The sequence below is a fragment of the Magnolia sinica genome, chromosome 14 (genome assembly GCF_029962835.1).
Source record: "Magnolia sinica isolate HGM2019 chromosome 14, MsV1, whole genome shotgun sequence".
In the NCBI taxonomy this organism is placed as follows: Eukaryota; Viridiplantae; Streptophyta; class Magnoliopsida; order Magnoliales; family Magnoliaceae; genus Magnolia; species Magnolia sinica.
This window is the reverse complement of record NC_080586.1, coordinates 12,350,440-12,422,528: the sequence shown is the minus strand read 5'-3', so window position 1 is coordinate 12,422,528 and position 72,089 is coordinate 12,350,440. Positions and strand designations below refer to the sequence as shown.

The following is a 72,089-nucleotide window of genomic DNA, read 5'->3' as shown; positions in this document are numbered from 1 at the left end:
AACCGATATTTGATGGTAATTTTGTTGATTGCCCGGCTGTCGACACACATGTGCCAACTTCCATCTTTTTTTGGCGTTAATAATGCTGGTACGGCACATGGGCTCATGCTCTCTCTCAAGAGACTCTTACGGATCAATTTCTCCACTTGCCCCTGAAGTATCTCACACTCCTTCGGACTCATCCGATAATGAGGGTGATTGGACAGGCGAGCCCCAAGGACGAGGTCTATGTGATGTTGGATGTCCCTCATAGGAGGCAATCCATCAGGTAAATCTTCAGGCCAGACTTTTTTGAATTCGTTTAGCAACAGTCTTAAACTTGGAGGGATGTTTGAGGGTTCCTCTTCATCGCCTTTCATCACTACGGCATATACTTCACCGATTTCCTTGGATTCTTCCATGAAATCCTGAATGGTCAAGAGAGAACTCCCCTCCACTTTAGAGGCTTCAGGGTGGTTCTCTAGTGCTATAGGGGCAAGGATTATTTTTCGACTATCCTTGACGAATACATAAATATTATCTCGTCTCCGATGGGTCGCATCACGGTCCGATTGCCAAGGTCGACCGAGTAACATATGACAAGCTTCCATATCGACCACGTCACAAAGTATTTGATCTTTATAATTTTTGCCAATTGAAAATGAGATAGTGCATTGTTCAGTTACCTTGGTCTCATTCACCTTTTTTATCCAGCCAATTGAGTACGGGGAAGGATGTTTCATCGTTGGTAGCCGCAACTTGTCCACCATCACTCTTGAGATGATGTTCTCGCTACTACCACTGTCTATGATTACATCACAGACCTTTCCATTGACGGTGCACCGAGTACGAAATATATTGTGTCGTTGTGGATGTAATTCCTTTCGTGGGGCATACAACAATCGCCTCACAACTAGAAATTCACCACGATCCTCGCCCGTCATTTCATCGCCACCTCCTATTTCTTCAGTGATTTGTTCATGTTCATCAAAGCGATGGTCTTCCTCTACGGCCTCATCTTCAGTGCCCCCTTCATTTATAGTCAAGTGTGCTGCGGGACGTTGAGGACAAGTGTTTGATAAGTGGCCTGGTTGGCCACAGCGGTAACAATTGTTCGACCTTGGCCGAGCATAAGGATTTGGAATCCTACTCGGACCCGTTGTTGTGGGCGCTGCACGTTGGATGAGCCGCTCCCCGTATCACGGTTTGCGGTTGTAGGAAGTTGAGGTACTAGGTCTTTTCCTCGTGGCAGCACTGGATCCTGCGTGGAACCCGTCATGGGGGGTCGAGTTGAAGGATATGGACGAGCAGGAGCTCTTGCAAGTTGTGTTTCTGCCCTACCCGCCAATTGAATTGCTTCATCCACAGTCCCGACTGGGTACATCTGAACTCGGTCCTGAATTGTCGGTCGCAACCCACCTATAAATCGCGCCACCTTCTGTGACTCAGATTCTGACAGATCGTTTCGTGTAGCCAACCGTTGGAATTCTTCAGTGTAATCTGTGACGGTTCGATTTTCTTGTCGGCAATTTTGATATTGCTGGAATAATATCTGCTCATAATCACTGGGGAGAAATCGAGATCGAAGAAGACGTCTCATCCGTGGCCATGATGAGATGGGCGCCTTGTTCTGGCGAGCTCGTGAGAGTTGTAATTGTTCCCACCATGCAGAAGCACCAGATTTTAATTTAAACGCTACCAATTTTACCCTTTTATGATCTGGCACGTCCATGTAATCAAAATATCTCTCTACTTCGGCTAGCCAATCGAGAAAATCTTCTATACGTAATAAACCGTTAAAACTAGGAAGTTCAGCCTTACCTCGATAGTCTCTTTCAGCACGATCTAGACGATCACCTCCATGGATTGGTCGTCGCGCAAAACCCTCATTAAGGTCCTCGTCGCTAGAACTTGAATCATCTGGTGTAGCCCTACGGTTTGCCACTGGTAGTGCTCTACGAAAATCGGGGTTGTGTCGTACCGCGACCATGGGTGGTGGAGCCACCACGGGTGGTGGAGCACCGCCTAGGGCTCGGGGCGAAAGTAGCACATCCGCAAGACGGTCGAGAGTTGCTGCGCCCTTGCATGGTCAATCGACTCTCCGGTGGAAAGCTTCCATTCTTTCCGAAAGATAACGAATCCTGGATCACTGTCCACCGGATTTTGATTCATACCTTCGTTGTTTGCCATCGCCCAAGGGGAATCCTCGCTTTGATACCAATTGACCCGGTATGAACGTGATGAGGATAACTACTCCGAATCCACGGAGCTTCTCCGGACTCCTCACGAGACTTCTCGAATCCACGAGGAAAGAAAGCAGAAAATAGAAATAAATTCTAATAAATTCGAAATTGATTAATGAATGAATAAAAACGAGTTCACAACCCTTTAAATAGGGGTACCAAGCAATGGGAAAGAAATCAGAATCAAACTACAACTAAAACTCCTAGAATCCGCAACTTACTATTTATAGACGATCGTGATATCTGCTAGTGCGCAAGGTTTTCGGCCAAAAATAGTAAGTGTCCTATTTGGCTTCACCAAACCGTTCTCCTAATTATTCTACGCTCTTTTCACGTTGGGCGCAACTCCTAAAGCCCGACGGATGAAGAGTTATAATCAAACTAAAACTTACTATTTATAGTAAAAGCGAAATTAAAACGGGGAAACGACCATCGATCCAGGGGTTTTTCGCAATTCCGGGCTGCGCAACCCTGCGTAGCTGGGTTGGTTGGCTTCAGTAGCTCGTTCTACCCCAAAATCATATATTTTACGTCAGATAACTCATTCCGGATTGCAAGATACGCCCGATTTAAGGTTCGATGGTCTGGATCACTTCTGTCGTTGACCGGGCCTTTTCTGATCCATCTTGGCCATGTAACTGTCCGCGACCTGCTCTACATCATCATACCATTCATGTCTTGTAATTTGCACACGGTTGTTTTGACTACATAAGCAGTCGTAGGTACTTTTCTTAATTTTCTATACTTATTTTTTGTTTAAGTCAATTTCATTAATTGTATTGTTTTTACATGAAAATTAATAAAATTAACGATCAACTTTATTTTTAATCTTATTCATCCATCATCACATTCCTGAGAAACCTAAAACAATAATCAGTATTGAAAGAAAAATCCTAAGCAAAGGGAACAAAACGTACAATTAAAAGAATAATCCTTCCCTTCTAAATCGCCTGATCGTTGCAACATTGGTAGCAAAACAGTCAAATCAACCTTTACAAATATGATCCTAATCTGATTAGTTCAGCACTTAGGATGGTCAACCAATTCAAGTTAAGTACAACTTCAATACACCTTACACTAATTTTAATCAAACCAAAATATGGGTTATTCGTTGCACATATGGCTTCGTGTTTGATTGAACCACAATAGGCACCACATGCATGCATCGCGGATATAAACTTTTGTTTTCATTCCTCCACATGCCTATTCTTCATGCATGTGTGGCCCACTTAATCAACATATATAGCGTTTACATGTCAGATAGGAATTCAATCAATTTTTTTTCTTTTTGCCCATGGGCTCAGGCCTTGTGACGTGTAGCAGGCTAGACCCGAATCAGACGCATTGCTAACCCTGGCCCTGGCAGGTAATGAATCGCGCTAGACTAACTACTAGCTAGCCTAACTACTTAGTAAGTACGACAGGCCGCCCACAAACTTTCATTAGATCCAACCCATTCATCAGGTACGCTGCCTCTCATTCCTACTCGAATTCAGAAATCATGATGATAAAAAGCTCAGACACGTGGCACCAATTAGTTGGTATGGAACGTCCGCCATTAGGTTTGTATAGGGCCCACAGTGCTGCTGCCCTTATATTTCATTCAATCTATTCATCTAACTAATTACCTAATCGGATTAAAGCATTCCCAAAAGCCACCCTACTCCAACACACAGGTGGGCCATAACATGTGAACTTAAACTCCTACACTCATGTGGGCCATAACACTCAAACCTAAAAGTCTAGGTATAATTCCCTGTGGGATGGCCCACCAAAATATTGAATCAGCCTAATTTTTGAATCAACGATCAAGGTCAGACCAGATGTTGGTGAAGGACGGGTGAATCTCATACCCATAAAGTCGCTATTGATGTCGCTTCATTGATTCTCTTTATTTTTGGAACATCAGTTGACTAATCATATCCCTAGAACTGGAAATAATATTTTACTTTCTATTTCCTTATTACTTATACTGTCGAATCGCTGCATGAGTTTTCTGACCGTCAATACCATCTCAACCGTTGAATTTTGGGGGCATCGTAGTGCAATAAATAGCAAAGGTTGTGCAAGTCATATACGTTTTGTTGAAGCAACATGTAGGTTGGCCTTGGTTGGCACTGTCCACCAAAATATGGCATGTTAGACACGTCTAGTACCTATTTTTTGTTAAGTCAACGGCCATAATCAATGAGGGGGAGAGCAACTTGCTACGCAGAGGAAACTGCACTTGTGAGGCCCACATTTGGTGATCCAAACGGTTCATGTTGTCAGCACTTTATGGATGTAGATACCCAATAGTTCTCTCATTATATGATCCTAACTTTTTTAGTAGGGCCCACTAAACGTGGAACGTTGGTTGTAATTGTCCGGCTGCAAGCCAAAAATGGGCCACTAGATCATATGGTAGGGGATATGCACGGCTTAGATTGATGGGGTTGTGTCCCACACTTACGTTGTAGTGTCCAGGAGCAAATGCCGTCTGTTATGATGTGACTCCAAATCATGATTTGATGCCTTGCTAAGTTATAATGATGCTTAAAAGAAGATTGGTGAGTTGGCTCGGGTTAATGGGATTATCCTTTTGCTATGAGCGTTCCTGAAAGGTTTGGACGGGTATGATGGGAGTGGGGCCCAATCACTCTTCATTGGACGTGTGACGTAAGGAACTAAGGACCAAGGACACGATGGTTGAGCTAACTCGTGCAACAAAGGCCGGATGGTATAAAACAGGGATGCATGAAAGATTTAACGTGCCACCCTCTCTTCAGACCAATCCATTTGGAGAAGTGGGAAGATTACTAAAATCTGCCCCTTTTATTTGTTTAATTGGATAAAGGCCTGTTTGGTTGCCACTTAAAATTGATTTGGTCTAATTTAGTTGACAGTAATTATAGTCTTGTGTGGGCCTGGTCAAGTGTGGTGTGGACAAAGAGGGTTGTGTAGGTCCCACCAGTGTTGTATAGGAAAAAAAGGGTTGTGTAGGCCCCCCTGTAATGCCTTCATGATATCAATCTGACCATCATGAATGACATCCCTCATTTGACCATGGGCCCAAAAATCATGCTAATTCATGACTCATGTGGCCACACAGAGCCAGAACAATTGGGAAGGGGAGTGGTGTCCCTCTCAAGTGTTCTAGATGGTGTGGCTAACCAGAGTAATGGATTGGGATGATTTTTGGCTCCATAACCAAATGTGGAAGGGCAAGCATGATGGCTGGAGTGGATTTCATCTAGAAATATTGGTGGCAACCACACAACTTGTTTTCACCATAATCAGGGCAAATCATTTTCATTATGTATTAGAGATCATAAGCTATACTGAAGCTGGTGAAGGCAGTGTCAGTGCCTGAATTACCTAGGATTCAACCCCTAGTTGCATCTTATAAATCTTACTTCTACCAAAAAAATATATAAATTATGGGTTAATAAAATTATTTTTGATAGTAACCGAAAAATTTTAAACATAGTTACTATTAACTAAAATAAAATGAGATAAACCCATTTTTTACCAGAATATACCAATATTAAAAGCTATTTATCATAGCTTATTTTTCGTGCTCATTCATTGTCTTACCGTTTTACTATGAAACTACTATGTTTGTAGTAGAATAAAGACCCTACATCACAACTACCATGCCTGTTTTAGGATGGTTAAAAAATTGACTTTCATGGTGCACAGGCACGTGTGCTTGTGTGTTTGATTTGGGCCTTTTCATTTGGTAGTGAACAATCTGAAAATGCCATCCATCAGAGATTAGGCTAGTATATTCATCGAGTGAGCCACACACCTCAATTTATTTTGTGATAGATGTCTTGTATTCTACATAATAATATGGGAAAAGTTAGTCTCAATGGGGGAGTGTGTGGTGTCTGGGGTGCCTTTGCTTTCTTCCCAGAGGTTCAGGGTCCAGGATTTTAGGGTTTAGGGTTTACATACCTGAATTGTGTTAGACCTGATCTTAGAACTTGACCCGTCTAGATAATATATTTTGGGTATTTCCATACATGAATATAAATATTATTTTTTAATGGGAATTGAATTAGGATTAATGATGCAGGAAATTTAGTATAGTTATAATTTTATTTTTTTTAATGATTTCCACGTAGGCTTATCCGTGAACTAGGCCCCACTTGCTAAATGAATGGATGCCAGGTCTATCATGCATCCAACAGTGGGATATGGGCTTAATTATCTGTGAACTAGGTCCCACTCGCTAACTGATGAATGGATGCCAGGTCTAGCATACATCCAACGGTGGGTACTGCATTCCATCAATGCCCGAAAAACTAGTTAATTACTAACAGGTTGAGTAGGGAGACTCGCTACTGAAGTGACGTCACCAAGTTTTGTGGCCCCACATGATGTATGTTTTGTATCCACACCTTCCATGCATCCATTTGGAGAGATCATTCGAGGGCAATATCCAAAGAATGAGTTAAATCCAAAGCTCCAGTGGACCCCAGCACGAAAACAGTGGGGAGAGTGATGCCACCGTTAAAAACTTCTAAAGGCCACAAAAGTTTTAGATCAAGCTGATATTTGTGTTTTCCCTTATTTCATGTCTTTTTTAACTTTTGAACAGGTTGGATTTCAAATAAACATTATGGTGGGCCTTAGGATAGTTTCAACAGTGGGAATCACTCTCCCCACTGTTTTCTGTGATGGGTTCCACTACAGATTTTTATCTACCTCATTCTTTGGCTCATGCCCTAAAATGATATCTCAAAATGGATGGACGGTGTGGATACAACACATACATCATAGTGGGGCCCACAGAACTTGGTGACGTCACTTCATAGCCGACTGGCAACTCAACATGTCAGTATCTAATCCGCGTCCACTGCCATGAGCATTTTTCAACACAATCGAAGTAGGTATAGATTAAAAAAAACCAAAAAAGGTTTTGATAATATAATATTATTATTTATTAGAGAATAAAACTCCGCTTGGCTCTCTCTCCCAGTCGCAATTTGCAACACGGAGTTAAATCTACGCGCTTTCAAAAGTCATACAAGTTGACTTTCAATAAAAACGGAATATATAGTTTACATATACATGACAGATTATCTAGAAGCCTATGTCCACGTGGATACTTTGGCTCTCAAATCACCCATCTGAACCGTCCATTAGATCCATCCAACTGTTAAATCACTAATTTAAGAAAATAAAATAAAATGGATGGTCCTAAACATATATTATAGGACCTATACCAATGTTTCATCCGTCTATTTTTTCATTCCAAAGATCAGACACTTTTAGTCGTCTGATCAGTAGGATTTTTTTCAAGGAATTTAATAAATGTAAATTAGGCCAAATGGATGGTCCAGATTAATGATATAATTGTGTTATACGTCCAAATGCAACTATGTGCATGGGAAGGTCTCCATGCAATTACCCCAATAGATAATTCTTTAATATTCATATTGTGAATAGCACGAAAAGGGTAAGAACCCCTCACCACCTTATAAAAACAAACCCAAACCAAGCTTCTATTCTTCAATCTAAAACCATGGCTTCCATTACCATTTCATCTCTCTCCATCTTGTCTCTCCTCTTCTTCCTCTCTTTCTCTCAATCTCTAGCTGACATAGCTCCGTCAGTCCCAGTCGTCCCAAGCACTGCATGCAATGCAACACACGACCCCAACTTCTGCAAATCCATCCTCCCATCCAATGGATCCTCCAACCTCTTTGACTATGGCCGCTTCTGCGTCCGTCGCTCACTTTCAACAGCAAGGAAGTTTTCTGCCTTGGTTGATGGATATCTCAAACGCCGGTCATCTTTAACAAATACAGCCATTCAAGCACTTGAAGATTGCCAGCTACTATCTGAACTCAATGCAGATTTCTTGGTGAATGCTGCAGCAGCACTTGATTCTGGTAATAGTCTTCTTGATAAGCAGACGGGCTATGTGGAGGCATTACTAAGTGCGATTCTTACTAATCAGCAGACATGCTTAGATGGCCTTCAAGCGACTTCGTCAGCTTGGAGTATCAGAAATAATCTCGCTACTCCGCTCTCTAACAGCACTCGGCTTTTTAGCGTTTCTCTTGCGTTATTCACACGTGCATGGGGACGTACTAAGAAGAGAGGGAGGCAGCAGTCGGGGAGGAAGCTCATGTTCTCTGAGATTGAAATTCCACGAGATGGGCGGTTGCCTTTGAGAATGTCCGAGACAAACCGCCAGCTCTTTGAGTCGAGGAGCGGACGGAAGCTTCTCCAGACGGGGACGGATACTGTCTTGGTTAGAGATATTGTCACTGTTAGTAAAGATGGAAGTGGGAACTTCACTACCATCAACGATGCTGTTGCTGCTGCTCCTAGCAATACTGATATCAGTGATGGGTACTTTCTGATTTATATCAAAGGTGGAGTGTATGAAGAGTACGTCTCTGTAAATAAGACGAAGAAGAACTTGATGATGATAGGAGATGGAATCAACCAGACTGTGATTACAGGAAATAGGAGCGTTGTTGATGGATCGACTACTTTCAATTCGGCTACCTTGGGTAAGCTTCATTTATCCATTTCCAACTTTCCACATTCACCACTCTGAAAGAACATCAGAGCCGTGCATCAGGTGGCCCAATTTGTAAATTTGTGGCCCAAAAATAGGATAGTCAAATGATCATCTGGGCCACAGAGTAAATGTTTGGCATTCTTTAAACCGTCCTTGGTTTAGTGATTGCTTTTGTACATGTGTAGAATGAGCTGACTCTTCTTGTTGAGCCAGGTCATCCACACTGGGACCCACCTGATGGATGGACCAGATGTCTTCCACAAGTGCTAGCTTGGATTGTGTATCTGCATGTGGACTTAGTAAAGATCTTATTACATAGCTTAATCACATGTGACAATGGGTCTGGCCTGACATTTAGGACCCGAGGCCCTACCCCAGACCAAGCCCGGCATGGACCTAGCACAGCAGGTCCAAGTCCATGCCCAAAAAATTGATTGGGCCCATGATTGATAAAGTTCGTATTTGCCACTTGATTGTTTGTAATCTATCCGTTGATCAAGTGGGCCATGCACAAAAAATAGAGATTTTAGAGGAATGAAACCGATGGTCTATGTTCAGATAGATGGATTGCCTGAGGATTAGAATGGCATATTTGTAAAATAAAACATGTTCACATACAAAGTTAGTTCGGACGGGTCGGGCTAAAATGACTTGAGCCCAAAGCCCAACCCAAAAATTGATTATGTAAGGCCCATGCCCGGCCCAAGGTTCACAGGAGATTACCCGACCCATTGCCACCCTTATACGTAACAACGTATAACTGCAGAATTCCAATGGGTCTTTTACACTTGTGACATTGTACCTACATGCATGAACGTTTTAAACCTAACTTCTGCAATTTTTCATTTTCCAGCTGTGGTTGGACAAGGATTCGTAGCCATAAACATAACAATCCGCAACACCGCCGGCGCTGTCAAGCACCAGGCAGTGGCCCTCCGAAATGGGGCGGACCTTTCGGTGTTCTACAGTTGCAGTTTTGAGGCTTACCAAGACACCTTATATACTCATTCCCTCAGGCAATTCTACAGAAATTGCGATATCTACGGGACTGTCGATTTTATCTTCGGAAACGCCGCAGTACTCTTTCAAAATTGCAACATCTACCCGAGGCTACCGATGCAGGGCCAGACCAATGTGGTCACAGCCCAAGGTCGAACTGACCCAAACCAAAATACAGGTATTTCAATCCATAACTGTAAGGTTATCGCAGCTGCCGAACTAGCATCGAGCGGTGGTTCTACTAAAACATATCTTGGGAGACCATGGAAGGAGTATTCAAGGACGGTATACATACAATCATTCCTCGACGGCTTAATAGATCCTACTGGTTGGCTACCGTGGTCCGGCGACTTCGCACTAAGTACTCTATACTACGCAGAGTACAACAACAGCGGGCCTGGATCGGGGACTGGCAGTAGAGTACCTTGGCCTGGGTATCATGTGATCAACGCCTCAGATGCCAGCAACTTCACCGTTTCGAACTTCCTGTTGGGGGATAATTGGATACCTTCATCAGGAGTGCCATTCACCGGCAGCTTACTGTAACAAACGCCGTTCAATCCTTTTTCTTTAATTTCTTCTTCTTCTTCTGATAATTGTTATTGTTTAAGAAATCATGTAATAAGCAATGTGTATTGCCTTCTTGGAAGAGGTGGACGACATTTGGCAAGATTTATTTTGTAAGAATTACAAAATCTCTCCTGTTTAGATGTTAAACACTTTTATATATGGGAATTCCAAATGTTAATTACATTCAGTTCTTTGTTTGGGTAATTGTTGATTATCATTATCAATGTAACTTAATTGTTGTTTTACTTAATAAAATTGCTTAATTACCCAAGAAAGATTGAATAAATTCCATGTAATACAGAAAGCTTGGCAATGCATTGTTTAGATTAGATTTGCTATAACACATCATGATGTGTCGCGATAAGATACGTGGGGCCTTAGGCTTTGAATCTGGGCCATCTTCCAATGATCTAAACCGTTTATACTATTTTTCTTACTTTATATGATTGATAGACGATATATATGCTCTCAATTGGATTATTTCGGAAGGGTTGAAATATTCATTCTACGAGGTTTTTTTTATTTTATTTTATTTAATCCAAACCCACAGGGAACCTGTCATATGAATGGTTTCAGTTACTGTAAGAATCCAAAATCTAACTGCTAGTCCTAACATATCTTATTGCATTTGGGTGGGATATTGTGAACACCTTCTTTCCAGCGGTGCCCACACTTTCTCAACTTTTTCTTACTATGATGGTGCACTTGGAGTGTGGTATTTACTCCCACTAAAAAATATGTTTTACTGGGAATTGCCACTAATAAAATAAAGTTTAAAATCTATGGCTGACTACAAACTCAAGTGACTACTGTGATTGTGAATGTAGATTTTAGGTAAAGGCCTAGATGATAGAAAATGAAAGGATTAAACACTCTATTTCATTCACACCACGTGCAGTTTTTATTTTACAAGATTTAACAATTTTTAGAAAATTCAGTAGAATTTCAATATTACTACATCTAACCCTTATTCACAAAATTTAAGATTAAGAGCAAGCAAATAAAGTAGATAGTACATAACCCTTACTTCATAGGGTTTAAGACCCTGAGATAGGCAGAAGAAAAATAAGTAGCACCTAGCTTAATTTCATAGGAATGAAGACAACAAACTTCACAAAATTTAAGACTCCAAGTAAGCAAATAAAATAAAAAAGAAAATCTAGGTACGAGAGAGGATTATATAATAAAAGAAAAGAAAGTGAGTCTGTGTTGCTGATATGCTTGAAATGTATTAAATAGAATGCAAGTTAAATTGAAGAGTGAGAAGAAAAGTCAAAGACCAAATACATTTTTTCCATTTAAAAAAAGAAAAAAGAAAAAGAGAGAGAGAGAGAGAGAGACGGATATCCAAGATTTCAAGTCTAGCCTTGACTTCAACGACTTCTTTAATGAATTTTTTGGTCTCTTATATAGGGAAGCATGTCAGCATTAGTTAGAATTTTCTTGAATTTTTTGAAATTTAGAAAAGCCAGCCGTACAAGCTCTCTCTCTCTCTCTCTCTCTCTCTCTCTCTCTCTCTCTCTCGAATCGAAGATGGGTTTGGGCCGAGCCAAGCCTATTTTATTTTGTTCGAAATATTTTTTAGTCGAGCTCGAGCTAGGCCAAGTCTGACTCGACTTGAAGATCGATTGGAACTCGACTGAGTTTGACTCGGCTCTTCTCGAACCGATTTTATATATATCTAAAATTAAATATAGTGAATGAGCCAAGTCTTCTTCATTACAACTCAGTCGGAACAAATGTAGGTTTGTTGGGAAGATCATTTGACCACATTTTCAATGAATTATATATCACATTGACCAGAGATCGTATGTCTAGTCATCATGTAACCTGAAGTTTGCATTATGTAACATTACTGCTACTTTGCACACAAGAACAATTGTACGAATCTCAATCTCGACATAACCTAGAAACGTGATCTTTGCCCCTAAACTTTGTGTTATCTGTGGAAGATTAAATAGCAAGGAGAGTGGTCCTTGGATGGGGAGAGTTTATTTTGCCCTTTTTTATACACCAGTTGTTACATACAAAGAATTTCTTAAGGTTCTTAAATCTGGACGAGCGATCGTGACCTGATCTTCATTAAATTTAGTGTTGGCCGATTCGATCCGGTGAGTGTTTTCGTGATGTTTCAGGGACTCTTTTCACTTAATCCATTTGAGTTTTCTAATGCTTATCGAGCTGATCAAAAGCAGTTTTATCAGAGAGATGCATGGTCAGGGTTTCCAAGGGTCTAGTCAAGTTTTCTAGGATCGAATTAGTCAGGTCCCTAAATTTGTCAATCTGGCCCATCAGTTGCACCTAGGACATACCAAAGATGCTCCTTGTTCGACCCATTTGAATTTTCAATGATTTCTAAGTATAAGAGATAGTTTTATTAAAACCAAATTGTAGTTTGAAAAGTAGTTTTTTCTCGTTTTGAATGAGTGTATACAAATATGTTCTAGCAAACCTCTGCTTAGATTCAATGATCCATTCTTTTATTTTGTTTCAATTTTCATGAGGTTTTCTCAACGCATGTACAAGGGATTCCATCTACACACTACCATATATGCCCACACGGCAAACATGTGCAATATCCAAATAATCCATTAGGTGTATCAAACTTTAAAGATGTTCCAGTCCAAAAATAGGGTGATCGAGTAATACTCAAGCGGGCTAATGATGTAAGGTGTAGCTTACAAAATTTTAGCCAAGTTCTCTATAGGCATACATTTGTTTCTCAAACTGGCTCATCTGATTAGTGGACGTACCTGATCGTTGGGCCAGCACATCTAACAGCGGGACTATCTTGATGCATGGATTCAATCTTATAGTTATGGGTCATGCTGGCATATACAATGGCATGTGCTTGAGAACACTCACAAGTGTGTGTGGGTGAAGCAAAGCTCTTGTTTTAATGCTAAGGGGTGTTAGGATATGTCCAAACTTTATTCCTTGGATCATTTTAGGGATTTTGACTAAAGTAGCATTGTGATATTGTCAAACACTCAAAAAAATTGAAAGGTTTAAACAAATACCCTAACTAGGCCCCTGGCACTTTTTTTTTAAAGTTTGTGATGAAATTGCCCTCAATTACCTTTTGTGTTGATTCCAGTGCATGATGGCGAGAGGGATTTGGATGGGGTAACCATCGTGGGGCCTACTATTGTGTTTGTGAGAAATCTACATCATTCACATATTTTTCCAAATCATTTTATAACATGATCCCAAAAATAAGGTAGATCCAAAGCTCAAGTGAGCCACACAATAGAAAATACACCCATGGTTGAAACATTCATGGAGCTGCAGAAGCTTTGAATCATGCTAATATTTTTATTCTTTCAGTTCATCCTTGTGGTAAGGACTTTATGAGCATTTGGGTCACTTTATGAATAGTTTGGATTACATATAAATATCACAGTGGAGCCTAGAATGGTTTGAATAGTAGTCAACCCCTTTCCACCTTTTTCAATTGTGTGGCCCACTTGAGTAGTCTCAAATATGTCTAATTTTTTGTCTCATGTCTTAACATGATCTTTCAAAACATCTGAATGGAGTGGATTTCCCACAAACATCACGATGGGCCCAATATAGCTTCTGGTGGCAAGAACTCCGTGCAAATTTAGACTTTTGTTTGAAATCCGTGTGAACGCGATGGTAGCAGGACCTAGCTAGAGATGGATGGTCCTATGGGGCCCACTATGATGTATGTATTTTATCCACATAGTCCATCCATTTTAAAAGATCAGGTGCAAGTAGACCACACCACAGAAAGCAGTAAGATTGAAAGCCTACCATTGAAAACTTCTTGGGGGTCATAGAATTTTTTGATGTAACTCATTCTTTTGCCATGACATTAAATTAAATTCTAAATCCAATGGTCATAGTGGATTGAACACATATCCAACGATGGGCCCTACAACTCTTAACACGTGACAACTTAGACCTTTAATACATGACAACCTTGACCCTTATAACATGACAACTACGACTGAGACCATTAATACATGACAACCTCAACTGTTAGCAATGACAACCTCCACCCTTAACACATGACAACCACGACCCAGGCCCCTAACATATAATCTCAACACTTAACAAATTATATATGTTCATTGTCTTCCAAGGTAATACATTATAAAATTCAAATTCTATCTCCTTCATTATTTTCCACATGACAACCACAATCATCCATCTCTATATCAAATTCCTTTCGACAATCACTTCTCCTCATGACAATAATCATGGTCATCCCTTTCTATTCATAACCAAAAGTGACTTCCATTTCTAAGAAAATGTTATTCTTCAAAAACCATGGTCATCATTCTCTATTCATAACCAAAAGTGACTTCCATCTCTAAGAAAATGTTATTCTATAAAAAAAATAAAAATAAAAATCAATTCAAAATATCTTCCACTATCAATGGCTTCCATATCTAAGAAATGTATCATTAAAGCAAAAACAACACTCATTTTTAAGATCGTAGTTGTTGGTGGTGCCCATATGCCGCAGAAGTTAATGGAAGTGTTCATACGCTGAAAAATGCATCAGAGGGGGTGGTGGTGGGTCCCCAAAAGACATTCTTGAAATAGAATAAGAAGAGTCATATGAAAACAACAAAGGAAGAAGAAGAATGTCGTATGGACACTAGCCTCCAAGTAGGGTTAATTTCGCCCCAATTTCTTTTATTAAAAATAAAAATAAAATTTAAAAGAGAGAGAGAGAGAGAGAGAGAGAGAGATGTGTTAGGAGTCTAGCTAGAGCATTTGTTTAAACCTTCTGATTTTTAAGGCGTTTGTCAATACCACAAGGTTACTTTTGTCAAAATCCCATCAGGAACTCCTAAGGTAAATTATTATTTTTTTGTAGATGCTTGAAAATGGGTTTATTTTCTTTTTAGCTAATCATAGTAATTATGTTTAACAAAAATGAGATGAAACCATTAAAAGACCCTTATATTGGAATATTTTAACCCCTATATATGATCACTGACTCTCTTCCTTTGTACATATGGCCTTCTTGAGCTTTGAATAATTAAAGGGCAGAACTATTTCAATCCGTAACTTTTTTATCCACACAAGGCCCATCAAATGAACGGATGAGGTTCAGGGAACAAAACCCGAGTCAACCTGTGCTAAAGCCCAACATAACATATTGCAATAAGCTGGATTCTAGCAACCCTTAAATATTCTAAATATTCCCTATTACCCTTTTATTATGGGCGTAATGTGGGAGGACTTGTTAGATGCACTGTTGTGCATTGATAGAGAAGTCTCAAGCCTTACCTGATCATGTGCTCAAGAAGATTGCCATGCATGGATGCCTGCAGCGAGAGGTCATCAGAGAAGATGACCATGTTATTGCATCTTCCTTCTTTCCCCACATCTACACAATGAGATTCCATAAAACTGAACCATGAGAAGAGTCGGAGACCGACGCATGATTATATACTAGTACTGTTTTAGAGTTGACGGCAATCATGACCTGCCCATCATCCTGCCGATATGTCCACCTGCGCGCCTCTCTTCTATGAGGGAGAAAGAGAACCCTAGCTGAATATAGGAGGTTGTACACTCCACACATTGCGGCCTATACTTGAAACTCATCAGTGTGATTAAAACCATCCATTCCATTGCTCTAGCAACTAATGCCATATGTGGGCAACAAATTCTAACATGACTAGCCCATGCAATCCACCGTAGTGGACCTTGCATTTGTTGTCATTGAAATCGACTATCAGGTTTTCAAAAAAAAAAGGGCCAAAACCTAGACTTTGATGCGGGAAAGGATGTGGTGAGGTCGATCACCATCTTCCTCAAGGAATAACTACTTCGAATCCAGGAGCTCTCTAGACTCCTCAAAGAGCTTCCTTAAATTCACCAGGCATAAAAATAGAAATATATAATTTCTAATAAATTTGAAATAAATTGATTGATGATTTTTTTAAAAATGAAATTACAACCCTTTAAATAATGAGCTCAAACCTATGATGAAGTTTTAGACTTAAACTCCATAAAAATGTGACTAATTATAAATAGTAAACTTACTATTTATATACGGTCTCCATTCCTACTAGGCTTCATGGTTTTCGGCCAAAAATAGTAAGTGTCCAATTTGGCCGAAACACATTTTTCTCCTAATTGTTCGAAGCCCTTTTCATGTTGGGCACGACTCCTACAATTCAAAGGATCAAAAGTTATGCTCAAACTAAAACTTGTTATTTATAGTAAAAATGAAAATAAAAGAGACTTTTGACCGTCGATCTTATGGAATCTTGCAAATTTGGTGTGGGCCAGGGTTGGTTGGCTAAAGTAGCTTCTCCTATCCAAAATCATATATGATATGTCGAAAAACTTATCCCAGTTTACGAGATACAATTGTTTTAAGGTTCTGACTGTTCAAATCATTTCCACCTCCAGTCATGCTTTCTCTGATCCATTTTTTCCATGAAAGTATCAGCAACCCGCTCTACATCAGACTTTGAGTCAAAAACTTATGGCACCAAACCTTCTTAATCTTAACCAATTTATGATTGGGTGAGTAGTGTATGGATGCCAGACGTTTTAATACTTTGGGTCAAGTGATAGAAAAGTCAGCAAGTTATAGGCTTAGCCCAACGGTTTTAAGAGACGGAGAAGCAACCAGTCCGGAGTTGCCTCCATCTCCGATGAGTTAGGCTGATTTAGCTACGACTCCACTCAGGACTAAACGAGTGGGTCCCATTCACCTGAGTCAATTCATAATGCCTGGCCCACTGCCACCCCGACGACTACCACAGCCTAACATATAATTTCCTTGCTATGAAAATCAAAAGGATTGTTCTTGAACGCGTTCCATTTTTAAATGCAAGTATTTGGCTGGGTTTTGACTTGTTCAATATTAATAATAATATATACTTTTTTTAAATCTCAACATAACAATCTTAATCTTAGATATATCCTAGAAATGACAATCATCCATATATTCAACTGAAAAAGGGCTCAAACTTTATGGTTAGGATCTTCTAATCTGAAAGATTTTCTTGGGCGCATCAAACCAACGGTTCAGGTGGTTGAACCATGTGCCCCACTTGTCCAGACCAAAAAACCAACCGTGCTAGTCACGTATCTCTGAACTTAGACCATCCTTTTTTGGTAACATATATATTAGAGTCTTATAATAATATGAGTTGGAAAATAAAAATTTTCAAGGGAGAAATTTCTCAAGGTACATTTGACTATGATTTTGGCCTTTGGGTCGTCTCTGAAACTCCATGTGAGCACCCATGGATCCGTGATTGTGGGGGCCACTGTGATGTATATGCCTGAGATCCAGGCCGTCCATCCGTTTGACAGGAAGCATACTTCACGGTGACCACTCAAAGCTATTTCCGTGAGGGGGAAGGACGCAATCAGCATGTGGTGAGTAAGCATTTTTTTTAGCCACTCCCACTGGCGAATTGATACCATGACCTCGTGTTGAAACAAGGTATCTTCACTCAGTCTACCACTTGAGCCATGGATTAGGGTGTGTGGTGACTAACCATTAAAAACTTCTTTTGGGCAACAATTGTTGGATCAAGATGATATTTTTGTGGTCCCTTCATCTAGGTCTTTGTGACCTTATCATTGAGTTGGATGGAAAATAAACATTCTGGAAGTTTTTAATGGTGGATATTCAATCACCACTGTTTTCTATGGTGTGGTCCACCTGAGATTTGGTTCTACCTTATTTTTGTGTACATATATTAAAATGATATGAGAAAAGAGATGGACAGCTTGGATAAACAGATATATCAGGGTGGGCCCGCCCACGAAACTGCCCGTTCATGGCTAGACGGGCCTTTGGATGGGACACGGATTAGCGATGCAGCAAGACTCTCACTACTAAAGTGATGTCACCTAGTTCTATGGGTCCCACCATAATATATGTATTGTATCCAGACAGTTCATCCATATGAGGAGATCATTTTAGGGCACCAGCCAAAGAATGAGGCAGATTAAAAGCTAGAGTAGACCCAGCACAATAGTGGGAGAGTGAGGCCCACCATTGAAACCTTCCTAAGGTCTACCGTTATGTTTATTTGAGATCTAACTTATTCATAAGTTAACACAGGCATTAAAGAATGGAAACACAAATATCAACTTGATTGAAAACTTTTGTGGCCATTGAAGTTTTTAATGGTGGGCGTCACTCTTTCCACTATTTTTTCATGGTGGGGTCCACTCCAGCTTTCGATCTAATTCATTCTTTGGCTCATGCATTAAAATGATCTCTCCAAATAGATAGAGGGTGTGGATACAAAACATATATCATGGTGGGACCTACAGAGCTAGGTGATGTCACTACAATAGTGAGTCCAGTTGCTCAACCTATCATGAGCTAATCCGCGACCCTTTGTATGACTTCTCTTTTCGGCTCAAGTTTACTTTGGGAGAAATTGACCACTGTGACACCACCTTTTACCACCTTTTACTAGGGCTGGGTAAAACAGATCCGATCCGGTGGATCCAACCCAATCAGACCCGATCCTAACCGAACCGATGGCCTGGATCGGTGCAGATCGAGTTAGGTATTTCAGATCCGAATGATTTTCGGATCGAGATCAGATCATGGTCAATCTGGACTAATCCGATCCAAAACCCAATCCGAATGGATCCAATCCGATCAGATTTGACCCGATCCGAAGCCTTAAGAGGATTTTAATGGAGGATATCCAATCATTATTGTTTTCATGTGGTGTGGTCCACCTGAGATTTTTACCCTTCTAATATTTTGTATCAAGCCTTAAAATGATCTGTAAAAATGGATGAACGACATCGACGAAATACATACATCATGGTGGGGCCCACAGATCACCGAACACAAGGAGTAACTAATCCGTTTCCGTGCGTCGGTACCACACACCAGCTACTGTTGTAGCCTCCTCCTAGGAAATAGGATTGCGTACTGAGTTATTCAGTATGCTTTTATGTACTAAGTAAACTCAGTTAGGCCAACCATGGATGTATGTGGATTATCCACGCCGTCCATCCATTTTTCGAGATCATTTTAGTGGTTGAGTCTAAAATAGAAGTATTCCCAAAGCTCAAGTGGACAAACAATGAGAATAATGACTTCCACCGTTGAAACCTTGCTAGGGCCCACGGTGATTTTTATTTGTCATCCAACCTGTTCATAAGATTATGCAGACATGGATGAAGGTAAAAAAAAAAAAAAAAAAAAAACAAATATCAGCTTGATCCAAAACTTCTATGGGCCCTAAGAAATTTTCAACGGTAGAATTTCAATTCACACTATTTCCCATGGTGAGGTCCACTTGAGATTTGGACATATCTCATTTTTGGGATGAAACCATAAAATTATCTATTAAAATGGATGGATGGAGTAGATAAAATATGCAAATCACGGTGGACCCCATAGAGTTTACTTAGTACTCTTAGCGTACTGAGTTACTCAGTACGCAATCCGCTTCCATAGCCTAGGGCCTAGGCTAGCTGGCTGGAAGGTGGCATGCGAAGACGAGACTAACGCTCCTCGAGCTCCAAGTTGTACGAACGGCTCAAAGGAGATCAAAGTTGTATGGGCCCCACAGTGATGTATTTATTATATCTACACCGTTCATATATTTTTAGAGATTATTGTAGAGCATTATCCAAAAAATGAATAATATCCAAAGATCATCTGGACCACACCACAAATAGCAGCAGAGAATGATTTTCACCGTTAAACATTTCGTGTGGTCCACTTGATAGTTAGATCTGTCTTATTTTTCGTCTCAAGCCTTATAACGAGCTTGCCAAATGGATGGACGGTTTGGATATAACACAAACACCATGATTAGACCTATAGAACTTACTAACGTCGTTACAGCAAGTCACTTGCGTTTAAAGAACTCACTACACTTTCTTGCGGTGCACGTCAACACATGTCCAATAAAAGCATGGACACCGTAACGGAGAGTTCTTTCAAAGCCATGTGGGGGCCACCTTGATGTATATGTTTTATCTAAGTCGTTCATCCATTTTGACATATCATTTTAGGCCTTATGCACAAAAAGGTAGTATATTAAAGGCTGAAGTGGACCACACCACATGAAACAGTTGGATTAAATTCATACGATCCGAATCCTACCGAACCCGATCCGACTCGGGTCAGGCCAACCATGTATCGGATCGATCCGAGTTAGGTGACCTGGACTCGGTCCCGGATCAGATCAAGTTCGGGTCATGCCAGTGAGATTTCGGATCAGGTCCGATTCGGACCGATGCCCAGCTCTACCTTTTACCCAGTGTCTTTTCAACACGTTCCCAAACTTTGCTTTTCCAAAGTAAATTATTCTGTACAGACACACTATTTGCAGACAAAAATACCCTTGCATTCATGGGGGCTAAATACCTATATCCATGGTTATAATCCGTAGCCGTGAATACCCTTGCATTCACATGGCTAAATACATATTTCTATGTTTATAATCCATAGCCGTGAACGCAAGGGCATTTTCGTCTACAAATAGTGTGTCAGTACATAATGGTTTACGTTGGGAAAGTAAAGCATATTTCTATGGTTATAACCTGTAGCCATGAACGCAAGGGTATTTTCATCTACAAATAGTGTGTCGATACATAATGGTTTGCGTTGGGAGCTTTTTAAAAAGATGTCAGGTAAAAGGTAGCATTTTAGTGGTCAATTTCTCTTACTTTGGGGTTAAGATAAGACCATTGATGGGACGCTACTTAGCTGTCAACTCGTGATGTGGGGTTAAGATAAGACCATTGATGGGATGCCACTTGGTTACCAACTAGTGATGGGGGCAGCTTAGTTACTTCCTCCATCTGTTCCGAGCTCGAGACAGGCGGAAGGGCAACTGAGGGTCCATCATGATGTTTTAATTTTATTCACACCATCCACCTATTTATCCATATCATTTTAGAGCATTGAATCGATAATAATATAGCTCAACTCTCAATTGCACCACACCATAGGAAGTAGCGGCGCTAAGGATGCCCATCGTTGAGACCTTCGTAGGGTCCACCATGCTTTTTATTTGCCATCCAACTAGGGTGAATTGAAAAAACAAATATCATCTTGATCCAAAACTTTTATGGTCCTCAATAATTTTTCAACGGTAGGAATTTAATCCCCACCTTGTGGTCCATTTAAGCCTTTGATCTTGTCCATTTTTGTTTTAATAATCTCAAATGATATGGAAAAATGGATGGACCATGTGGATAAAATTAAGACATCAAGGTGGACCCTCAGTTGCCCTCGGAGCCTCCGCATGTCCTGAGCTCGGAACAGGCAGTGAAGTACCTAATCCGTGCCCCTAGTGATGTAGGTATGTGTCGTGAAGACAAGCATTGACGTGCCTCAAGCTCTGCGTTGTACGAACAGTTCAAAGGAGATCTAAGTTACATGGCCTTACGGTGATGTATTTATTACATCTACACTAGATCATTTTAGAGCATTATAAAAAAAAAAAAAAAAAAAAAAATTGAATCATATCTAAAGATCATTTGGACCACACCACAAATAGTAGCGGAGATAATAATTTCACCGTTAAACAATTCGTAGGGCCCACCATAACGTTTATTTTCCCTCCAATCTGCTCATAAGGTCACAAAGACCTGAATTAAGAGGAGCTCGCCAAATGGATGGACAATTTGGATATAACACATAACTCATGATCAAACCCACGGAACTTGCTGATGTCAATGCAGCTAGAGAAGTGGGTTGGCTGGTGTACCACAGCTATATAGCTGCAATAGGTATGTGTCGTGCGAAGACGAGCAATGACGCTTCTTGAGCTCTGAGTTGGACGAACGGTTCAAAGGAGATCGAAGTTACGTAGCCCTAAAGTGATGTATTTATTATATCTACACCATTCATCTATTTTTAAAGATCATTTTAGAGCATCATTTAAAAATTGAGTCATATCCAAAGATCATCTGGACAACACCAAAAAATAGCATGCAGAGATAATGATTTTCACCGTTAAACAAATCGTAGGGCCCACCATAACGTTTATTTCCCATCCAATCTGTTCATAAGGTCTCAAAGACCTGAATGAAGGGGAAAAACAAATTTCATATTGATCCAAAACTTCTGTGACCCCAAAAGGGGTTTCAATGGTAGATGTTCAATCCCCCGCTGCTTTTTGCAGTGTGGTCCAATTGATAGTTATATCTGTCTGAATTTTCTTCTCAACCCTTAAGACGAGCTCGCCAAATGGATGGACGGTTTGGATATAACACCTACCTCATGAGCAGACACTCACAGAACTCGTTGATGTGAATACAGCAGCTATATAGCTGGTGTGAGGTACACCAGCCAATCAGCTTCCGTGGCGGGACCCTGACCGTGGGTCCCACTTCAATGTATCTGTACGTCATTTATACGTTTCGTGGGATTATTTAATAGTGTAAGCCCAGAAGTAAAGCAAATTCAAATATCAAATGGACCACACCATAAGAAACACTGTCATTCAACGCCTACCATTTAAAATTCATTCAACGCCTACCATTGAAAATTCCTAAGGTCCAATGTAGTGTTTGTTTTCCATCTAACTTGCTGATTGGGTAACACAAACTTGGATGCAGTGAGAACACAAATATCAACCTAATTCAAAATTTTTTTGTGGCCCACCGTAAACACCCCCATCTCAAGCTGTTAAGTTGACTGGGATTGAACGAACCATTACTCATACACTGGGAACTCGACTCAAACCTTTATTCGTACTTTCACACTCAATCCATGCCTTAAATCCTAAATTCAAACCCTAAAACTCTAGTAATCAACTCTAAATCCAGTCAACTCAAGTACATAAACCCATAAAAAATCTAACTATAAACCTAAACTCTAAAAAAATATAACATGTTGATTCAACCCATGAGTCAATCCATTAAGTTAAACCTATAGTCAACTCACTTGATCAGCCTACATAGCCTACCCAGTTAACTCACCTTGTCAAGATAGATCCATAAACCCATTTTAGCCAATGCCCAATCGGTGAACAAGAGGAGACATCAAAGCAGCTTTGGATGACCAAAGTTGTCCATGTGTATGGGAAGAGCATCCATTCGAAACTGAAATAAAATTGAGGGATGAGCGGCGCACAATGCGTCGCTCGCGACATGACACTGGTTATACTTTGGCCAGCTGCTCGCTCATGTGCAGTTGGGCACTTTTACAATCCCAAGCTTGTGTATAATATTGAAGTTACTCTGATGCCTCTCCTTTGAACTAAAATTACACCTTATGCCATCAATTCAACTCATGAGAACTCGCCACATGTCAATCTCAAATCTCAGCCATCCTTTCTAGCCTTAAGATTTGCAAGATTTACCAGGGAACTAGGCTGGGGAGCTATAAATACTTCTTTCCCTTCACATTTTAAGCATCGGCAAATCTACGTCCACTCTCATTTCAAGCCTTTTCACTTACCCCGTAAGCCCTTAGTCTAGCCACTTCAACCCTCCACTAAGGAGAGGAATGAGCTATAGGAAAGAGTCCAGCTAGGTACAGCTAAGTCCAGCCAAATCCAAAATTACTTGAGCCACCCTGATTTTGATCCAAGCTTCTCATTGCAATCCTTACAACACTACCGCTCTTCCAACTGTTCAATCTTCAATTAAGCCTCATCTAATCTAAGCATTTGCATTGTGCAATACTCATCTCATTCATACAACACACATTTGCACCAAATTGGATCAAAAGTATACTATGTGGCTTACCAATATAATTGTATCATGTCCATCAAAAACCTATGATTTAGTCGTAATCATTGCATTACATACAACATTGGCATACGAGAATTGATCATCAACCTTCAAGAATAGTCAAATTTTATAAAGTAAAAACCGTGCGTCAATATAGGAAGAGTAGATACTTAACACTTTTCCTCTCTATAACCATGATTCCTTACTTAAATTCTCTTATCACATACTACAGAATCATTTTAGGGTTGAGAATCTCCAAATCCTTTATTCTAACGTTTCTATAAGGTCTAGCCGATTGCAGGAATGAATAATTGAGTAGCGGTGACTCTCAAATTTAAACTCTCAATCACAATTCAAGAAGCCTTCAAAAAAGGCACCCGTGAAAAGCAAGCCGATTCCATCCTCCGATCCAGTGTCCGCACCCACAAAATGCTTTTAATAATCATTCCTCTTCTTTTTCTTTTTCTTATTTTTTTTTTCACCCACACCCTCTCGCACACCACAATGAGTTCCCAATGTTGGGGACTGTGCTGCAGAATCACACAGAGATGGATCTAGGATAGCAATCTAAGAGCACTAAGCAAATACAAGAAAACAAAAAGATTTAATGTGGAAGACCCTTTTAGGAAAAAACCATGGCACAAAGCAACAGAAATTAACTATGAAAGCATAAATTACAAGGAGAAAGGACTTACCCAATTCGAATAATTTTGAATCTCACCCTTTGCTACACCCTTTGAAATCCTAAAACTCTTTAGAAACTCTCTGGAATAGTTTAGGAAACCTTGGAATATCTTAGAATGACCCTAAGAGCACCCTAGGAACTCTTATATAAATAGAGGAACTCCAGCTTTTATACTGACTTGAAATCATTTAGAAACTGCCTCAAATTTACGCAATCTGTGCACAATCTATATAACCTCTGACTAGTCGAACCAGAGCTCGGGTTAGTCGAATGACATTTCGACTAGTCGAACTTATCCTTCGACTAGTCGAATTTCCCAGAAGTTAGAAAATAAATTGTTGCTGTATTTTCACTCGAACTTTCTTAGGCTAGTCAAATTTCTTCAGATTTAAGACATCTGTTAACAACACCCAAACCCATAACCTCCATGTTAAAAGATTGTTAAAAGATTTGAATCTACTTTATTTTTTAGCCCATGCTATAAATTGATCCGGAAAAAACAAATAGCAGCTTAGATATACAACATGTACATCAAGGTGTGCCCCACGGCCAGGGTCCCACCCACATCGCTGGATCAGCTAAGTCATTTCCCCATTGATGAACTTCAGGTCTGTTAAGCCTACATACGTGTGCAATAAAGCTCACATACACAACACGTGCTAGCGTGGACGTGCTTGAGCCAATCCATCCATCAAGTTGCCCAACCTTTTACATGTTTTTCCAAAAATAAATCTCATCTAATCAACATGTGATCTCATTACTGGAAATAGAAACAGGTAGACGGGTTAGAAACTTCAGCCAGGTTTTCCAGAGCCGTACATTTGTTTTGTGATCCATGGTGACCAATGGATCAACTTGATTCTTGGACTAGGGCATCAATATAGTGGTGCCCCGATGGGTGCATTGGATCTATCGTGCCGGCACATGTGTGGCGTGTAGATGAGCTTTATTGCACACACGTGTGGACTTAGAAGAACTTACTAGACTTGGATTAATATAATTACAAATTATCATAGAAATTTATCTCCCAAATGCATTTCCTGTTATCTTCTCTCATTGACACTAGTGGATGGTATTCTTTTTAAAGTCATGCAATAAGTGCATGTGGGGCCCATTGTTCAGCAATCTAGAACGTTGGTCTTTTTAACTCTTTTTTTCATCGTGGGCGGATCATGAGACTTTACAGATTGGATGACCATGGGAACCAATCTTGGTCCCTTTTTTATTAAATGTGGACCGTTGGTGTATTTCTCTTGTTGAACGTCTATTAGCTAGCAAGTCATTAATTGAGTGGTTGAGATCTTCCTATCGAGGAGATATTCGGGGAATAATCGACTATCCAAGATAGGATGCAGCAGACTATTGGTCCAGATGACTGAACAGTGGGCCCCTCTTGTACAGGCTGAAAATGGCGAGTATAGTGTGGATATGAACGGCTGTAGATGCACAATTACACCATCTTCTACGGTTGAGAAGCCAGTAGACGCACCCAGTTTTGGACTGGGCATGGGCATAATAACTTGGTCCGTGGGCCTGGCATCAATGTCTCAATAATATATTTGGGCTGGGCATGGGCTCAAGTCATTTTAGCCGGTACTGCCTGGGTTCTTGGAACGGTTGGGTCAGGCCTCTGCTCTTTTATGTTTTGAAGGTTCTTGCCTAAGGCCTTATGATCTGTGCCAGGGCGGGCCTAGCTGGCCCGTCCCAAACCTGGCCCATTGCTAACCCTGGCAGTTAGTGTTCTGCTTGTTATTGGGACCATCAATGAACCGAGCCTGACTTGGCTGCGATCACGGAACGAGCGATGTGGGTGCAACCCTGACTGTAGGGCCCACCTTGATGCATGTATTCATTGTATCTCCATGCTGCCCATCTGTTTTGCCAGTTTATTCTAAGGCCCTGGTCCCAAAAAATGAAACAGATACAAATTTCAAGTGGACCACACCACAGGAAACCGAGGTTATTAACCATTAAAAACTTTTTGTGGGCTTCAAAAGTTTTGGATCAGCTGATATTTTTTCTTTTTTTCTCTTCTTTTTTTTTTCAGCCAGGTCTGTTTGACCTTATCAACAGGTTGGATGGTCAACATACATTACCATAGACCCTAAGAAATTTTTAATAGTAGCTGTTCAACAACCACTGTTTCCTGTGGTGTGGTTCACCTGAAATTTGTATCTTCTTCGATTTAGTACCACTGTTGGTTCTGAGGTGCGACCCAGTCGCACACTAATGAACCACGCTAGCTCCAATGAACCGCACTAGCCTAACTAGTAGTAGTTATGACAGGCCCCCGCGCCGGGTCAAATTTTCATTAGATCCAACCCATTCATTAGGCAGGCAGACACTGCGCGCCTGTTTGTTTTTTAAAAGCCTTTGTAAATACACTGTAAAGAGAAATGCTGGACCGTGAGTTTTGGTCCAACTAGCTGGGCATTTAATGCTAATAAATGCTGTATACGGAAAATTATTTTAAAAAAGATAATGACTTACCCACTTTGATCAGCCCCACCATGGTGTTAATGGGAAATCCACCCCAATCATCACATGATTCACCTCACGCTGGATCCATGATCTAAAAATCAGCTCCACCCGTGGTTAAGGTGAACTAAAAACAGAATACTGGGAAGAGCTTATCCTCCAAATCGTCTTCCTTGGCATGGCCCAGTTGAATCATGTATAGGCATGATTTCTTGGACATCAAGCCTAACTTTTTGTATGGCATATAATGGTTGGAGTGGATTTCCAAGGCTCAACTGGGTGGGCCCTATAAAAATCAAGGGTCGGCTCCTTTCCCAATTGTTTCCATTTGGTATGGCCCACTGCATTCACGAATTAGCCTAGATTTTTTTCTGTGGGCCCAACACAAGATTAAACATATAATGATCGGAGTGGATCCCACACATGCATATATCACATTGGCCCTGTTAAAAGATGAAAGGTTGATGAAGTCGGTGAGTCACGTGTTGGTTCGAGAAAATTGGCACGGGAGTAGATAAGGTGTTACCAATAGGTGCTTCCTCAACCGTGGGACTCACTTTGATATATTTGTTGTATATCCATGCCGTCCATCAGTTTTTACAAATCATTTTAATGGATTGTCTCAAAAATTAAACAATCCACCTATCAAGTGAGCCCCACCACAGGAAATAGTGAACATTGAACGCCTATCATTAAAACCTTCCTATGTCCCACCGTAATGTTTGTTTTCCATCCAACATCTAGCTTATTCATAATTCAACTTATTCATAAGGTCACGCAGACCTGGATTAGGAAAAAAAAATATCAACGTGATCCAGAACTTCCGTCACCCTATCAAGTTTTCAATGGTGGAGTTTAATCCTCACTGTTGTATGTGGCGTGGTCTACTTTAGCTTTGGATCTCCCTCATTTTTGGCCTCATGCCCTAAAAATGTTATGATAAAATAGATGGATGGTGTGGATATAACATCTACATCATGGTGAGGACCATGTAGCTTTGCCACATCAACACATTGGGCTGCGTTTTCCCCGCCTTGCCATCTGAGTCTTTCTCGGAACCAATACACTCCTTTCATCTGTTGATGTGGCCCACCATGATGTTTACATGAGATCCACTCCTTTCATTATATGTATAATTCCATATTAGACCTAGAGTCAAGAAATCACGCTGATCTGTAATTAAAGTGGATCATAGGAAGGGAAACAATTTGGAGGATAGGCTTTTCCGGGGCACTACTTTCTACCCTGTGGTCCACTTTATTTGCGGATGCATCTGATTTTTTTCCCCTATGACCATTATGGGGCGACTCATTTGATGGTTGGTGTGGATTTCATCTTAACTCCACCGTGGGTCCCTCCCAAGTCATAAGTCATTTTCCTCTAGGAAACAACTTTTCCCATAACAAATTTATTAGCATTAATTACGCAACTAATTGGACGGTCCAACTAGTTGTGTGTGAGCATTACTCCACTGTAAATAGGTAATTATCACGGTTGACCGTGTTTCAAAATTCATAGGTATTTGTGCTAGGAAACAACTTTTCCCATAACAAATTTATTAGCATTAATTACGCAACTAATTGGACGGTCCAACTAGTTGAGTGTGAGCATTACTCCACTGTAAATAGGTAATTATCACGGTTTACCGTGTTTGAAAATTCATAGGTATTTGTGTCATTGAAACTAGTTCAAAAGATATAATTTTAATTTTTGAATTGTATGGTAATGTATATAATATATCTGTTCTGTCCATCTATTTTACTATAATATTTTGAAGCATGAAATAAAAAATAAAGCAAATACAACACTCAGGTGGCCCACACCAAAAGAAACAGTGGCCCCACAAAGTTTTTAACTGTAAGTATTCAATTCCCTTTTTCGTATGGTTTGGTTTAGTTGAGTTTTGAATATACTTCATTTTTTGTTCATGCTATAAATTCAAATGACATAATGGATGAACGGTGTGGATAAGCGAAATGCATCACAGTGGGACCCATATATGTTTTGTAATGTTTTCGGCTTCCTTGTCAAAAAAGTAAGTAGTCAAATCAAGTGTGTTGTAAATACACGGGGAAATAATTATTACCCACAGTGAACACGAATTGCGCCCTCCCCTCCCCCCAGACGAATTACCACCTGGGCAAGGCTCTGTGGGGACCACCGTGATGTAAGTGTTTTATCCACACTGTTTATCGCTTTTCTCAAATCGTTTTAAAGTATGTTCATAAAATCGAAGCAACTCCACAGCTCCAGTGGACCACACCAAATGAAGCTGCAGTGATAATGATACCTATCGTTGAAACCTTCCTAAGCGCCACCATGATGATTTTTTTTACATTCTAACCTATCCATAAGGTCATGTAGACGTGGATGAAATGAAATAACAAATATCAGCTTGATCCGAAACTTCTCTAGCTCCCAATAAGTTTTCAATGGTGGACGTTCAATCCCCACTTTGTGGTCCACTTAAGCCCTGTACCTTCCTAATTGTTTGGGTCATAGCTTAAAATGATATGAGAAAAACTATGAATGGCGTGGATAAAACAATTACATCACGGTGGGCCCCACATAGCCCTGCCCGGACGGATTACCGTCCAGGTGGGGGTAGGACGCAATTCAAACAAAAAATGTCCGTGATGAACGGGTCAATCTCCGCGTCCGGCCCACAGCACTGCTGGCAATATTTCATTCAATCCATTCATCTGTGACTTGCCTAATTGGGATTAAAGCACTTCCCCAATCTGTTGAATCAGTAGGCCATAACCTGTGAACTTAAAAGTTTAGGTATATAATTCCCAATGGGGTGGCCCACCAGAATGTTGAATCTGCCTAATTTTTGGAATCAACGGTCAAGGTCAAACGAAAGATGTCCGTGATAAACGGGTCAATCTCATTTACATAAAGTAGCTTCCCTCACAGAAACGTTAGGCATGCTCTTAGTCATTTTGAATTGATATCACTTCATTTATTCTCATTATTTTTAGAACATTAGCTGACTAATCATATCCTCTAAGCACTGAAAATAATATTCTATTTTAATTTCCTTATTGCTTATGCTGTCAAATCACTGGAAGAGTTTTACAACCATGAATACCATCTCAACCGTTGAATTTTGGGGACATCGTAGTGCAATGAATGGCAAAGATTGTGCAAGTCATATTCGTTTTAGCATCTATTAGCCTTGGCTGGAACGGTCCACCAAAACATCGGCCATGTTAGACACGTATAGTGCCTCGAATCATGCTACGTGGAGCAAATTGCACATGTGAGGCCCACATTTGGTGATCCAAACCGTTCATGTGGTAAGCCCTTCATGGATGTAGAGACCCAATAATTCTCTTATTATCTGATCCTAACTGTTTGAGTTGGGCCCCGCTAAATGTGGAGCGTTGGTTGTAATTGTCCCGCTGCAAGCCACAAACAGGTCCGCTAGATCATCTGGTAGGGGACATGTACTGCTTAGATTGACGGAAGTTGTACCCACCCGTACGTTGAGGGTTCAGCAGCAAATGCCATCCGTTTGGACAGACTCCAAATCATGATTTGATGCCTTTGTAAGTTATAATGATGCTTAAAAGAAGTTTGGGTAGTTGGCCAGGGTTAAGGGCTTATCCTTTTGCTACGAGTGTTAGGTTTGGACGGATATGATGGGAGTGGGGCCCAATCACTCTTCATTGGACGTGTGATGTAAGAAACCAAGGACCAAGGATACGATAGTTGAGCTAACTCGTGCAACAAGGGCCGGATGGTATAAAACATGGGCAACCCGCTCTTCAGACTAATCCATTGGAGAAGTGGGAAGATTATCAAAATCTGCCCCTTTTATCTGTTTGATTTGGAAAAGGCCTGTTTGGTTGCCACTTAAAATGATTTCATCTAATTTAGTTAACGGTGTGTGGGCCCTCTCAAGTTTTGTGTGGAGAAAAAGGGTTGTGTAGGCCCCACTGTGATGCCTTCATAATATCCAGTCTGACCTTCATGAATGACATCCCTTGATTGATCTTTGGCCTTTGTAAAAATGATAATTTTATAGTATAAAAATGTAATTATAATAAGTTACTATACTTACTTTGTAAGTATATTTGACTCATGATTTATAAGGTATGATTCATCTTTAAACAAACATCTAAAAATGCTAATGATGCATCTTACTTTGTAAATTAACCCTTATTGCGCCTGTCAAAAAATGTATAAAGGGTTAATTAAATTATTTTTAATACTTAGCAAAATTTCTAAAATACAATTACTGTTAAGTAAGATGAACCCATTTCTACCCAAAATATACCAATAATACCGAAAGCTATTTACAACAGCTTATATCTCTTAATCTTATTAATTATCCATTCTCTTACCATTTCATTATGAAAATATGTTTGTAATAGAACCAAGGTCCCACATCAGAGCTACCATGCATGTTTTGGGATGGACTCAAAAGGATTCAAATTGCGCAAGCGGGCATACCCGCTAATATCACCATTCATAAATAAATAAATAAATAGGATAGGGTAGTATATTCATTGAAAAGTTATAAGACCTGTTTCAAAGAGCCAAACTAGCTAATTAGGGTATTTTAGTCAATTTTATATATAGGTATAAAAAAAATTTCATGAGTTGAATTAGGGCAAAGTAAGAAACTTTCATAAGATTTTGGTGTTAAAATTTTAGTAAGGTTGTAATTCTTTTTTAAAATTAGTAATTACAATAAAGATTCGTATATATAAAGTAAGCATTTATTTTTCTTATAATTTAGAATTAATAACAATCCATTTTTCTTTGTACAAGTGTATGATGGGGTTTTCCTCCTCAGTTCAGAGGAGAGGTAGTGTAGCGACCGCGCTGCTCGACCAATCGAGGCTCGCTCGACTCGAAGTCTAGCGTGTTAGATTTTTTGACCTCGACCAATCGAGAGCCTAGATCGACCAGTTGAGGACCTGGCTCGACTAGTCGAGGGTAACGCAGATTCTGCGTGATTTTGTGTGGACTGCATAAATTTGAGGCGGTTTTACAAAGGTGAGAAAGAGAAGCTTCCTAAACTATAAATAGGGGTTCATAGGGCTATTCTAGGTTATGCTAAGACTACCTAAAGTGATTCTAGAGGAAGAGAGAGAGGAAGCTTATGCAAAGGAGAATTTTGCTCGTAGAGGTGATTTACTGCACAGTCGACGTCTCAGCGCTTCTACATTCTCATGATCGGTGAGATTTCTCCGTTTTCATTATTCTCTTATTATTTATCCACTCTTACGTGAGTGAAGAATGTTTGATCCAAGCGGTGTGTGCTTATGATCGGTTGTAACGTTCTATTTCATTGTGAATTTTTACTCTAGACTAGGTCTCATAGTTTTTTACCTCTTCGAGGGTTTTCCACGTAAAATCTCTTGTGTCGTGTGGTCTGTGCTTTAATTTATTTCATTACTTTATTATATCTCATAATTCTAATGTTTTGGGAAGTGAGATCCTAAAGTTTTCTTTGCAACGCTCCCAACAATGTAATCTCTCGCTGCATGATGCATGAACGGAGATCTAGGATGCATCCAACGGTGGGGCCTGCATTCAATCATATCCGGAAAACTAGTTGCTAACAAGAAACTGACATGAGCGCTTTTTCAACATGAGGTAGGTATTGATGGGTCTCATCGTATGGGTAGTTCGAGTACTCATTGGGAGGGGGGGGGATAAATAAGAAGTATGGATTTCAGTAAAAACCGTTTCCAGGGCAGGTTGATACACGGACTTGGATTTCCTCCATATGCCTTTCGCAGGAAGCTCATGCGCAAGGATACTGGGTGGGGCCAAACGCCATGTTTGTTAGAAATCTACTCAGTTCACCCAATTTGTGAGCTTATTTTAGGGCATTTGATAAAAAATTGAAGTGGATCCAAAACTCAAGTGGGCCATATGAGAGGAAACAGTGTGGATTAAGCGAAAACCCATTGAAACATTCCCGTGGCCATAAGCTTTGTTTCAGGCTAACTTTTTCTATTTTCACTTTATCCCAATGGTAATGACCTTATAAACAGTTTGGATGGCATATAAACATCAAAGTTGAGCCTAGGAAGATTTCAATGATAGGTATTTCTTTTTCCAATTTTTCCTCTCCGGTGACCTGCTTGAATTTTTTATCCACCTCAATTTTTCTAGCTTTTCCTAAAATGATCTCTCTAAATTGATGCACGGGGTATATTTCCCACAAAAAATGCGGTGGGCCCCACCCAGCATCCTTTCACAGGAACTTCCTTTTAATCCACGCACTTTGATGATATGGATTGCGTAGTACCTCCCAATGGCTGATGGTCGGTGCTCTGTGGGCCCTACTATGATGTATGTGTTTCATCCATGCAGTTCATCTATTTTTCTAGATCATTTTATATAGAAGACCAAAAATTAGGCATATCCCAATCTCAAGTGGACCACATTACAAAAAACAGTTTTGAATGAACGTCGACCATTAAAAACTCTTTGGTAACCAGCAAGGTTTTGGTTCAACCTGATCTTTGTTTTTTCCAATGATGTGAATTGAACGTTTACCGTTGAAAATTTGTGAGAGGCTACAAAAGTTTCAGATCAAGTTTATATTTGTGTTTTCTCTTCATTCATGCCTGTATGATCTTATGAACAGGTTGGATGACAAATAAACATCACAGTAGGGCCTAGCAAGGTTTCAACGGTGGAAATCATTATCCCCACTGTTGACAGTGGTACGATCCACTTGATATTTGGATATACTTCAATTCACCCCTTAAATTAGATGGAAAAACGGATGGACGGCTTGGATAGACCACATACATTCAAGGTGAGCCAACTGAGTTTACTTAGTACGGTAACAGCAAGAGCGCACCGTAATCGGTATGCAATCCCATTTCCAAATGAAACCGGACTTTTCATCAAATGTAAATTTTTTTAATATATTAGAAAAAAAAAAAAAAAAAAGCCGATGATGTGGCAGTTTAGTGACGTGGACCAATAATAATATTGGATTCAGCCGCTCGCTGTTTCCACGAAACAGAGGATCCGCGCTCCCTTATAAATACAAACCCAACCCAAGTTCTATTCTTCAAGCTAAAACCATGCCTTCCATTGCCATTTCATCTCTCTCCATCTTCTCTCTCCTCCTCTTCTTCCTCTCTTTCTCTCAATCTCTAGCTGACATATCTCCATCGATCCCGGTCGTTGCAAGCACTGCATGCAATACAACGATCTACCCCAACTTCTGCAAATCTCTCCTCCCATCGAGCCGATCCTCCAACCTCTTCGACTATGGCCGCTTCTCCGTCCGTCGGTCCCTATCAACAGCGAGGCAGTTTTCTGCCTTGGTTGACAGGTATCTCAAACACCGGTCCTCTTTCACAAATACCGCCATTCAAGCACTTGAGGATTGCCAGCTACTATCCGAACTCAATGTTGATTTCTTGGTGAATGCGGCGGCAGCACTTGATTCTGGTAATAGTCTCTCTGATAAGGAGACGAGCTACATCGAGGCATTACTAAGTGCGATTCTTACTAATCAGCAGACATGCTTAGATGGTCTTCAAGCGACTTCATCTGCTTGGAGAATCAAAAACAATCTCGCCACTCCACTCTCAAACAGCACTCGTCTGTATAGCATTTCTCTAGCTCTTTTCACGCGTGCGTGGGTGCATACGAAGAAGAGAGATCGGTTGCATCATGGGAGGAACCTCATGTTTTCAGAGATTGAAATTCTACGAGATGGGCGCTTGACTTTGAGAATGTCGGACACAAACCGCAAGCTGTTTGAGTCGAAGAGCGGACGGAAGCTTCTTCAGACGGAGACGGGTACCGTCTTTGTTAGAGATATTGTGACTGTTAGTAAAGATGGAAGTGGGAACTTCACCTCCATAAATGATGCTGTGGCCGCTGCTCCGAACAAAACCGACATCAGCGGCGGGTACTTTTTAATATATATTCAAGGAGGAGTGTATGAAGAGTATGTGTCCATAGACAAGAAGAAGAAGAACTTGATGATGATAGGAGATGGAATCAACCGGACTGTGATTACAGGAAATAGAAGCATTATTGATGGATGGACTACTTTCAATTCGGCCACCTTCGGTAAGCTTCTTTTATCCACTTTCAATTCGGTCACCTTTAGGCCGGCCCAAGCTAGACACGAGCACAGGCCCGAACTCAACCCAAGCTTGGCATGGAGCTAGCACAGCATATCCAAGTCCATGGCTGAAAATTTTGGTTTGGGCCAGGATCGACCCAGCCTGACCTGAAAAGTGATAAATTCCATATTTGCCAGTTGAATGTTCGGAATATATCCATTGATCAAGTGGGCCACACATGCACTGGGAAATAGTGGTTTTGGATGATTGAAACCAATGGTCTATGTTCAAGATAGATAGATTGCCTAAGGATTGAAATGACATATTTGCAGGATATAATGTAAACTATAAGCGGAATTGTAAAAGGACCTGATTCGGAGGCCATACCCTAAGGTGAATGCCGGAGTTTTCTGCACTTTACGGCCTTAGAGAAGGGCTGGGATGAGAATGGAAGCTTTTGCTATATGTAGGCTTGGGGACTTGCCTATTTATATAATTTAAAGGGTTGACGAGTTTATATAATATAGTGGGTTGAGGAGTTTGCAACCCATTGAAACTCCTCTCCCTAATGCTCCACACAATTTAATAAGTTTAGTCTAAGTAAAACACTATGTGTGTGATACAGTTATACCACACCACCCCTTACATGATTTTAGATGCAGCACAATTGAGCGAGGTCCCCTGGTACTCCCAATCACACTATCCAACACTTCGGACAATCTAGACCCTTGATCAATAAGGCCCACCTTATAGAATTCTTATATATAACACATAAATATACAAAATTGGCTCAGACCAATCAGTCTAAAATGACTTAAACCCAACCCAACTCAAAAATAATCAGGCCAACCATATAATGCCCAAGGCCAGCTCACGGGCCAACTTAGTAGCTCCAAGCCCAGGCCATGGCCAGGTCTGGCTCATGGTGGGGTTACCCAACCCATTGCCACCCTTACAAGTAACCGCGTAACAGCAGAATTCCTGCACTAGTGACGTTCTACCTAAATGCATGAACCTTTTGAACCTAACTTCTGCAATTTTTCTTTTTTCCTAGCCGTGGTTGGACAAGGGTTCGTCGCCATAAACATAACAATCCGCAACACTGCTGGCCCGGCCAAGCATCAGGCAGTAGCCCTCCGAAATGGAGCTGACCTTTCAGTGTTCTACAGATGCAGCTTTGAGGCTTACCAAGACACCTTATATACCCATTCCCTCAGGCAATTCTACAGAGATTGCGACGTCTATGGGACCGTAGATTTTATCTTTGGAAACGCAGCAGTCGTTCTTCAAAATTGCAACATCAACCCAAGGCTACCAATGCAAGGCCAGACCAATGTGGTCACAGCCCAAGGTCGAACTGACCCAAATCAAAACACAGGTATTTCAATACATAACTGTAGAGTTACTGCAGCTGCCGATCTAGCGTCGAGCGGTGGTTCTACCAAAACATATCTTGGGAGACCATGGAAGGCGTATTCGAGGACGGTATACATACAATCATTCCTCGATGGCTTGATAGAGGCTTCAGGTTGGTTGCCGTGGTCCGGCGACTTCGCGCTAACTACTCTATACTATGCAGAATACAATAACAGTGGGCCCGGGTCGGGGACTGGCAGCAGAGTAGCTTGGCCTGGGTATCATGTGATCAACGCCTCAGATGCGAGCAACTTCACCATTTCGAACTTCCTGTTGGGAGATAATTGGATACCTTCATCACGAGTGCCATTCACAGGCGGCTTGCTGTAACAAACACCGTTCGATTCCTTTTTCTTCTTCTGATAATTGTTATTGTTTAAGAAATTATGTAATAATTAGCAATGTGTATTGACTTCGAAGAGGTGGATTGTTTGGCTAGATTTGATTTTGAAAGAAATAGAAATTTTCTTCTGTTTAGAAGCTAATCATTTTTCTAGGAAATTTCTGTTGAGAGACCGTGGAAGCACATAGAAATGTATCAAGGGAAGTATTCCAAAAGCACAATCATGCCCAATCACAAAGACTCCTGAAAAGAGTCTTTCAGAAAATAACCCACAGTACAAAGTGACATATATGAACGATGAAAGAAGAAAATTACAAGAGATAAAGATCACAGGATTTGAACAAGCCTTGGATCACCCAAGATATACCCTTGAAACCCTAAGAACGAATTAAAAAACTGTTGATATCTCATATTTTCAATTACACCTATATATATAGCCCCTAGGTGAATTACAATCGAAATAGGAAACAAATCCTGCACTTACACAATTCTATATAATTCTACACGATTATTCACTGACACTTCGATGGCATCGAACGGCCTTCAATGTCATCAAATTTTTTCGATGTCATTAAACTAAACACCAAAATGTTTCAATGACTAAATATATTTTTGATAGATTTTCATCAAGCCCCTTTCGATGTCATCAAGCAAGACACCTAAAGTGTCCATCAACCAATTATGTAATTTTTGAATTTTTCCAATGGCATGCACTAGCTATGGATGGCATCAAATGGTCTATCGTTGACATCGATATACCTTGTTGTTAAAAGATTTGAGACATTAACAACAATTTCAAATGTAAATTACATTTAATTTTTCATTTTACTTAATAAAATTACTTAATTATCCAAAAAAGATTAAATAAATTCCATGAAATACAAAAACCTTCCCAATGCATTGCTTAGATTGCGTTTGCCAGTAGGCTAGAATACATCCGGATGTAATGCAATAAGATATACGCTGCGGTCGTAGCCTTTGAATGTGGTCCATTTTCCAATGATAAAACCGATCATACAATGTTTCTCCATTTATATGATGATGGGTAGACCATGTAAATGCTCTGAATTGAATTACTTCGACCTTTTGATAATTTGACTTTTTTTATTTTGAACATGCACGATCATCATAGCCTGTGTATGATGAAAGGGTTGAAATATTCAATCGAGGAGGTTTTTGGGTCATGCAAATCCAAGTAACCCCGTCATATAAACGGTTTGGATCACTAAAAGAACTCACAATCCAACGGCTAGAGTTTTAACTTATCTTATTGCAACACGGTGTGATGGATTGTAGCAAACCTCTGCTTAGATTAGTATATCCATTTAATTTTAAATGTTGTTTTAACTTCCAAGAAGTTTGCTCGGCGCTTGTATAAGGGATACCATCTACGCACCGTCACATATGTCCACGTGGCAAGCAAGTGGAATATCCAAACCGTCCATCAAGTGTATCCAACCTTGAAGATGTTCCATTCCATTCAAAACAGGTGGACGTACGGCTCACAAAAAATTAGCCAAGTTCACTACAGGCATACATCTTTTTCTCAATACGGCTCACCTGATTATTGGACCTATCTAATCGTTGGGCCAGCACATCTACACTCGCGCATGGGCCCGGCAAAGCACTTGTTTTAATCCCAAGGGGTGTTAGTATACGCCCGGACTTAATTCCTTGATTTTATGACCAAAAATAAAAAGCCCTAAGGCTTGTTTTGTGGACGCTTGAAAATGGGTATATTTATTTAGTTAATTATAATAATTATGATTAACCAGATGAACTCATTAAAATTTCCTTATTTTAGAATATTAAGATCCTGACTCTTCTTTTTTTTTCCTTTTTTTTCTTTACATATGGGCTTCTTGAGCTTTGAATAATTATAAAGGATTAAAGGGCTGAACTATTTCAATCTATAACTATTTTTTATCCAACAAGGCTTATAAAATGAACGGATGGGATTTAGTGGGGAAAAACAGTCAAATTGCTAAAGCCCGACGTATCATATTGCAATTGGTTGGGGCCGGATTGTAGCAACCTTTAATTTCAAATATGTCCTATTTCCCTTTGGGAAATTGACCGTACTTGCCTCGAAGTTTGGGCAAATTAGGTAGAATGCCACGACACTCCATATATATATTCCCAGAAGGGCCTTCTGACAGCTTTTGGAGATTGTTTCGAACGGAAATGCCCTTGACCTTGGTTCAGTAGTTGCACGGTTTTCTAAGGACTAAGAAATGTTGTATTTAATGCCAATAAAGTGATGTGTACAGAACCCTTTTCGCGTGTGGGGAAGGATTAAACTCGTGGGGCCCATATTGATGTATGTGTATAATCCATGCCGTCCATCCTTTTTACCATGTCATTTTAGGGCTAGGGCCCAAATATCAGCCTGATCCAGAGCTCATGTGGGTCACATAATAGAAAATAATGGTGACAATGGAATCCGCTGTTGAAACTTTTCAGGCTCACCGTGATGTTTGTTAGAAGTAGACATTGCCCAAGTTAGAACTTTTTAGGCCCACGCCGAGCTGGCCGACAAGGTGGACGGAACAGATCTCCCCATTGTTGGCCTCAGGCAGCATGGATTATTCACATACATCAATGTAGGCCCCACTAGATGGTCCTTGCCAAGGCCTATCAAATTGAAGACTTCAACCTGTATAGGAAGTGAACACGTTCCAAACTACGAACCATGCAACATGACAACCACAACCCATATAACATGGCAAATACAACCCATGCAAACCACGACTCAAATGGGCCCACATTGATATATGTGAATAATCCATGCTGCCCATCCTTTTTGTTGTGTCATTTTAGGGGTAGAGTCAAATATTAACCACGACCTTTTGTGAATGAAAACCACAATCTATTGTGCATGTGAACCGTAACCCTTCAAATGGATCATGGTTGTCATGTAGCAAGGGTCGTGCTTGTCATATTATATGGGTCGTGCTTGTCACGGGTCGTAGTTATCATGTTATATGGGTCGTGGTTGTCATGTTATATAGGTCGTAGTTGATATAGGTCGTGGTTGTCATGTTATATGGGTCGTAGTTGTCATATTATAAGGGTTGTGGTTGTCATCCGGGTCGTGATTGTCACGAGTCCTAGTTATCATGTTATATAGGTCGTGGTTGTAATGTGATAAGGGTCGTGGTTGATATGTGGTAAGGGTCGTAGTAGTTATGGGTCGTGGTTGTCATGTTATATGGGTCACGGTTGTCGTGGGTCGTAGTTATCATGTTATATGAGTCGTGGTTCTCATGTGATGCCTGTTAAAAATGGATGATGCCCAAGTTAGGACTTTTTGGGTCCACAACGAGCTAGCCGACAAGGTGGATGGATCGGATCACCCCATTGTAGGCCTTAAGCTATGGTACCAATGGTTTGGTAGAAAATGAAGTGAACACGTTGCAAACCACGAATCATACAACATGACAACCACGACCCATATAACATGGCAACTATGACCCATGCAAACCACGACCCAAATGGGCCCACATTGATGTTTGTGAATAATCCATGCTGCCCATCCTTTTTGTTGTGTCATTTTAGGGGTAGGGTCAAATATCAACCACGACCCTTTTATGGATAAAAACCACGATCCATTATGCATGTGAACCACGACCCTTCGAATGGATCGTGGTTGTCATGTAGCAAGGGTTGAGGTTGTTATATTATATGGGTCGTGGTTGTGAAGTTATATAGGTCGTGGTTGTCATTTATATAGGTCGTGATTGTCATGGGTCGTAGTTGTCAAGTTATATGGGTCATGGTTGTGGGTCGTAGTTGTCATGTTATATAGGTCGTGGTTATCATGTTTTATGGGTCGTGGTTGTCATTCGGGTCGTAGTTATCATGTTATATGGGTCGTGGTTGTCATGTTTTGTGGGTCGTAGTTGATATAGGTCATGGTTGTCATGCCCCAAAAGGTTTTCAATAGTAGGTTTTCAATTTTACTGCTTTCTATGGTGTGGTCCACATGAGCCTTTGATATGCCTCATTTTTTAGCTCATTCCTTGAAATGATCTTTCAAAATGAATGGACGGCATGAATAAAATATATGCATCACAATGGGCTTAATAAGACCATTCATCTCTACATATATTGGGATGCGTAAGTCGAGTAACGTGACTTAATAAAATAGTCTTCCGGAGGTCTTTGGAATTTAAACTCCTCGAAGACTCCTACAGCTACACATAAGTTGAGTAACTTCTAATCCGCGTCAGAAGCCGAAGTAGATTGGCTAGTGTACCACTGTGAATGTATGAGTTCTATCCACGCTGTCCATCCATTTTTCCATCTTATTTTAGCAATTGGATCCAAAATTTAATCATACCCAAAGATCAAGTGGACCTTACCATAGGAAACAGTTGGAATAATGATTTCCACCGTAGAAACCTTTTTATATGATCAAAAGGACATGGATGAAAGGAAAAAAAATAAATATAAGCTTGATCCAACACTTTTGTAGTATGGTCCGGTTTATCTTTAGATCTGTCTTATTTTTCGGATCAATCCTTACGACGAGCTCGCAAAATGGATGGACGGTTTGGATATAACAAATTCATCATGGGACCATAGAACTTGCTGACATCAATACACCAGCCAATCTGCATCCCAATCCCGTCCCAGCCCATGTAGCGGATTTCCTCAAGTGAGGTCATCAAGTGATGTGGGCCCCATCATGATGTTTATTTTGTATCCACACCGTCCATCCATTTTGAGAGATCATAGTAAGCCATGTTACTAAGAATGAGTCAAATCTAAAGCTCAAGAGGATCCCACCACAGAAAACAGTGGGGAGAGTGACGCCCACCATTAAAAAGTTCTAAGGGCCAGGAAAGTTTTCGATCAAGCTAATATTCTTGTTTTCCCTTCTTTCATGTCTGCGTTAACACATAAACAGGTTGGATCTCAAATAAGCATAATGGTGGACCTTTGGAAGGTTTCAACGGTGGGTGTTATTCTGGCCACCGTTTTCTGTAGTGGGGTCCACCCCAACCTTGGATCTGTCTTATTCTTTGGACCATGCCCTAAAATGATCTCTCCAAATGTATGGACGATGTGGATACAACACATACATCATGGTAGGGCCCATATAACTTGGTGATGCCACTTCAGTAGCGAATCACACTACTCAACCTGTCAGTATCCAATCCATGTCTCTGTATGTAGCACGCGGATTTCCTACGAAAGCCTTTCGCAGGAAGTTCTTGCGCAAGGTTTCTGTGTGGGGCCCACTTAGATGTTTGTGAGAAATCTAACCCCTCTATCCGTTTTTTAAGCTCATTTTATGACGTGAGACCAAAAATGAGGAGGATCCAAAACTCAAGTGGGCGATACGAGAGGAAACAGTAAAGATTTAGTGACCACTGTTGAAACATTTATACGGCCATAAAAGTTTTGTAACGGTCTACGTTTCTGGTGTTTTCACTTTATCAGAGTTGACCTTATAAACGGTTTAGATGGCATATAAACAGCAAGGTGGAGCTTAGGAAGATTTCAATGGTGGACATTCCTTTCCCCACTGTTTCATCTCCTATGGCCCACTTGAGTTTTGTATCCTCCTCATTTTTGGTAGCATGTCTTAAAATGAGGTCGAAAAATGGATGGACGGATTTGATTTCTCACAAACATCGCAGTAGGACCCACCCAGAATCCTTGCGCAGGAACTTCCTGCGAAAGGCTTTTGTAGGAAATCCGAGTCCCTGTAAGTACGTGTCATGCGAGGACTGCCAGGACTGACGCTCTAGCTCTGAGTTCCATGAATGGTTTAAAGTAGATCAAAGTTACATGGCCCCACGGTGATGTATTTATTATATCTACACCGTTCATATATTTTTAGAGATCATTTTAGAACATGAATAATATCCAAAGATCATCTAGACCACACCACAAATAGCATCAGAGACAATGATTTTCACCGTTAAACAATTCGTAGGGCCCACCATAATGTTTATTTTCCATCAAATCTGTTCATAAGGTCACAATAACTGAATGAAGAGGAAAAACAAATTTCATATTGATCCAAAACTTCCGTGACCCCAAAAAAGGTTTGGATCGTAGACATTTAATCTCCCACTGCGTTTTGTAGTGTGGTCCACTTAATAGTTATATCTATCTTATTTTTCATATCAAGCCTTAAGACGAACTCGACAAATGGATGGACAATTTGGATATAACATATACCTCGTGATCAGACACACATAACTTGCTGACTTCAATACAGCGGCTATATAGCTGGTGTGAGGTACACCAGCCAATCCGCTTCCTCTAATCCACGTCCGTATCTGTAACGAAAACAGATTGGCTACTCCTGCTGCTAACAGCCCCGTGGCTAGTGGTCGGTGCTCTGTGGGCCCACTATGATGTATGTGTTACATCCATTCCATTCATCCATTTTTACAAATTATTTTAGAGTTTTATACCAAAAATGAGAAGGATATAAATCTCAAGTGGACCACACCACAGGAAAACAATGGTGATTGGATAACCTACCCATGACAACCATGACCCATATAACCGGACAACTGCGACCCATATTACATGACAACTGCAATCCATACAACCACGACCAATATAACAGGACAACTGTGACCCGAATAACAAGACAACTGCAACCGCGACCCATATAATAGGATAACTGCGACCCATATAGCATGACAACTGTGATCCATATAACTGTAACCTATATAACAGGACAACTATGACCACGACCCATATAACAGGATAACTGCGACCCAAATAACACGACAACTGCGACCACAACCCATATAACAGGATAACTGCGACCCATATAACAGGACAACTATGATCCATACAGCTGTGAACCATATAACAGAACAACTGAGACCCAAATAACAGGACAACTGTGACCGCGACCCATATAACAGGATAACTGCGACCCATATGACAAGACAACTAAGACCTATATAACATGAAAACTATTATCCATACAACTGCAGCCCATTTAGGCCGTGGTTTGCATGGGTTGTAGTTGCCATGTTATATGGGACGTAGTTGTCATATTGTATGGATCGTGGTTTTCAACGTGTTCAATTTCTTTTCTATCAAACCATTAGTATCATAGCTTAAGGCCCACAATGGGGTGATCCAATCCATCCACCTTGTCGGCTAGCTTAGCGTGAGCCCAAAAAGTCCTAACTTGGGCAATGTCCACTTCTAACAAACATCACAGTGATCCTAAAAAGTTTCAACAGTCACCATTATTTTTTATTATGTGGGCCACACAAGCACTGGATCGAACTGATATTTGGGCCCTAGTCCTAAAATGACATGGCAAGAAGGATGGGCGGCATGGATGAAACACATACATGGTGGTAGGCCGTAGTTGTCATGTTGTGTGAGTCGTGGTTCTCATGTTATATGAGTCATGATTGTCATATTATATAGGTCATAGTTGTCGTGAGGTATGGGTCGTGGTTGTCATGCAATTTGAGAGCAGGAAATGAGAACCACGATCCATATAACATGAAACCACGACCCATTTAACATGAGAATCACGACTCATATAACACGAGAACCATGACCCATATAACATGAGAGCCAGCGATATCGTATGATACACGACCCAATCAACTCTGTAGCTCAATGACAAAAATGGTACGCCCCTAGTCATCAATGGAAAATCTCATATGTCGTGGTTGTCATGGATCGTAGTTGTCATGTAATATGGGGTCGTGGTTCTCATGTGATATGGGTTGTGGTTGTCATTATATATGGGTCGTGGTTGTCATATTAAATGAGTCGTGGTTGTCATGAGGTAAGGGTCGTGGTTGACACGACAAAAAGGATGGGCAACATAGATTATTCACATACATCAATTTAGGCCCCACTAGTTGGTCCTTGCCAATGCCTATAAAACGAAGACTAGAACCCGCATAGCATGACAACCACACTCTTACCTCATGATAACTACGACCCTTTCCTCATGAAAACCACGACCCATATAACATGGCAACCACGACCCATACCTAGGTCATAGTTGTAATGTGGTAAGGGTCATGATTATAACGTAGTAAGGGTTGTAGTTATCATGTTATATGGGTCGTGGTTGTCATGGGTCGTAGTTTTCCCAGGTCGCGGTTGTTACATGTTCACTTCCTTTACTACCAAAGGAAATGCCAATATGGGGAGATCTGTTCCATCCACCTTGTCGATCAGCTCGGCGTGGGCCCAAAAAGTCCTGACTTAGACAATGTCCACTTCTAACAAACATCACAGTGAACCTGAAAAGTTTCAACTGCGGGTTCCATTGTCACCATTATTTTCTATTATGTGACCCACACGAGCTCTGGATCAGGCTGATATTTGGGCCCTAGCCTAAAATGACACTGTAAAAAGGATGGACGGCATGGATTATACACATACATCAATATGGGCTCCACGAGTTTAGTCCTTGCCCACGTGCGAAAAGGGTTTCATACACATTACTTTATTGTCATTAAATATGAGGTAACTTCTTAGTTCTTAGAAAACCATGCAACTACTGAACCGGTCAGGGGTATTTTCATCCGAAACAATCTCCAAAAGCTGTCTGAAGGCCCTTTAGGGAATATAGGGGGTGTCGTAGCGTTCTAGGTAATTTGCCCAAACTTCGAGGTGAGTACAGTCAATTTCCCTTTCCCTTTTCTGACGAGGGCCATGTGGGTTGACTAGGCTGAGCAGTCCACGGTGGGAGAGCCTTGCATTTGCTATCATTGAAATCTGCAACAACGTCTATGAGAAAATTGCCAAAACTTAGACGTTGGCGCCATAAATCTACTGCACCAAACCTTCTTGGTCTTAACCTGTGTGAAGAGTATTGATGCATGGTTTTAAGACTCCAAAAAATGACGTAGGGAAGAGCGTAAAAAATATTAAAAAAAAAAAAAAAAACCTTGAATCCATAAGGTAATTCTTGAATTGACAAGAAAGATAATTCTTAAATCCACAAGAAATAATAAAAGAGAAAACTAGAATATTTTGTTAAATAATGTATAATGTGTAATGATTTCTTGATTATACTACTAATAAATAAAAAATAAAATTCTAATTCAAAATTATCTAAAATAGCAAAATTCTAATCCTAATTAAAAGTTTACCCAAAATGGTAAAACTCATCTAAAGTCTAATTTGCCAAAGATAGAAAGTTCAGATAAACTTTATTGGAAGAATCTAACATAATCACAAGCAAATTCTTTAAAATTCTAAATATTAAAAACTATATATATATATGAAAAAAATCAAAATTACTAGAAATAGTATTTTTTTTCCTAAAATTTTGCATTAAATATAGAAGCGTACGTTTTCTTGCAAAACGGATGTACACAACCCACTATGTGGGGTCAGTTGATACCGAATGGCCTGTTATGGGTAAAGATTAATAGGTTGTGCATTCCATAACGATACTCGCATCAAAAGTTGTGGCCGATTTGCAGTTCACACTTCAAACGGTAATTTCTACCTATCCGGATTGAGTTTTTTCAAACCGGACATGTCTAGGCCCAATTATGTTTTGCCCTATGTAGGAATAGGTCCGGATTTGACAGACTACTTTCACTTTCGTTTGACCTTCTTTTGGTCTAGCCATGCTACGAATGTATGTATCTATGCCACATCTTACATCAAAAAGTCTAATACAACTCAGAGCCAACTCAAATTTGGTGGAAGCAAATTGCATGGTGTGCCACCGAGCTCGGCGATGTGTTAACATGGCAAAGTTATGTGGTCCCCACCATGATGTATGTGTTATCTCAACATTGTTCATTCATTTTGCAAGATTGTTTTAGCTCTTGTAACATCATGTTTAACTAGAACAGTGTCCTGAGGCATCCACGTAAGATTTGCCACAGAACCGTTCGTTTAAGCTACTTATGGTGAGGTACCACAAATAAATCAATGTAGGATTAGCCTAATAGTGTAGACCAGATCGGTTACGATGGGACCAAGTGTGGGCCGTCAAGCCAAATAGCCCGTTTACACTTAGCAACAGCCCGTGCGGGCCATATAGCGACCAAGGAAGGTCAAAAAATTCTAAAAATTTAAGGAACCATAGATCCCACTGGGCTTGTGTCCATTGTAAACCACGGACTCAATGGACACCCAGAAGTTGATTATCCATGCCGTTCCAGCGGCACTTGCCAAATGCAACTCACCCAAGGCCAAAATTGAAATCTGGCACTTGTAAATGAAACTGGGATTCCAGGATTTCCAGTCGTCGGATCTCTTCTAAATTTATGCTGAAGGACTAATGTATTTTTCTATGCCCATTCACAAACTCTTGGACCCGATCGTGGAATGATGACCGTTGATCGCAAATAAGACCGTACGATCAAATCTCATATCCGATCGTTCTCAAATTTTGCATGGCCCTTCATCGGGCCATGGAGCACCTATCGTATAAGTTTCATGGCCAGAGGGCCCTAAAACTGCCCCAACAACTGGAATGGACCCCGCAGGGCCACTTAAAGGTCGAAACCGTATGATTAAACCCCATATCCATTCATCCGTTTTTCTCAAATTTTGCATGGCCTCTCATCGGGCCATGAGGCACCTATACACCAAATTTGGTAGCCTAAAGGGTGTTAGGGCCACCCCAAAGCCAATATGGAGTAGTAGAGGGCCATTGTGGGCATTTGAGGAAACTCAAGGCTAAAGGGCCCAAGTCTAGGAAATAAAACCCTAGCTCTTTCTCTCATAACTTCCACCATTACTCCACAACCAAGGAGAGTAAAGAGAGAGTAAAGGGAGTAGTGAGAGAAGGAAGAGCATGGGTGGACCATAGATCGAGGTGGGGCCCAAGGGAGACCGATTCTTGGAACTCTTCACCCCTTCCTCAACAAATCCTTCACCCATAACTGGGAGAACCCCTTTCCACCAATCATATAGGGAAGATCCCTCATCCCTTTTCTTGAGACCCCTGTGTTGAGAAGGGATTTGCATGAAATTCTAACATGCAAATGTGTGCTTTAGGGATTCCGGCCGATCGACCCCAAAATTCATGCTCCTAGGTCGTTTTCAAGTCTTCAACGACCCTTAGGTGCGGACTATTATCCTTAGGTGGCCTAGTACCAATTGTAATATGAGTATAATGATTTTGATTGCTTGGATGATACGTTTGGTGAATCTAGAGAAAACTTAGGAATTGTTTGCTTTGTTTGGAATTGTATGGAGTTGTATGTCTTGTTTGATTTTTCCATATGATATTGTTCTTACCTCCCACATGGTTTGGTACAAATGAATGATTACATGTTTATGTCTTGCTTGATTTCTCATATGATGTTGCCTTATAGCATGTATGATTTATTGATTCTTATGTATGTTGGTTCTATAAGATGTAGGAAGTGCTTAACTTCCTCACTAACACACACAACACACATGCACCTTGTTCATAATATTGTTACCTTCGCATGTTAGGAGAATCTGAATTGTATGTTAAGAAGTATGAGAACATGATGATGTTAATGCTAGAGGATAACCCTAATTGTTGGCATGTTATGTGTCACGCCCCGAACTCGGAAACCGGGCTCACAGAATTCCCAATCACCGAATTCGGTGCCGACAGCCTCCGTAAAACCCCATCCTCGGATCCCGATACCCATTCACCAGGTTCCGATCCTGGGATACTACAAGGAGGGTTTCAAATCATCAGTCTGATTCATAATGAGCATAACAAAAGCATAACCCACAAACAATAACCACAAGAATACCACAAAATCCACTATGATCAAACACTTTTTAGTACAATGCGACAAAAAAGAAAAATACAATGTAACAAAAGAAACAAAACTCCAGAAGCTCGGCTGCACGGTCCAACTACGGCGAGACTATGGCTGCGACTGCGTCCTGGCGTCACCTGCACGCATCAATCGTGCATAAGCTTATAGAAAGCTTAGAGGATGGTGTAAGTATGTGCGCAATATAAGCGTGCTCAAAATGCAAGGTAAGAGTAATGCGGAATCATGGTGATGAGCACATGAATGCAAGCAGCCGTACCAAGGCTATGTGGTGCAAGATATGAATGCTATCGGCCATAACACAGCCATGCGATGCGAGATGCAACTCAAGCATGCCAATCCTCATCATGTATCAGTACAGTTCTCATTCTAGATAATCACCGGGGTTCAATACACTCCAAATGGCACTGTCGCTCTCCTAGCTGCACAGTCCAAGTGAGCGTAAGAAACCTCACTATCCGCCTGGCCAATAGTCTGCCAATACCTATCCGGCACGTCGATAGCGGACCCATTCGCGAGCTGGTCAAACTCAGCCTAGTATTGCCCCCTACCCTCGGGCGAGTAAGGCCACACTCCTTTCCAACCGACCACGACACAGTGGGAGACGCGGCCTCCTGATATTCGGCCCTCATGTGCTTATATATCCACTCGGTCTCGACATTGGAGTCATCCTCTGGTACCATCGGGTTTAGAAATTTTTACCCAGGGACGTCTATGGCGCCCGTATGCTAGAACCAAACATTTTCGGTATCCAATCCAGCCATCCACGATGTGTCTATGGAGGCTATGGCCCTGATGTCGCTAGGGCATACAATAACTACAATCACACAAATGCAAGTGTATGAGTCACACTATCAATCATGCAACAGTCCTGTATGTACCATGCACTTATATGGGGCAACTGCGCCTATCAGGGAGCCCATAAACAGTCTGCCCAAAGGCATATGCTATGATCGGTCACTTCTCACATCAGGCATACATATGATGCGAATGATCATGAATCATGGATCTATACTAAACATGTATAAAGAGATGGGCTCTGGGTATAACAGAGATGGGCCTAGACGGCTTACTTACCACAAGTATGGACCTATCCGTGGGCCTTAGGGAGAGTTATAATGCGGACATTTAACCAACATTATCCATTCAATGTGGACGTCAAACCATCATTGCTTCCAAGGCATAGCCCACTACAAAATCAATACATATACCATGGTGGAATTATACTACATTGGGCCTTATGTACGTCCTATTGGGCCTTGACCCGTAGGCCTCCAATACATCAAATGGGCCTCAAAATATGGGCATAATATAAATCAAGGTAGGCCTCAACAAAGACTACCAATACATGAAGATGGGCCTCCACGATGGGCCTTAAATTATCTCCAAAACAGTTGGACAGTTGGATGAAACACATACATCATGATGGAGCCCACACTAATAGAGGGCGTGGTTTACAATACATACACAGGTGAGTTCTAAGTAGGGCTCACCATAATGCTTATTCTCCACCCAGCCTAGGGCCCAATATAATGTTTATTTTCCACCCAACTTAGGGCCCACCAAATGTTTATTTTCATCCGACTACTCATAAGGTCAAGTGGACCAGGGTAGGGCCCACTGGACTGCGGCCCACTGGAATGTTTATTTTCCACCCAAAGTACCGTGGGTTGGGCCCACCATTTATTTACATCCGATCTATAGGACGGTCAGGAGCCCACCGTGATGATTTTATTTTATTTTATTTTATTTTATTTATTTATATATATTTATATATCACATGGACAGGGGGCCCACCGTGATGTGGTTCACAAATCTAGCCCTCTCATTATGTGTGCCCCACTTGGCTGAGGGTACAGACCAAGTTTCAACCGCATCCAAATTTCAGGTAGGCCCCACCAAGTGTTTTTATATGTTTAGACATGTCTTTACATGATTTTAGATGGTGTGGCCCACTTGAGTTCTGTTTACGGTTGATTTTTGGAGTGGACAGCCGGTCCGTGGGGACCCAGCAAATGCACGGTGTTGATGGTCGAAACGCATCAAAGTGGGGCCCACAGCTGGGGCCGTGACCCCCAGCCCGCCCGTCCGTCCGTCAGCGGCAGCGCAGCCGTAGGCGCTGCCTGCGTCTTCTGACAGCAACAGCAGCGCTGCTGCTTCTGCTTCTGTTTTTTTTTTAATCGAGTTTTTCTATGGTTTTCCACAGGTGGGGTCCACATTAAGGAAATCTGTTCCGTCCATTGCATTCCCCCGCTCGATACAGTCAAACAGAGTCCAATATACGGCCTGTTTCTGGCGAATAAAAAGATCCAGGTGGTTTTCAACGGTAAACACTACCGTTTCCTATGGTATGGCCCACCAAGAAAAGGGATCGGTTTCATTTTTCGGCTCAACGCCTAAAATGACTAGGGGAACGAAATGGACGGCTTGGATTATGCATGTACATCAAAGTAGGGCCTGCATGAGAGGTCCACCACTTCTTTCTCTCTCTCTCTTTTTTTTTTAAAGCACACAGCCATGCCAGTTAACACTTTACGTTGCCAACGTCCAGCGTCCAGGGACGCTGGACGACTTGCATAATCACATCATTGTGGTGGGTCCCACATGGACGTGGCCCACCAATATGTATACATATACATATAATATATATCTTATATTATATATATATATATATACATATCATATTATATATATTATATATATATTATATAAAATATTACATATATATACATATATATATAATGCATTGGGCCCATCCAAACAGTGGATGGTGTGGATCATCACCTGTAATAAAGTGGGCCACACCGTCTGATGTAGATGGACAGGGTAGATATAACACATATATATTGGTGGGATCCACACCATTACAAAGAAAGAGAGAAAGAGAAAGATAGAGAGAGATATACGGTGAGATAGAGGAACCCCGCCACTATGGGCCCTCTTGATTAAATCATATACATCCAAATGGGTCCCACCAACAAGTGGGCCCTAAAGTTTAAAATAATGACAAATCACCCACCTTAACTTCCTTCTTCTTGGTCCCTTAGACTCCAATGCTCCTTAGCTTTAACTTTGATAGAGGTTGATGGGGTTTAGATGGTTGAGATGGAAGATGAGAAGGTGGACCACACTTGGGAGGGAGAGGAAAGCTTGGACGTTTGAGAGATTTGAGTTGCTTGGAGATTTGAGAAATGAGAGAGAGAGAGAGAGAGGTGATATGGATGGGTGAGGTGTGATGGGTGATGGGTTGGGTTGAAAAATTGTAAACGGTGTATGGTTGTTGTTGAAAATGGGAAAAAGAGGAGTGGTGAGGTGGAAAGAGGGTAGGCTTTTGAAAAAGGAGGGAATGGGTTGTTGTACCTGAGGTATGGTTGCATTTATAGTTGATTGATGGGACTAATTGTGTAGAGATTCCCTCGAAATCCGTAACGTGCGGTGTTTCTTCGGAATAAACGCAGATCGGTATCTTCTTGCCAGGGTATCGGTTCGGTGCGCAAGTCACGGCATTGGAACCACGGCGACGACGCGGTCGCTATGATACAACTTTCGGATCAAGCCGACGTCGGTGCGTGGGACCTGGCTTAGGATCATGCGCAAACACCGGATACGGTGTGAAAGTAACCGAAATTTGACCGGAAAGACCGCGGAAGCCAACGGAACAGTACGGACTAGGACACGGGTCTTACATTATGGATTACCATCAAGGCCCTTGGGTTGGTCAGGAACATAAGAAGAGCGAAGGTGATCCCATTGGTAAGACTATCATGAGGCTAAACCCATGGATTTGGGCGGGTGCGTGGAGGCGACAGTAGTTAGACTACATGGGTCGCTCGTACCCGATGTCGTCTGTCACGAACTTGCCTAGACTCGTGCGGTCTAGCTTATTAGCTGACCGACCCTGTTTGTTAACCTTATTTGCTCACATATGTATAGAACCTAGAACACCCTTTAACCGTTATAGCCCATCGATAACCAAATTGAAACCGATCCACCACCTCGTGAGCCGGGCATGGTGGAATAGGACACTGTGTCTGAGTTATCGACCTACGCTGGGGCGACGAGCCTCCCCGTAGTGACTGCGAGCGATTCCTTTTCTCAGCACTCCCCATGTGCTTGAAGTTGGGGATGGGGAACCCGACGGGATTAAGGATCGCGGGGTCTTGGCCTCACACGTTGGGGGGCCTTAGCCTCGCAACCAGTTAAGAGCATTGATACGTAAGATGTATCAGTTTCCCCAACCTGCTGGATGAATGAGATTAACTAAGAACCCGACTAACACTATCATATCGTATCGCACTAGTTAGGTTGGCGACTAGGCAGTCGAAGTCGCATTGAGGGAGTGTTAGTCATACGCAATCATTAGACGGAGTCGCTTGAGGGAGTGTCATGGCGAGGGCATGCATCATATCATTTTCATGCACCTGCATTAACAAGATTAATTAGATGTTTATGAATGCTTGTCTTTCATTAAATTCATAATATAATTGATGCTTGTTATAATTTAAGACTAATAACACCCACTGAGTTGATCACTCACTCCCACTCTAGGACAGTGTTTTAAAACACCAACCAGACTCTCTCGTAGACGCAGGTGATTCAAAGCATGAGAAACTTGACGGGACGAGTCTCGATGAAGAGGATGAGTTGTCCTACTTCCAGTTGATGGGCGGTTCTCCATCAGCTTAGGAGACTGGATCCTATATTATTGAGTCGTAGGCTCAACGCACCATTCTTTTGGACATATGATTTTTTTTGTGATTTTGTTGGGCAACGCCTTGTGCAACCCATTTATATTCTTTTGGACCTGTATATATTGATCTCTTTCATTTCAGTAAACTAGTTGTGGTTGTGTTTCATGCTCCAAGTAATTTCAAGTTGCGCATTTAAACCTGATTAATCATAAAATTATAAAATTAATAATAAGTGATACCTGGGAACTTGGGAGTCGAGTCTATGTGCGACCCCCAATATCTAGGGCGTTATAGGTCTTAAGCCCAAAAGCCCTAAAATGAGGTAAATCCGAAGCTCGAGTGGACCACAACATATAAAGTTGTGGGGCAGTTAGGTGTCACCATTGCAACTAGGGCCCACTATGATGTTTATTTGTCATCTAACCTATTCATAATGTCACACATAGTAGGATGAAGGGAAAACACAAATATCAACTTGGTCCAAAACTTTTGTGGTAGGCATTCAAACCCCGATGCTTTCTTTGGTGTGGTCCACTTGAGCTTTGGATATTCTATCCCATTTTTTAGCTCCTGCCCTAAAATGATTTCACAAAATGAATGGATGGTGTGCATATAACACATATATCATAATGGGGCCCACAGAACTTTGCCATGGGCATAGGATATCTCAGTCTTGAATATCTTTAAGGTACCATTGTCAAATCAATGGCATGGATCTTCACATGACCCCAGATCTAATGATTATAACCCCCCTATGTATAGTGTGTAACTAAATGTCTAGATGTATATTGCTAGAAATCTCTCTATCCATGTTAACTAGGACATTTGTAGGACATTCGAGCCCTCTATACGCAAGCCCACTGTGCAGCCTTATCCCATTAGGGTTGATTATATGAATCGGCCTATTTCACCATTTCACTCTATTAAAGGCCATGACTGTGGTTGGACCATAGGTCATTAAGTCTTTTCTTACTATTTCTACCCAAATCCTTTTAGACTTTCCCCTTGTATTTTTAGAGCCTTCAACTTGTACCAATTAACTCCTAACTTGATGTAGCCCGATGTGGTTGCAATGTATTGTAATGGGCAACTTAAATACACAGACTTCAAAATAATATATTTTCTTGAATAAAATTTTTATTGAGGTGATTTAAAAGCCAAAACAAACCTTGATGAATCTAGTTTCAAAAAATTAAAAAATGTTGTTAACAAATATCTTAAATCTGCAAAAGTTTTGGAAATGTTCGACTAGCCAAAGAAAGTTCGGCTTGAAGTCCAGCAACAAAGTATATTGAAATTTTCGAGATCCTTGACTCGTCGAAGATCTGCTTCAACTTGTCAAAGGTTACGCAGATAGCACACAAACTGCGTAAATTTGAGGCGGTTTCTGGACTATTCCAAGTCGGTGGGAAAGTAGAGTTTCCTATATAAACTATAAATAGGAGTTCATAGGGCTTTTTCTAAAACATACTAAGGCTTTCTAAAGTATTATAAAGTGTTTCTAGAAGGAATTCTAGGGTTTCAAAGGGTGTAGAGAGGGTAAGATTCAAGCTTATTTGAATCAGGTAAGTCTTTTCTCTCTGTAATTTATGCTTTTATAGTGGATTTCTGTCGCTTTTTGCGGTCATTTTTTTCCGAAAGGGTTTTCCACATTAAATCTTTGTGTTCTCTTTTTGTTTGCTTGGTGCTCTTAGATTTCTATCCTAGATCCATCTCTTTGTGATTCCGCAGCACAAATCCCAACAGAAAATAAAACCCGAACTTAAATGACGCCAATTTTAAGATTTTTCAAAACTATTTAGAAGATCGTTAATTTCAGATAGTTGGGACTTCAAGAATTCTAATATATATATATATATATATATATATATATATATTTCAAATCAGAATAGATTGAGATTTTGTAAGATAAAAATAGAATTGACGATAAATTATTAAAAGATATTACAAAAAATCATTCATTAACTAAAAACACAATAAGCAACATACTTATCAAAACTGAAACTTCCACAACCACAACGTGGTACCGTTGAACTAGGAATCACTCAACTGGTATAGGTTAGACTCACAACCAAAAAGCAATCACTCAATTCTTTCTACTTAAAATTTATAGGAAATAATATTTTTTTTTAAACACAAAATGGATTCTTCTTTCTCATTCGAAATGGGATCCTTATATAGACCAATTACACCAACATCTCATAAATATTCCTACGAAATGTAGTTGAGTTTCATTGTATTTATTTATTCATGCGTGCAACACGGTCCCAAGCCATGCATCATAAAAAGCCTCAAATGTATGGGTTCCCAATGCATTTAATATCTTTAATTATAAGATAAAATCCAAGTTTTAAGCCAGGCAAAATATTCCCAAGAAATATAGTCGAGTTTCATTGTATTTATTTTTTCATGCGTGTAACATAGTCCCAAAGCCATGCATTACAAAAGCCCTTAAATGCAATTGGGCTAAAAATCATGGGTCGAATAGTTAAACTTGAGCCTGATTCATGAGTTGGATTCATCTTAAATTGCGTTGATGGAGTGTGCAGCATTATTTCCTTCTTTAAAAGAGCCTGTCCTTAAGTTCAAAATGTGATACCCTTTGGAATCGACGTCTTCTTTAGTTGTTGATATAGCCTAACAAATTATAATGATTTGTCTTCCTGGAATATCTTTGGAATTGACTTCCTCCTTAATAATTAATGATATAGCTTAACCATTCAAAATGATTTGTCTTCCTTGAATGTCCAAATCGAAATAGACCATGTGTTATCACATTGTTGAATTAAATATATAACTTCATCTTTGTAAAAAATTAACTATTTCTTTAATTGCATCATACAAACATTGGCTTAGGAGATTACTTGGAGACAAGATGCTGGTGACTTCTTTATCATATATTGAAAAAAAATTATTACATCAAATCTTAACATCTTTCAAAATCATAGAATTTATGTTTATGTCTTCTAAACCATGCATTATTCATTATAAAAACCATGTTCAAATATTTCTTTAACTTTCTTTCCATACCCAATATTACAATTAACCTCTTTATCAAAGATAGGTTGCTTACTCCAATCAACAAAACTTGCTACTATGTTGGAAGAAGAAAATGGGATGTCTACTTCTTCATGATGGCATTCAAAGATGCTAAAATGTGTCTTCCTCTTTGGTTAGTCTCTTCTCCTTTTGTTAGTCTCTTTTACCAGTGCCCCGCCCGTTGTATATATTCAAGCTTTGGGTTAAAGATGTTAAAATGGGATGTCTACTTCTTCATGATGGTTTGGGTTGTTGCTTTTTTCTTATTTCCTTACTTTGTAGGGGTCTGCCACGCTTATTGTATATATTCAGGCTTTGCCCTGGGTAAGTACTAAGAGAGTATTGCTCGCTTACTTTCCTAAAAAAATATGAATATTGAATTATTTATAAATTCTTTCATCATGAATCGAACATCCTCTGATACCACTTCAATATAGCCCATGTTACAATGAACTACAATGGACAACTTAAATACACTAGCCTTAAAATAATATATCTTCTTAAATACAATCTAATCGAGGTGATTCAAGAGCTAAAATAAACATTGATTAATCTAGTTTCAGAAAAAATAGAAAATAAAACTCAAACTCAAATGAGACTGATTTTAGGACATTTAAAAATTATCCAGAAAATCATTAAGTTTTAGACAACTAGCATTGAAGACTGTTCTAAAAGTTGTGTTGTAAGACCAATATCCCAGACCGTACCATTCCTTAGGCTTCCACGGTTCTCCCAGTCGAATTTCGGCAACCCGCGATCTGTAATCGACATTTACGCGTTACCCTGAGTTGCATCCTATCGATCTGAGTCAGCTCGACCCGAGACTTATACCCTTACGACCACACCATCGCCACGGTTCCAACGTCACATCTCGCGCACCAATGCGATACCCAGGACGGAAGATGTGGGCCTGCGTGCATTTTAAGGAAAACACCGCGCATTTGCAAAATCCAAGAGAACCTTTCAAATCAATCTCATCAATCAAGTATGCATCACACCTCAAGTCAAGTACAAGCAACCCTACCCTACCCTTACCTCTCTTTTATACAAGTACCCTAAAGTCAACTCTCCCTCTCTCTCCACCCATCACCTATCCCTTACATCACTTGTCTCCCTCTCTTCTCTCTCTCCACTCCCAAGCAACCCCACCATGAGAGAGAACGTCCAAGCTCTCCATGAGAAAGAGCTAGGTGTGGCCCACCTTCCTACCACCCAATCCCACCCTCCAAAGATTATCTCAACTATTGAAATTCATCCCTTGGAGCTCCAAAATGCATCGGTGTAAAGAGGAGTCCAAGATTTAACGTTGGGTGTTCTAGAGTAGATCTTGATCTTTGATGTATGGGATAAGTGGGGCCCATTGATGTGTGTGTTGTGTGATTAAGGGGGGGAGCTCATAGTGGCGGAGCTCCTCCCCACTTCTCGTTTCTTTCCTTCTCTCTCTCTCCCTCTTTCTTGTTTTTATAATGATGAAGGGGCTGTGTGGCCCACCCGGATGGACCCCACCATGAAGTATGTATTTATACATGCCGTCCACCTAGTGAGCACCTTGCTGCCCAAACCGGGGCCCACCTCGCTGCCCATTTTTGGGCTGGCCTGGACAAAGGAAATGACAAATATCAGCTTTGTCTAAGGTTGGTGGGCCACACGTGTGGACCCCACCCTGATGTACGTGGTGTACCCCCCACCGTCCGCAAGGACATGGGGCCTACCTTAATGAATGTGTTGTGTAGCCGCATCGTCCAGCTCAGGATGGTGGGACCCACCAGAGGTATGCGTTGCGTCCATGCAGTCCATTGTCCAGCTCAAGACGGTGGGACCCACCTGGGGTATTAGCTTCATCCATGCCGTCCGTAGACCCCACCCCGATTTATGTATTTGATCCCCACCATCTAGCTGCAAGGACGGTAGGATCCACCTTAATGCATCTGTTTTATTTGCACCGCCTGTCCATGTTGTTAGACTGGTGGGCCACATGTGTGGACCCACCTATGGTGCATGTACCTTAGATCTACACCGTCTATCCATTTTTCCAAGATCATTTATATGGTGGGCCCCGGTCTGATTTGGTGGGCTTGGACGCTGCATCTTTTAAAAAATAAATAATAATGATAATAATATATATATATATATATATATTATAACATATAATATTATATGGTGGGCCCTACATGGGACCCACCTTGGGACATGTTTTATCTAACCATCCATCTGATGGCACCCCCCATGATGCACTCCAGATCCACACCGTCCAGACCTCTGCACAATGGGTCTGGACATGAGGTATATGTTATATCCTTACCGTCCACCCATTGGACGTGGACCCCACCATGGCAGCGTGTGGGGCCCACCTTGATATCATGTGTTTTAATCCACACCACCCATACTTTGGACGGTGGGCCCATTGCAGCCAGCATCTTTAGCTGCTACATTGACGCAACCAAGTTCTATGGGCCCCAGCAACATGTAGCTGGTGTGATGACATCAGCAAGTTTTGTGGGTCCATGCATGATGTATGTGTTACATTCAAACTGTCCATCCAATTGCCAGCTCGTCTCAGGCCTGAGACTAAAAATGAGGCAGATCTATCAGGTGGACGACACTGTAGAAAACAGTGGAGAGATGAACGCCTACCATTAAAACCCTTTTATCACCATAGCAGTTTTAGATCAAAATGTGTAAGTGCTATAGTTTATATCCCTGTTTGTTGTCAAATTTGTAGTGCCAAAATCACTATTATACTCTGTTATACATAACTTGCATAAGTGAAGCTCTCTCAAGGATCAACATTCATAAACAAGCAAAGCTGACTCAAGATCTTGAATGAAAGAATTGATCACAAGACAAGATCTGAGCTCAAGACAAGACTCTTGAATGCAAGAACTGCTCACAGAACAAGACTCAAGCTGAACTCAAGACTCAAGTTGAAAGTCAAGCTGAACTCAAGACTCAAGCTGAAACGTAAGTCACTTTCAAGATTGAGCTACTTCAAGGTTTAGCCTACATCAAGACTTCAAGGCTCATTCTTCATGGTCTCTTGTTTCAATGTCCATACTTCATGATTGAGGTTTGTTTGACCATAGGATGACCTTAGAAGTAGGTCATTTCAGATACATAAGTCGAATGTTATTTTACTTGTGATTGGTTTGTTCTTCGACCATCTTAGGTCTGCTTCGACTAGTCCTAGACTTGCTTCGACCCGTCTAAGATCCTCGACCAGTCGTAAGTTTGTTTCAAATTCCGGATAAAATCTGTCTACGACCTGTCCTGGAGTCTGCTCGACCGATCGTAGGAACAGTGTTTGCATCTTCGACCAGTCATAGAATCTACGACTCGAAGTCCAACGAGCACAGGACCTACGACCCGTCGTAGGAGGGCTACGACCGGTCGTAGAACGGTCTGCGCTTATCCCGCCTAATCTTTCAAATATCTCTATGGCTTCGACTAGTCGAAGAGCACTCTAGACTCGAAGACTCGATCTTTTCACCTATAAATAGTGCACGAATCTCGAAGAAATCATCGATTTAATTATAGTATTCAAGCTAATCTTCGTCGAACTTCGAGAGATAATTCGTGCTCCATTTAAGCTAAGTGTGCTTATTTAATATCTTCTTTCCTTAGTTTTATTTTAATTGATTTTGTTTCTGCTATTTCCAATCCGATTTGAAAAGAGGAATTGTTATTCCCTTTCTTTGGAATCAAAATCAATTAAGGCAAGCCCTATTTGGTTTAATTTAAAATCTATTAGAACTAGAACCATTGTAATCAAGTCTTGGACATTGAACTTGGACATTCAATCATCTACTTTGATTTGGTTCTACCGGGCTGCTACAACGAAGGAGATATTCACGTATTTTACATATTGTAAATTCCTTTCTATTATTTTGGTTTCTTTCAAGATTTGCTAGAAAAATCTTGTTATTTTGGTTATCTGAGGAAAGCCAGGAAAACTCAGAAGTGGGGTTTTTTTAATTGTGTAAGCCCACATACAAAGACACAATTGTAAGGGTTTTGGGTGAACCTGGGAAAACCTATCTTTAGTGAACGCTAATATCCCCTGTGTGAGGATATTAGGAGTGGAGTAGCTTTTTGTGTGGCTGTTGGATAACAGTTGGTGAACACACAGGCGAACCACTATAATCCCTTGAGTTGTGGTTGATTGTTTTATTCTTCTAATTTTTTATTCTTTTTGTGGGATGTATGTATGGTGGTGAATGTTGTAATTATTTCAAGCTTTGTGAGAATGTTGTAATAGCTTAGAATTTACTTTCTGCTATTCCTTTATAAGCTTGTTTTTCAATTTCATTTGAAAGTTGTTCCAGCAAGGTTGCCCTGCCATTTTTATGGTGTATGGCTGTCCCTAGAACAATACATCTTTAATTACAAGTTATTTCAATTCAGTTCATATTTGTTTTTGTATTCCTCTTCGATTTGAGACTTGATACAAAGACCTTTCTAGAAATAAGGTTGTCCTACCATAAACTCTGTTTTTGGTGTAAGGTTGTCCTTAGAATAACGTTTGTATCAACCTCTCAAGATCTGAATTTTGAGGTTGTTTTTCTTTCCTGCATTATTATTTAATTTGGCTATCATTTTCTTTATTATTCCGCTGTTATAAGTTTTTATTTGGCATTGTCCTATTCACCCCCCCCTCTAGGACATATAACTTGGCCTTTTCAAAATGATATTTGTTTTTCCTCTCAACCAGGTCTTTGTGACCTTATGAATAGACTGGATGGAAAATAAACGTGACGGTGGGCCCCTAGAATCTTTTAAAAGGTGAGAATCATTATCTCCACTGCTATTTATGGTATAGTCCAGATAATCTTCCAATATGATTCATTTTTGGGTAATGTTCTAAAATGATCTCTAAAAATAGATGTATGGTGTAGATTGTTCACCTAGAACGGTGGGCCCAACTTGATGTATATGAGGCCCATTGATGCGGCCCACTTGATGTATATAAGGCCCATTGGTGCGGGCCATTGGTGCGGCCCACTTGATGTATATGAGGCTCATTGATGTGGCCCACTTGATGTATATAAGGCCCATTGGTGTGGCCCATTGATGTGGCCGACTTGATGTATATAAGGCCCATTGGTGCGGCCCATTGATGCGGCCCCCTTGATGTATTTGCAGCCCATCCATGAGGCTCAATGTAATGTATTTGTGGCCTGAGATGTGGCCCAATGTGATGTATTTGTGGCCCTGAGATGAGGCCTAATGTGATGTATTTATGACTCATGTGCTGAGGCCCATTGTGATGTATATGCGACCCACGAGTGAGGCCTAATGTGATGTAATTATGACCCATGTACCGAAGCCCATTGTGATGTATATACGGCCCATGAGTGAGGCCCATAGTGATGTGTATTAGGTCCTTGTATAAGGTCATGGGCCCATGATACGTTTGGCTCTATGTGGGCCACTCTTTGGGGGTAATATTGGTTAAATGTCCACATTGATGGGCGATGATGATTAAATGTCCACATTGTGACCTTCCTTTAGGCCCTTTTATTAAGTCGATCGTCGAGGCTGATTATCGAGGACGGATATCGAGGCCGATTATCGATGTCGATTATCGAAGCTGATTATTGGTGCTAGTTATCGATGTCAATTATGAGTATGTGACAGTATAACATCATTATATATGACCATGTGCATCATTTGCATGTTTGTTATGAGATGTGGTCGACCATTGTATATGTCATAGGGCGGATTATTATGGGACTCCCTAATAGGAGGAGTTGCTCATATGAGCGCACGGTACGCGCAAGATTGCTGCATGACTGGATAGTATGACTCATGCATCTTGCATTTTGTAATATGACCACCATACGCCCTAGCGACATTAGGACCATAGCCTTCATAGGTATATCGTAGAAGGTCAGATGGGATATTAAAAATATTTGGTTCTAGCATACGGGCGTCATAGATGTCTCTGCGTGAAAATCTTTAAACCTCCGTGGCCAGGAGACACCCCAACGTCAAGACCGAGTGGATATATATGAGCGCATGAGGGTCGTATACCAGTAGGCCGCGTCTCCCACTGTGTCCTAGTCGATTGGGGGGGTGTGACCTTACCCGCCTGAATGAGGGGGCAATATCTAAGTTGAGTTTGACCAGCTTGAGGAATTGGTCCGCTATCGACAAGCCGGGCCCGATATTGGTAGGTGGATAGTGAGGTCTCTTCCACTTACCCAGTTGTGTGCTTGGATAGGGGCAGCAAGCTGACATGAGTATAATAGACCCCGATGATGATCCCTGAGATGTACGGTACTGATATGTGAACTTATTGAGCAGAAGTTGCATACTCGGCATTATACTCATTCATTCATTCATTCACCATTCACTCGGGCTGGTAGTTTGTAACTAATTGATATGTGTACCTTTACAATGGCCAGGATTTCGATTGGGTTGCACGACCAACCTGAGGTCAAGAGTTTACTACATTGAGCTTATCTATCCAAATTTAGGTATGGGACTGGTTTGGATAGAAGTCCCTTGTGATGGATCTCGTAGCTTGCGATACTACATATTATCATCTCGACTTCATACTCCAGCTTGGTCATTTCATTCTCACCACATACTGCATCCGTGACATATGGCATTTTAGGTTGCTATGTTTCTGCATTTATATAGCTTAGATGATCCTGACAGTATTTGTGGACTCATCAGGATTTGTATATTGCATTGCATTCTCAGTATATGATATTTGGATTACTATGTCTACGCATTGTATAGTTAATCTACATTGCTTCCTCAGTATATGATATTGAATTTTTTTTGCATCACATAGCCTGGATAAGGCTGATGGAATTCATAAACTTACCAACATGCTTCCCATTACTTTGATATTGTACGATTTATGGATTGTCAGTATTTCTACTTACTCTGATATCTATATGCTTGGCACATACATCACATACACTTACACCACCCTCTAAGCTTTCTATAAGCTTATGCATGATAGATGCGTGCAGGTGTCATTAAATGGCAGCAGTGTTGAACTTGGAACGTGCAACGGTCTTCTGGAGCTTTGATTTTCGATATATGTATTTCTCTTTCAGTATTGTATTCAACTGTTTATATTAGTGGATATGTGATGATAATGTGGCCTTTGTTATTTGGGTAAACTTGTGGTTATGCTTATTACAAGTGAAATGTACGTTGAAAAATCCTCCTTATAGGATCCCAGGATCGGAATCTGGCATATGAGCGCTGAGAGCCGCGAATGGGGTAATAGGAGGTTGTCGCACTAGGTTCGGTGATCGAAAATTTTGTAAGCCCGGTTTCCGAGTTTGGGGCATGACATGTGTTCTTTATCTATTATTAGGACTTTTTTTCTACTCTATCTTATGTAATAGTTATGTTAGATACAACTACTCTCATCTTCTCTAATCATATATATGCAATAGTCTCTAAAAGATAATAACAATAAGAAATTCAGAATTCCTCTAATACCTAGTTTCCACATGGTATCAGAGACATCTATCCTTAGTCTCCACTTCAGTAAACCCTAGCCACCGTTACATCATGCTATCTTCAGATCCACTGTCTTTGAACCCATCGTCCAGCTACAGAATCATTGTGGTTGTGCACATCATCAAAGCACCGTTCTTAGTCCTATTCTGGTTGCCCACATCGACGAGACTTTCGACCTCCAGCAGAGTAGCTTCTCCTACTTAGATTCCGGCCATGACAATCCTCCATCTTCATCAAAGCAACGACGCTACTCCAATCTCACACCAAAATACCAGTGTCAATCGATCATCGTCACCTTCTAAAGCATGGTTACTAACTATGAGCAGCAACCCTGCTTCGATCTTAGCTCCATTGTCACCAGCACCTTCACTGTGAGTAGACCCTACTATGAACCCCTTGTTTCTGACAGCCACTAGCCATGACTGAGGTTGTGTTAGGGTTTTTAAAACCTCCTTTCATCATCGCCTACACCACAACACTCACATTAGCAACCCACCTCGCATCTACAATTTGTGTTTAAAATCCTAAAGGTAAATACATGCATCCACTCCTGATCTTAGTTAAGCAACATCTGTCCGGAATCTTTGATTTGTGCCCGAGCTATTGCATCTTCATCCATAGAGAATCATTGCCGTTATCATAATCGTTGCACCTGATAGACCCTCCCTTCATCAACGCACACAGTGATTGCCACCCCACTACGGTCCCTTTACCCATTGATTCTGGCCACTGTGCAGCACTGTGACCTCTATTGAGTCATCTAATCACCACCGAATTAGGGTTTTCAAAACCCTTCCGTTAATGGCTTTATGTCTTGAAAAATTGATTGATCCTTACAATAGCCGCCTCCAGCCATTAAAATCGACAATTACCTCAGTCGCACCAACAACAAATAGAGCAGATCTCTGATCTGAGCTTTCAAAACTCCGATCTCCAACACTATTGATTCCAGCAAAACTTAAAATCCACTGAGAGTGGCGTCGTCTTAGAATATCTTAAAGTGTGGGGGTGTCTCGCATATTACAAAACTTCTGAACCTAAAAGAACTAAGTTAGGACCTAGAGCTATCAAGTGTGTCTTTGTAGGATATGCACAAAATAGTAAAGCATATGGACTTTTGAACTTAAATTCCAATGTGATCATAGAATCTAGAGAAGTAGAGTTCTTTGAGGATTCTTTATTCATGAAAAAAAAAATAGAGAATACTGAGATTCAATCTCTAAATAAAACTATAGAGGGAACTCAACAAGAGTTGAAACTCCCAGCGAATCTCGTATGAGTCAAAAAACAATAGTAGAGAAGAGTCTTTATCATAATCAAATAGACTCTCAACATCACTCTTTTCATCTTGTAGAGAGTAATAGAGAGAAAGATCATTAGAAAATACATATAGTTTTAACTGTAGAAGATGAACCTAAAACCTTTAGTGAAGATATGTCTTCTAGAGACTTCGCTTTTTTGAAAGAGGTCATTAATGATTAAATAGATTCGATTATGTCGAACCAAACATGGGAACTGGTGGACTTACCTCCAGGTTCTGAGCTTATAAGGTGTAAGTAGGTTTTTAAGAAGAAATATTACATTGATGGTACAATACAAGCCTTTAAGACAACGTTAGTAGCCAAGGGTTTTCGACAGAAAGAATGAATCAATTAGTTTGACACATATTCACCAATGGCTAGAATAACATCGATTAAGATTTTATTCACTTTAGCATCCATACATCATCTTCGTATGAAGACAATATTCCTGAATGGTGACCTCAATGAGAATGTATATATGGAGCAACCGGAAGGGTTTGTTCCACTAGAAAATGAAAGAAAAGTATGTAGACTTATTAAATCTCTGTGTGTAATTAAAACAAACACCCAAACAGTGGCATGATAAGTTTGATTATAAGATATTATCTTATAGTTTTGTACATAACATTGTTGATAAATGCATATACTCAAAAGTTTGTAATGAGTATATTGTAATCATATGTTTATATATAGATGACATGTTAATTATCAACAATAAAATAGAAGGTGTAAATGAAATAAAAAGGTTTCTCTTCTCCGTTTTCAAAATGAAGGATCTTATACAAGTGGATACAATATTGGGTATCAAAATTAAAAAGCATAGTAAGGTATGCATTGTATCAATCACATTATATTGAAAAGATATTGAACAAGTTTAACTACTTGAAAATTAAAGAGGCAAAAACCTCATTTGATCCAAGTATTAAATTAAAAGAAAATAATGGAAGAACGGTTACACAATTAGAGTGTGGTAGTGTTATAAGCAGTCTTATGTATGCTATGCAATACACAAGACCATATATAGCATACATTATTAAGTAAATTAAATAAGTTTACTAGAGTAATCCTAGTATAAAACACCGGAAAGCTATAAGTAGAGTTTTAGGTTATTTAAAAGAAACCAAAGAACTAGGGCTATTCTAATCAGAATTTTCGACCGTGTTAGAAGGATATATCATGTAAGTAGGATATCGAGTGCAAGAGACAATAAGTATCTTGGGGATCCAAGAAACAAATGTGCATAACGCACTCAATTAATGGAGTCTGAGTTTATAACATTAGCTACAACTGGTAAAGAGGTTGAGTAGTTAAGGAATCTTCTATTAGAAATCTTATTTTATGCAAAGTTTATACCAATTACTTCACTTCATTGTGACAGTGAAGCCACTCTAGCGAGAGCCTACAGTGGTACATATAATGGGAAGTCCAGACACGTAAATTTGAGACATGACTATATAAAGCAGTCGATTCAAGATAGATTCGTTGCGATCTCATTTGTGAAGTTAAGTAATAATTTGATTAATCCTTTTACTAAACCTCTAACAAGAGAGGTAGTAAAGACAACATCTAGAAGGATGTGGTTGAAACTCTTCAATCAAAGTTCCACCAGTAACAGAAACTCAATCCAAAGTTAGAAAATATTTAAAGTATTGGTTTAATGGGTAAAAAAATCACTAATATATGAAAAGCTTCAGCACTAACTTTAGAAACAACATCATCCAAGATGAAGAGTGCTCGCCGTTATATCTAGATTGTTGAGTCTTGGAACTCTTAATGAAATCTATTCAATAAGACAAGTATTTTAAGTAATAGAAACACTTTAAGGATTTCACTTGTATAAATGTAAAAGTGTTGCCGCTTCTCATAAGAATTAGAGTTCTCTTAGGACCATTCATGAAACAGGATAAGCACATGGCCATTAAAAGTGTTAAGCGAGTATGTAAATGAACTCACATAACGCATATGTTATTATGTGTGTAGTATCTTCGGTTGCGTCATTTAGGAATAATTGTTTCAAAGCTGCGGCTATCAGAAATTTTAACGAAACTTTAAAATACATACTGTAATATCCTGAATTTTCACTGTTTTGGATTTCCAAAAATCCATCAATTTTTATTTTTTTAATTTTATTTAATTAACCTAAATATTACTTAATAACCATTAGCACTCAATGTCAGTGTATACAGGGGTGGTACCAGTAAAGAGCTGCACCAGTCCAATTAATCAACCATAGAAAGCCAATAAATCCACCTGATCACTTGAACATCAGGTGTAGTGTAACGTCCCGCCCAAACAGAACAGTGTCCTAGGGCGTCCACGTAAGATTTGCCACATGACTGTTCATTTAAGCCACTCATAGTGAGGTATCACAAATAAATTAGACCAAGATTAACCTAATTGAATAGACCAGACGGGCCTTGATAGAACCTGGTGTGGGCATCCAAGCCAGATGGCTATTAACACCTAGCGACAGCCCGTGCGGGCTATACCATAACACGGAAAGGTCAAAAAATTATAAAAATTTAGGGGAGCATAGATCTCACTGGGCTTGGGGACCATCACGGACCATGAACCCATTGGGCACCCAGAAGTGGAATCTGGCACTTGCTAGATGCGCCCCACCAATGCCAAAATTGGAATCTGGCACGTGTAAATAAAACTGAAATGTAAGATATTTCAGCCGTCAGATTTCTTCATAATTTACGATGAGGGTCTAATGTATTTTTCTACACCCGCCCACAAAATCTGGGTCCCGATCGTGGCACGGTGACCGTTAATCGCGAATCGGACCCATGCGACCAAACCCCTTATCCGATCATCCTCAAATTTTGCATGGCCTTTCATCGGGCCATGGAGCACCTATCCTATTAGTTTTTTTGCCAGAGGGCCACCAGAACTATCCCGATTCTCCAAACAAGCTCTACACCGCTCATTGGTGGGCCACTAGGTCTAAAACTATAGAATAATGTCCATCTCATTGGGCTTGACATCTATCATGGGAGTCGGACCTGGGTACTACCCAGAACTGCTCAACTTGAGCTAAAGGATGAGTGCATGAGAAGTGCAAATATCCCAAAGAAAGGAGCTGGAACTTAAGTGAATTGGGTCATCCACTCTTATGCAAAGTTGAGGATTTCGGACCGTCGGTTTACGACCATACTTCACACATAGAGTGAGGATATTTCCTTGCTCATATCCGTATAACCGCGGCCCCGATCGACCATCGGCGACCGTTGAACAGACTTCTCATCATATCTATCGATCGGTGCATCCAAATGGCGGGCCGATCATATCCATACATAGATCATCATTAGGGCTAGCTATCCTACGGTGTATATTGACTTGTACACCCCATAGTGGGCCCTAGAGGCTAGAAAGACCCTCTCATGGGTCTAGTATAGTAAAAACTCAACACTTGGGGCCATTGTCACCAAATCTGACATTATAAAAGGGCCTCATTTGGGGCACCCCTCTCCCCATACGAATTTGCCCTAGAGAAAAGAAAGAGAGAAAGAGGAGAAAAGAGGAGAAAGAGAGAAGGAGAGAAGGAAGAAGGGAGAGAAAGGTGGGCCCAAGGGAGGTGAGATCTAGAAACCCCTCTTCCCTTTGCTCAAGAAATCCCACATCCACAAATACAAGTGATTTTCATCCGATTGGAGAGGTAAGCATCCATCCTTTTTGTAATCTTTTGTGTTGAGCTAGGATTTGTATGAAATCCTAACATGCAAGTGCATTGTCTTAGGATTCCGGCCGATCAACATTGAGTTTGGCATTTCTAAGTCGTTTTCCAAGATCTCAACGATCCATAGGTGCAGACTATTATCCTTAGGTGGCCTAGCACCAACTATAGTTGGAGTTTAATGATTTTGTTTGCTTGGTATGTTGTATGGAAGAATCTAAAGGAACCTAGGGATGACACGTTGTTGGAATTGTATGAATTGTTTGTTTATTTCTCTTTAATGTTAATCTTGCCTCTCTCATGATTTAGTGTATGGATGATTACATGCTCATGTTTGGTTGATTTCTTTTTCTCATATGTATTGCTTCATATTGTGTATGATTCATTTACTCTTATATATTTGATCCCTTGAGGTGTAGGAAGTGCTTAACTTCCTCACCAACCCACACCACACACATACACATTATTCATGATATTAATAGTTTGCTTAGTAGAGAAATTTGAATTGTCTGTTGAGCAACATGAGAACATGGTGTTGAATATGTTCGATGTTACATTGGTAGTTGGCATGCTATGAGTCACTATTCCTACCCTTGGGTTGGTCAGGAACATGAGGAGAGCGAAGGTGGTTCCGTTGGTAGGACCACCTTGAGGCTAAACCCATGGGTTTGGATGAGTACGTGTGGGTGGCAGTAGTTAGGTTACATGGGTCGCTTGTACCCGATGTCATTCCGCCACATACTTGCCTGGGGTCGTGCGGTTTAGTCCACTAGCTGACCCACCTAGTTTGTTAACCTTGTATGCTCACATATGTATGGAAACTAGAACACCCCACCATCATTGTAGCCCATCGATACCGGATGGAATATTGATCCACAGTCTCGTGAGCCGGGCATGGTGGAATGGGACACTATGTCCGAGCTGTCGGCCTACGCTGGGGTGACGCGCCTCCCCGTAGTGACCACGAGTGACCCCACATTCAGCACCCCCCATGTGCTTGAAGTCGGGGATGGGAAAAACCCGACGGGGTCAAAGATCGCGGGGTCTCGGCCTCACACATTGGGGGGTCTTGGCCTCGCAACTAGTTCAAGGCATTTGATATGTGGAGTGTATCAGATTCTCAAATCTGCTGGATGAATGGCCTTAACTAAGAACCCGGTTAACATCATCATTGCATGGCATTAGCTAGGTTGGCGACTCGGCAGTCGAGGTCGCACTGAGGGAGTGTTGTCATACGCGATCGTTAGATGGAGTCACTCGAGGGAGCGTTGTGGCGAGGGCATACATCATATCATCCTGCATGCATGCGCATTAACAAGACTAGATAGATGTTTATGATTGATTGTTTTTCATTAAATTCTTATTATAATTGATGCTTGTTACAACTTATAGCTAATAGCACCCACTGAGTTGATCACTCACTCCCACTCTGGGACGGTGTTTTAAAACACCAACCAGACCCATTCATAAATGCAGGTGATACAAATTTCGTGGAGCCTGGCGATGCGAGCGTCGAGGAGGAGGACGAGATCTCTTACTTCCAACTAGTGAACGGGCCCCCGTCGGATCAGTAGATGGGTCGTTGGATCGCCGAGCAGCGGCTCAGCTTTATTCTTTTGGACATGCCATTCTTTTGTGATTTTGTTGGGCGTCACCTTGTGCGTCCATTTGTATTCTTTTGGACATGTATATATAGGTATAGTTGATTTTCTTCCATTTCAGTAGACTTGTGTGGTTGTGCTTCATGTTCCAGAAAATTTCAGAATGCGCATTTAGACTGAATTAATCGCATATTAATGAAAATCGGTTATAAGTGATCCCGGGAACTCGGGAGTCGAGCGTATGCATGACCCTTGATTTTCAGGGCGTTACACATACACTAAGAAAAGATTCAAATCGTGAGATATCTTTCTCTATACATAAGAGCCGTCTTTTATTTTTGACAAAATTTTCTACTATTTATTTTAAAATCCAAGTGGGGAATTGTTAAAATTTTGGTTTTAAAAATAAAATATTTTTTAAAATTTTCGTTTCCTTCCAAAAATGATTTTGAAATTTTTAAATGAAAAGTTGTGTTTTCTTTAGTCCCATATCGAAAAGAGTAGGAGAAAAATTGTGGTTTATAAGTAGTTGGGTGAGTAGTATTCTTACTTGGAGAAATGGAGGATGAGATGCTCGGTTTGTATGATTCAATGCGTAGCACTTGAATGCACACGCGCACACTCGTGCACGGGCATATGTGTGGGTGAGGGCGAGGGCGTGGGTGGTGTGGCTATAGTGACGTTAGATGACGCACTTTACACTTTGCGCAGCCAAAATGGTCCGAAAACGGATGGGCCTTGATGATCCAACGGTCAAATCGTTTTATCCAAAGATTTGAAACATTAAGGATTTAGTGCCAACAGTCATAAATATTTTACAAATATTCTAAACCATTGATGACCACCTAGCAATGGTCCACTATTCATATGCTATATAAATTGGGCCGCATCTTGGTCCATAATCATCAACTCCAACGGATCTCATTAGAATTCAATCTAATCTCTTCAAAACATTCTCCTACTAAGAAATTGCCAGACAACCACTCATCAAGTTTGTCAGATGACCAGTTGCGTTTAACAAGTTTCTAAGTAGATAAATAGATCCCTTCATGATTGATGCACACAGAATCTAAGAGAGAATGCTTGTTTTACCCGGGAAGCAATTCGCTTGTAACCCATCAACAATCGATATGGGGGCGATTCAAGCTTTAAAGGATAATCTATTTATACGTGCTTCAGCCTAGTGTTAAAATTTAAATAAATTTATTTTCTAGTTTTCCAATATATTTTTCATAACATCGTATACTCTCTTCATCTTTACACACTCACTGCTTATCAGTGGGTATGACGAAAGATACGTCCCACGGTAGCACCACACACACCCCTATGGTTGGCATCCCATCTGCATTGCTCTGTGATGCGGTCTACTTGAGTTGTAGCTTTGGTTGATTTTGGCATCAGAAGCTGGCATCGAGGAAAGCACCTTATGGAAGTAGTTTGGCTAGTGACCCAACACCAGCCAGCCAGTGGTGTCAAAATTTTGTAAGCCCCCATAATGTATCTATTTTATCCGGTCTATTTATCTATTTTTCCAGCTCATTTTGGGACACAAGGTCTAAAATGAGGCATA

The 72,089-nt window shown here is 40.6% G+C and overlaps 2 protein-coding genes across 2 annotated transcripts; both read left to right on the top strand.

Moving 5' to 3' along the window:
- Positions 1 to 7,711: 7,711 nt before the first annotated feature.
- On the top strand, positions 7,712 to 10,494 carry LOC131225683 (pectinesterase-like). Its single transcript, XM_058221257.1, has 2 exons — positions 7,712 to 8,734; positions 9,599 to 10,494. Exons 1-2 carry the CDS (start codon positions 7,735 to 7,737, stop codon positions 10,288 to 10,290), a joined length of 1,692 nt encoding a protein of 563 aa, XP_058077240.1. The 5' UTR covers positions 7,712 to 7,734; the 3' UTR covers positions 10,291 to 10,494.
- A 23,727-nt stretch (positions 10,495 to 34,221) lies between these two features.
- Positions 34,222 to 37,121, top strand: LOC131225704 (pectinesterase-like). The gene is made up of 2 exons (XM_058221281.1): positions 34,222 to 35,224; positions 36,275 to 37,121. The coding sequence occupies exons 1-2, from the start codon at positions 34,222 to 34,224 to the stop codon at positions 36,964 to 36,966; spliced, it is 1,695 nt and encodes a 564-aa protein (XP_058077264.1). The 3' UTR covers positions 36,967 to 37,121.
- Positions 37,122 to 72,089: the final 34,968 nt, after the last annotated feature.

Coding starts and splice junctions, on each gene's coding strand:
- LOC131225683 (XM_058221257.1), top strand. CDS start 7,735: ATGGCTTCCATTACCATTTCATCTCTCTCCATCTTGTCTCTCCTCTTC. Junction 8,735..9,598: donor TTTCAATTCGGCTACCTTGG/GTAAGCTTCATT, acceptor TTCATTTTCCAG/CTGTGGTTGGACAAGGATTC.
- LOC131225704 (XM_058221281.1), top strand. CDS start 34,222: ATGCCTTCCATTGCCATTTCATCTCTCTCCATCTTCTCTCTCCTCCTC. Junction 35,225..36,274: donor TTTCAATTCGGCCACCTTCG/GTAAGCTTCTTT, acceptor CTTTTTTCCTAG/CCGTGGTTGGACAAGGGTTC.